This window comes from Lactuca sativa, chromosome 5 (genome assembly GCF_002870075.4).
Source record: "Lactuca sativa cultivar Salinas chromosome 5, Lsat_Salinas_v11, whole genome shotgun sequence".
Classification (NCBI taxonomy): Eukaryota; Viridiplantae; Streptophyta; class Magnoliopsida; order Asterales; family Asteraceae; genus Lactuca; species Lactuca sativa.
In genome coordinates, this window is record NC_056627.2 from 256,988,569 (window position 1) to 257,060,657 (window position 72,089).

General features: G+C 34.7%; 4 protein-coding genes, 1 long non-coding RNA gene and 1 other non-coding gene across 20 annotated transcripts; 4 read left to right on the forward strand and 2 right to left on the reverse strand.

Annotated features, from left to right (window-relative positions):
- The first annotated feature begins 1,942 nt into the window (after positions 1-1,942).
- Positions 1,943-2,049, forward strand: LOC111887057 (small nucleolar RNA R71). The gene has a single exon (XR_002848675.1). It is a non-coding gene; the product is annotated as a small nucleolar RNA R71 (small nucleolar RNA).
- Positions 2,050-17,314: 15,265 nt separating this feature from the next.
- On the forward strand, positions 17,315-19,738 carry LOC111886993 (pathogenesis-related protein 1A). Its single transcript, XM_023883228.3, has one exon. The coding sequence runs from the start codon at positions 17,663-17,665 to the stop codon at positions 18,170-18,172; it is 510 nt and encodes a 169-aa protein (XP_023738996.1). The 5' UTR covers positions 17,315-17,662; the 3' UTR covers positions 18,173-19,738.
- Positions 19,739-22,641: 2,903 nt separating this feature from the next.
- Positions 22,642-23,689, reverse strand: LOC111887023 (ergosterol biosynthetic protein 28). The gene is made up of 3 exons (XM_023883252.3): positions 23,481-23,689; positions 22,942-23,148; positions 22,642-22,834 (listed from the first exon to the last, which is right to left on the reverse strand). Exons 1-3 carry the CDS (start codon positions 23,593-23,595, stop codon positions 22,764-22,766), a joined length of 393 nt encoding a protein of 130 aa, XP_023739020.1. The 5' UTR covers positions 23,596-23,689; the 3' UTR covers positions 22,642-22,763.
- A 5,697-nt stretch (positions 23,690-29,386) lies between these two features.
- On the forward strand, positions 29,387-32,016 carry LOC111887026 (helicase SWR1). The gene is made up of 3 exons (XM_023883253.3): positions 29,387-29,693; positions 29,778-31,585; positions 31,675-32,016. Exons 1-3 carry the CDS (start codon positions 29,513-29,515, stop codon positions 31,729-31,731), a joined length of 2,046 nt encoding a protein of 681 aa, XP_023739021.1. The 5' UTR covers positions 29,387-29,512; the 3' UTR covers positions 31,732-32,016.
- A 2,484-nt stretch (positions 32,017-34,500) lies between these two features.
- Positions 34,501-46,405, forward strand: LOC111887031 (uncharacterized). Of its 15 annotated transcripts, none has more exons than XR_008232470.1 (19): positions 34,501-34,974; positions 35,089-35,293; positions 37,895-38,896; positions 39,003-39,673; positions 39,769-39,894; positions 39,981-40,027; positions 40,097-40,241; positions 40,340-40,413; positions 40,505-40,557; positions 40,675-40,828; positions 41,379-41,458; positions 42,910-43,106; positions 43,222-43,288; positions 43,355-43,419; positions 43,598-43,678; positions 43,927-45,137; positions 45,398-45,496; positions 45,937-45,983; positions 46,179-46,405. It is a non-coding gene; the product is annotated as an uncharacterized LOC111887031 (long non-coding RNA). The 15 variants fall into 15 exon arrangements; XR_008232469.1 differs by lacking the exon at positions 40,097-40,241 and having other exon boundaries at positions 34,507-34,974; positions 43,927-44,622; positions 45,016-45,137; XR_008232472.1 differs by lacking the exon at positions 40,097-40,241 and having other exon boundaries at positions 34,508-34,974; positions 43,927-44,315; positions 45,016-45,137.
- Positions 46,406-50,213: 3,808 nt separating this feature from the next.
- On the reverse strand, positions 50,214-53,395 carry LOC111887037 (amino acid permease 6). The gene is made up of 7 exons (XM_023883259.3): positions 53,176-53,395; positions 52,827-53,060; positions 52,037-52,130; positions 51,735-51,949; positions 51,184-51,326; positions 50,864-51,091; positions 50,214-50,761 (listed from the first exon to the last, which is right to left on the reverse strand). The coding sequence occupies exons 1-7, from the start codon at positions 53,255-53,257 to the stop codon at positions 50,351-50,353; spliced, it is 1,407 nt and encodes a 468-aa protein (XP_023739027.1). The 5' UTR covers positions 53,258-53,395; the 3' UTR covers positions 50,214-50,350.
- Positions 53,396-72,089: the final 18,694 nt, after the last annotated feature.

The window sequence follows — 72,089 nt, forward strand, 5'->3', positions numbered from 1 at the left end:
TGCATTTAGACATGCTATATAGGTGTGTTGAACTTCCGTATCCATGTCTTCTTTTTCTGTTTGTTCTCCTAAAGAATGAGGAAAATTTTCCAAATCCAGATTATACAGAGGACTAGCAACCCGCAGATCCAAACCGTCCAAGTTATTATCAAATTCAACTGGACTCGTCGAGTCCAGTAAAGTGACTCGGCGAGTCTGATCGTATTCCACCATTTCTTGGGTGTTTTCTGAGTCGGCTTCTCCCAGTAGCTTTTCTAACTCCTCCAAGTCCTTGTTAACATCTCCATCCTCTCCAGAATGTAGCAGAAACTTGGTTGGATCTTCTTTTTGCAAAAGTTCAAGTTCTTTTTGTAATATCTCATCATCCAAATGGATAAATGAGATGTTTTCTTTTCTTTCCTCTTCTTGCTTGGCTTCTGGTAAAGCTTTAAATATTACGGACTCATCACCCACCCTCGATGTTAATGTAGACTCGCATACATCAATTAAGGCACATGCGGTGTTTAAAAATGATCTCCCCAAAATGATTGGAATTTTGGGGTCTTCTTCCATGTCAACCACCACAAAGTCTACCGGAAATATAAACTTTTCTACTTTAATAAGGAGGTCCTCACAAACGCCTTGTGGATGAATTATTGTCTTGTCTGCCAAATGGATCTTCATATTCACCGGTCTTAGCTCCGGTAAGTTCAACCTCTTAAAGAAAGAGAAAGGCATCAGATTGATGCTTGCACCCGAGTCGGTCAATGCTTGGGTGACAACTTCATTACCAAACTGGCACGGAATTATAATATTCCCCGGATCTCCCTTCTTTTCGGGTAGCTCACTCAATAGTACCTCCGCGACTTCAGCCAAATCTTTCCTAGCAGCAAAAAGACCTTTTAGCAAGTTGAAGTATTTTGATGTCTGGAGCATCGTTTCCATAAATGGCATATTAACTTGGAGGGCTTTAACATGCTTCATGAAGGTTTTATATGCTTCAACTTTTTCTGCAGGCATGGCTTTAATTGGGTATGGCAAAGGAGGATTATATGGCTTTAAAGGACTGACAGTTTTATCATTCACGCATGGACTCGTCGAGTCCATTAGAGGGACTCGGCGAGTCAGGTCGGGTTTTGCTAGAGCCGACTCTTCTGCCCTTTCTGTCTTCCTCTTGGAGATCCTCTGTGCATCTGCGAAAATTTCTTCTTTACTGGAGGTCACTGCACTCACATTCTCCATTCTCGGATTGGTTTCGGTATTACTTGGAAGTTGACCCGGTCTTCTTTTGTTCACTTGGTGTGCAAGCTGTCCCAGCTGTTTATCAATGTTAAGAATGGATGCATGCTGATTCCTTAGCATGTTTCTGGTCTCATGTATTGCAGCATCGTGATCATTGTGTCTCTTTTCAAATGCGGCTATGAATCTAGTGAACATTTCTTCCAAATCAGCTTTCTTTTCTACCGGTTCTTCTCTTTGATATAGTCCCCTCTCCTTCTGCTTGTATTTTTCCTCCTTAGCCTTCTTATATTCTTCGTATGGGAGCCATTCCTTCTTAGGTTTTCGCCAATTTTCTTCGTATCGATCGCCACTTGAATAGAAGACTTGAGCTTTCTTATTTCCATTCTCATCCAAATCACAATCCTTGGTGAGATGGGGCCCTCTACAATTTTCACATCCCACCCTCATAGCATGGATTGTTTGATCCATTTTTGTCATTCTTCTATCAAGACTATCAAGCTTAGCTATCACCGCCGCTATGCCATCATTTGCCGCGTTCACTACTCCCCGACTTACTTTGTTTCTTGGATTGTGGTATTCTCTAGAGTGCTTAGAGAATTCTTCAATTAGCTCCTTGATTACAGGGGGCGCCTTCTTCATGAGCGGACCTTGAGAATCTAGCAATTGCCTTGTGGTGACATAGACTCCATCGTAGAAAATGGAGACCTCTTGTTGGCTATTAAGGTCGTGATGTGGGCAATTTCTAAGCAAACTCTTGTACCTTTCCCATGCTTCATAAAGAGATTCGTCGGGATGTTGCTCGAAGTTGGCAATTGGTTTCTTTAGGTTGGCTATTTTGGAGGGCGGACAAAAGTGATCTATGAACTCCTCTTTCATCTTGGCCCATGTGGTGACTGATCCGGGAGGAAGTGACTTTAACCAATCCTTTGCAGCTCCTTTGAACGTGACTGGGAGCATGCGAAGAAGTTGGGTCTCGCATGGGACATTCAGTACATTGAAGTAGTCGGCTACATCATTCAATTCGTCCAAGTGCTTGTAGGCATCTTCGTGATCCTTCCCATAAAAAGGAATCTCCTTGAGTTGAGCGAGAATATGGCCTTTTAGTTCGAAAGTGGTGGTCGCAGGAATTGCGGGCTGCACAAGTCCCGGGCCGGTGTCATCGCGCATCCTCTTCTTCCATTCCCCCATGGGGACTTCATCAATATTAGCCATAGTGATGACTAAATCGTCTTCAAACTCGGAGTCGTGCTCGAATGTGGGTTCTTCTTCTTCCTCGGTCTCGTATTCGATATCTTCTTGAATTGGGTCTTCAATAGTCAAAGAGGCACTGGATGCTCCGGATTTGCTGCTCCTCTTCTTGCTGAAAATGGACTTGAGGTTTTTGAGTGGCGAGTTCTTTGAAGAAGCGGATTCTCTAACGGCTTTGCCCTTGCTCTTCCTTAGCGCGGATTCCGGGTCTTCAAGAGGGGGGACCAGAGGTGTATCAGATCCTCGGGTCATGAAACAACTGTAAACAAAATAGAAAAACGCGTAAAAGGAACAAAAATAAAATAAAATTTAAAACTGAAACAGCGATGTACTCGCCGAGTCAGCACGAGTGCACTCGGCGAGTTCAAGGCAAAAACAGAAAAAATTTTCTAGTTACTCTGAAAACGAAATTTTAATAAAACTAATTATACTTACTGAATTGCTTCTTAAATAACTTTGTGTAAGATAAATCCCACACAAAGGATCGATTAAACTAGAATTTAATGTTAATTTAGAACCGTTCCCCGGCAACGGCGCCAAAAACTTGATGTGTGCAAACTCACTTAGTTTTAAACCTACTTTTAACTATCAAATAACACACAAAAGGCAGTGAACCTATCAATTGTGGTATAGTTAAATAAGCAGGGTATCGATCACAGAGAACGACAAATTAAAATTAAAAACTAATTATATCTAAGTTAATTAATAAGTAGGGGTTTTATCTAGTTTTACAAGACTAGAAACTTACTAACTATTACTTACTTAAAAACTAGAAAACAAAATACTAACTAGATTCAATAAATGGAAGGGAACTTCTGTTTAGTTAAACTTGGTTGATTCTATGGTTGATTTCAAGGTAATGGTGCAATGGATTAATTCTTTCGTTGGTTACCGATTCAAGTGATTAGATTCGTATTCCCTACCCTAATCCTTAGCAAATAAACTAACCTAAACAGTGGCCAGTTGTCTAATTTAATTAAATTTACTAGATTAATTATTCGGGTTAAGTTAGACTTGCAATAGTTAACTAATTTATTCTTTTAACTAAATTCTTGTTTGATGGTCATCTTACAAGCTTGCACATGAATTTACTCAATTTTCTTATTAATTCTAGTTTCATATTCATTAATCCTAGACATATGGCATAGTGATCACATAGCATATGAGGTTAATAATCAATAGATGTTTATGCTAATCAATTATCTTCCTATTAACAGAAAATTAATTATCATTCACACACAAGGTTCTTTAGCAAGCTAAAATAACAAAAATTCACCAACTTTAGAATTAATCCTACCAATCAATCAAATCATATTGTCAACTTTGTATCCCCAAACAGAAGTCTAAAGGTTTTAGCTCATAATTAAAGTAAATAACAGCAAACAAACAAAGTCAGATTGTTTAACCATATTGATAAAACAAAAGAATAAGTGGAATGATGAAATTTTGCCTCAATTACTCTTCAAGATTGAATTCTAGCTTCTCTTGTCGTCTTCTAAGGTTTTTCTGCCTTCTCAATCGTAGCAAACCTCTTCTGAATCGTCCCAGAATTCTCCCCCATCGTTCTGAGGAGTTATCTTTATATATACGAACCGACTCGTCGAGTCAGGTGGCGACTCGTCGAGTCCATCTCTCAGTCCCCGTGTTGTGATAAGTCTCTGGGATCCCGAGTCATTATCTTCTCGATTCTTCGATCGGACTCACCGAGTAGTCGACCCTACTCGCCGAGTAGGTGCTATTTTTGATGCTTTTCTTCTTTGTTCCATTCTTGATCTCTCAACCGCTTCTCCTGCTTCCTTCTGCTTCCGAGCTTCATTTTTGGACTGAAAATATAATTCAAACACTTTTAAGTACCTTTTGTCCATAAAATGAAATAATTTAGCTAATAAATGAATAAAAATATGTACTTAATATGAACTAAATATGCACATATCAAAATACCTCACACTTGACTTTTGCTTGCCTCCAAGCAAAACTAAATTTTGAAACATTAGAATCATATATGACAACTCCAACCTAACTCAGCCATTATGCCAAAACCGCAATGCTTGCATTTGTGTCTAAAATTTTTCCTAAGGACCTCCCATACTCCAAATACTCACAATCCTCATAAACATTCGCCCACTCACCCCGAACTATGCTCATTTTATGCAACCCTCCGAATCCATCCGCAGAAAACCTCTTACCCTCAAGGTATTTTTAATTGAGCAACCCAAGCATACATAATCTAGAATTACACATTTCGATACCACTATGGAGCTCTTTCGAATTCTTCACTTCCTTTGATAATTTGATCTTTGATCTCTTTGAATTCACCACCTTGTTGTTTGATTTTTGGTATCTTCAACTTTTTTGAATCTTCTTGGAATTTTGATCTTTTGATCTTCACTTTATTTGCTCCAAAATTCTTACAACTTTTCTTGTAATTCTCTCTTTTTTTTTTTTAAACATGTACCTCTCTTTTTTCACTCAAATCCCTACATGTTTAAGCAGGGGCGCTCAACTTGAACCTTTATTAGCTAACGATAACAATCTTCCTGGATACATTTAAGGTTTAGGCTGCTAAACATATTGCATCCCTCAGGCTAAGCAAGGTCGTGTTTTTGTCTCATGATTTCACTAGAATAAGGAAGCCACAAATGCACTAGAACGTATATAGGCTCAACTAAACATTTGGGTTTTCAAGCAATTAACAACACAATTCTAACATGGAATCCTAATTTTACTTTTACCAAAATTTTCTAAATTAAATCCTAAGTAATATTTTTGGTATGCAACAAATTTTTTAAAATTAATCTAAATTAAGACTCTAAATTTTCTAATATGTAACCAACCCCCTACCCCACACTTATTTTATGCAATGTCCTCGTTGCATATTATGCATGATAAAAACATAAAAAGAGCATAAAGAGGGAATTGGAACAAACTCCCCTGGGATAGCAGTCGATAGGTTGGTCAGTTTCATTTTAGCTCCAACTTCAATTGACTTTAGACATGGTAACATCTCATCCATGTCTTGGGTGTCAAAATCTCGTGTGGGTCGCTCCAAATACACGGAAAAACAGTATAAGATCTTCAGGAATCAATATATGAAGAATAAATGGTCAAGTGGTACTCTTATCAGCATCAAATCAGCAGTCCCCTTCGTTTAAAAATGAATGACTCGTCGAGTCATATATGTGACTCGTCGAGTATATGCACGGACATCTTCGTATGTGTGAGAATACAAGGCGACTCGTCGAGTCAATTTATTGCACTCGACGAGTAGACCTCTGGACGAAAAAAATTGGAATTCTGCACCTCTTCCAGCCTCCAATAAATCTTCAAAACTTTCCTCACTTCTAGACTCTCTCGCTCATGTCCCTAAGGACCGGACTCGATACTTTGACTCTAATGCTTCCCTTTCTTGACTCTCTATCAATCTTATAACCCTTTTTGACTCTATAACTTTACCCCTCCTATGCAACCATTCCTAATTCAATTCTGAAAAAAAAATAATCAAGGCAAACACACATTAAACAAAACAGTAAAAAGTCTTAACACATTCAAACAAACCAAATAAAAAAAACAAAAACATAAAAATTGAAAATTGAAAATTGTTCAATAAAAATGCAAAGAAATCAATCCTCCTCTTCGTCATTATCCGTTGCTGTTCCACTTCCTCCCGCGCCACTCCTTCTTGCACTAATCACCTCGTCCCACGATGGAATGTACGGAAAGTTATCGCCATCAATATGCGGTATGTTGAAGTGATCGAAAAGCCGGATATGTGATTGGTTGCTAAAATTGATGCCCCGCGCCATTTGATCTTGTAGCCGCCTCATCTCCACATTGTACCAATCCATTGGTACCTCTTCATTATCAACCGGAATCACCGGCGGCTCTTCCTCCACATCCCTTTCCCTCCTCGAACGGACCCTCCTTCCCGGTGCTTCAGGACCAACAACCGGATCATCATGCGGGATAGCATAATGACCACCACCATAGTCTTCAATAATCCTGACCCGCCGGAAAAGAATTTGATTGAATGGAGGCGTAGGAATCATCGTCATAAAGTTCCATGCACCATGGGTCATCAACCCAAACGAGTTGGCTAGCCGGGTGACAAACATACCACCATTGATTCGAGAAGTTTTGCGATCCTTGACCGCACCCTCCGATAGATATGAAGCCAAACACCATGGAATATTGCAAAAAATGTCGGGTGTGATAATGCTCCACAAATAGAAGACATCAAGGTTAGAAACCTTGTCATCATCCTTCCTTTGGTTAATGGTGGATGAAATGAGACGATGAATAAGGCGATGCGTAGGTGATCGGATGCTCCCCTCTTGTGCCGATTTCGGAATATAAACTTTGTTGTCAATCGTGTTCCACCACCCCGTTCTAGTAACTCCATCAGGAAACACCATGTGAGATTGCCCCAAAAAGGCCCGAAAGATAGCTGTTGAGACCAAGGGCTGGTCATAAATTCCCAATCGACAGGCAAGGTCGAGCACGGAACATTGATGAAATTCACCCCCAAGACAGAAACTGAAACTTGTTGGGTGATAACAATCCACTCCCCCCGTGAAAGATACTGTGGAGAAGAACTCTAAGCATAGCTCCAAATACACCGGCTCTTGAATTCGAAAGACCCGGCTCCACCCATCACAAATCATTGTTTCTCCTTCGTGGGTAAACTCCTTTAAAAGATACGGAGCTAGCTCCTCTTCATAGCGTACTCCTTGCAACCAATCCCAATCTATCCTATTGGGCACGTATATTTCCTTCTTCCTTATGTCGGCTAACTTCTTCTTCCACTTCCGCATTGTTGAAGCGGACTCAATTTGTGGGAAATTTAACCAAGGAAAGTCCCATTGGTGTCCCCCAGAACTTTGCCCCCTGCTGAACATTTTTTTCTGCAAAACAAAGACACAAAACCCAGAAACACATATTATAATTAAAAACGTCATGCACATGTTCCCCGACTGGACTCGTCGAGTCCATGTACGACTCGGCGAGTCGCAAGAACTGCACGAGTCAGTCGGCGGGTCGGTCTAAATTGGACCATGAAATCTCAAAATTTCTTCAAGGGTTTTGTCTAGACACATGTATATACGGTATTTAAGCAAGAATAAGCATGCAAAACATCATAATTCATGAAAAATCGAAACCCTAGAAATTTAATTTTTTCAAAAATCGGTTCTTTCTATGCAATTTCCATCATAGACAGCCTTAAAATCATACTTTTAACTGAAAAGAAGAAGAAATTTGTTACCTTTTGTGATGAAACTTGAAAATTTTGAAGAAAAATGGAAGAAGAACACTTGAATGCTTGAGAGAGAATTGAGGGAGAGGCGCACGACGAGTGTGTGTGAAAAAGAAATTGATTCTTTAGTGTTAAAACCCTAGTTACTGATTCTTTAGGGTTGTGGAGGCAAGGGAACCGGGTTCGAAACCTTGCACCCCCAGATATTTTTGAATTACTGCTACTACCAAGAACTAGCACCAATGTTGTTGATCGCGGGGGAACCGACAACCTGCGAGCCGAACATGTGTTGGAGTCACACCAAAGACTGATCTTGTCCGAGAATTGTTTGCGAACGAGAACGAGACGCTCCACCGCAAACCCACCTGATCGAACAAGTATCTCTGGACCGTAAACTCGTGAGACCTCGAACCGTAAACCCCTGAACCGAAAATCGTTTCCGGCCACAAACGCTTCAGAAACCCTAGCCGTTGACCGTACACGCCACCACCCCCTCGCTGGTTACGACCAAAAACAACATTTTTTTCGACTTTGTATCCCCAAAACTTGATCAAAAACTCATTTTTATGAAAGACTCGAAGAACAAACCCCCAATATTTTTCAAAAATCTATCCAAAAATGAAAAATCCTTCAAGAAAAAATGCAAAAATGCTCCAGATCTTGCCAAAATGATTGATATAATCCAAGCTCTGATACCAACTATAAGTCCCAAATTTGCTTGATGTATCGATAAGAACCAATTAATGGTGTGGAATCCCAATCAATTGGATGATGCAAGATCAAATGGAGAAGAAGGAGAAGAAGAATAAGATGAATCTTGATGAATCTTCAATGTTTATATGATTAGAATAATGTTCCAACATACAAGATCCAAAAACACATACTAATTCTCTGTAACTTTCTCTCTCTAGCATATGATATAAAATGAATGCTCCTCTCTAGCCGTACACTCTTATGACTCCACTAACACTACATATATATATATATATATATATATATATATATATATGGGACAATCCCAGACTTAGCCTTCCCCTTTCCATTGGAAAGAGAAATCTTTTCTGGATTTCCAATGTTTCCATTGTTAATGTCCATGGAAGTTTGGCAAGTAGATATTCTAAGCAAATTTGCTTTACCAGTGTGCCAAATCTTTGCAGATTCAGCAGCAATAATCAAATAGGTAAGATCAATAAGGGTCACGTTGCGGTCTGTCATATAGTAGTCTTTAACAAACTGACTATACGACTCGGGAAGTGACTGAAGAACCAAGTTAACAGACAACTTCCTTAAGACATCAACTCCTAACATTCCAAGCCTGTCATTATGCGACTTCATCTCCAAGACATGTGCACACACAAGTCTTCCATCTTCATGTTTACTATCCAATAGGGCTTGAGTGATCTTTACCTTTTCAACTCTTTGAACTTGTGGGTTAGGGAGAATAATTGGAGGAGGTGGAGGAAGTGAAGTATGATATTGTGGAAAATCATCGTCATGTGGATAGCCTTTTCCAACAGATTCGGGAAGAAAATAGTTGTCTGACCTAAGCATCTATAAGGGGAGAAATTCAAGTTAGTTGATTTAAGTCCTTAATATAACACCCAAAACGAAATATTAAGGCTAGGACCCAACACAATATTTTACAATTGTGAAGATGGATGTCGTAATCCAATTGTAAAATATTTGAAGGTATATAAATGACGATTTACCAATTACCACCATGAACAACGAAATAGATTATTAATTTTTAATTGGATTTAAATTCCTAGATCCTTTGAGATTCGTTGAACTTTTCAATGGCATGTTTAAATCTCGATTGTGTACTTCAACTTTGTGACTGCGATGTCGAGGATCACAAACAAGGTGTGAATAACCATGCAAATTAGCTTGGTACACTCAATATTACAAATCACCTAATCAATGTGCCGTTTAACCATACAAGCTTCATTAATCTATGATTAACATCAAGCTACCCTTTGCCACACATTGTCAGTCCCAGATTAGTGTGTCGGTTAACCACACACACTCCACTAACGACTTAACAAGGTGCAAAGTGTAACTTCATGGAATAACACCATTTTCACATTTTTCCTAAAATAACTAAGATTTGGAATTTAATAAAAGTTTAGTTACTTTATATTTATCATTATATTTTTAATGAGGGATAATTAATATCCTATCCTACCCGTTCGGCTAACGACCCTCCACCAGTCAATGAAGCGTTGGGTGAGAGTGGACCCTCCACCTACTAACGGTAAGACCGACTTATCTTATATATATATATATATATATATATATATATATATATATATATATATATATATATATATATATATATATATATATAACTTATAATATTATAAAGTATAAGAGTTGAATTTTAATTTTTAAAACTCTAGAGTTTGGAATTAAAGTTTCAGTGGTGAGACTTTACAAATTCCAAAACTTGAGGGAAAGTCTTGAAACTTGTGAAAACTCTTGGTTTCCATAACTTATGAGTTAATGTTGGTTTTATGAAAAGACTCTTGATTTTCCATAACTTGATGACAAGTTATGGAGTTCATTAAAACATTTATGATAAGACTTTTCATGTTCCATAACTTGAGGACAAGTTATGGAACCCATTAAAAAGCATTTAGATCAATTCTAACAAGGAAAATTATCATATAATTTTTTTTAATCATGATCTAAACTAACTCATAAGGCAAAATAGTTTCAAATCAAATGATACAAGTAATTGGCTTAACATATAAACTAACAACTATCATAGAAATCTTGACAACTATCTTTTGATGACTCTTGGAATTCATAAATTATGAGTTTAATGTTATTTTAATGGATGAGACTTTTTATTTTCCATAACTTCAAGAAAAGTTATGGAGGTTATTAAAATTCATTTAGATCAATTTTCAACAACTAAAATTATCATATGATTCTAGATTGATCTAGCTAAACTCATAAACAAGATAATATCAAGTCAACAATTTGCAAGCAACTTTGTTTATCATATAAATCAATAATTATCTTAAATCTTTGACAATTATCTTGTAATTGGATGAGGATGATCACTACAATATCAGAAAAAATAGATTTTATGATTCAAAACAGTTTGTGGTAATAATCTTAATCCAATTCTGGCCAGAAACCTTGAATTTTTGCAACTAGAGCCTGCAACTCGTTGAGTGCATGAACTGACTCGTCGATTTGCTCTGTTACTGAATGGATTCGTCGATTCAGCCAGTGGACTCGGCGATTTCATCAGTCAGAGTCCAAAAAATCGATTTTTTCAAACTTTGAAAAACAACAAGCATCAAGTATAACATAAACAAATCGTAATCTCTGATACCACTGTTGGGTTTTGAGCACTATAACACTCATATGGTGCACATGCAACCCTAAATGCTTTGGATCTATGTTTTCTCTAATTATACATGCATATTTTCAATTTTCCAAAGCATATATCCTAACTAGCATACAAATTGTCAAATGAACAACACAACTGGTTAGATAACTTACCTCTTAGAAAGACTTGTAGTTCTTGACCTTTGAAAGCTTTAGCACCTCAAGTGTGATGCCTCTAATGGTTCACAAACACCAATATGCAAGATGAGGCTTGAGAGAATAAGTTACTTAGCACAAAATCAATACACACTCTCCAAGAATGTTGTGGCAACTGATTTTGGTTCTAGGGGGTTTATTTATAGTGTAGCAAATGCTAGGGTTACACCTTGTAAACCCTAATGACCTTTCATATTACTTAGGCTCCATGGGTTAACCGCCATGGATTATCTCATTGGTTTAGCCAATCCTAAATAACCATTGATCATTAGCCCACACTATAAGAATCATTGATTTACACAATCAATCCCCATATATTTAATTAGTCTCTTTTGATCACAAAATTAATTCCAAATTAATTCTTGACCAATACTAATTAAATAATATGAGTTCATATTAATATATTATACTTATAATATATTAATAAATCATAAATAACCTTATTCTCAAAAGTCTATCCTATCAAATTGCACTGGTGAAGGCAACCTAAAAGGACCATGCTATAATCGGGTCAAGTACATCCCAATTATAGTTATGGGCTTAGACACCAAATCCAACGGGCATCAGCTGCATTCTTTGGTTTAATCATTGAGACGAAGTTTACAAACATGCAGAAGTTATTGTTGACTCTGATACGAGTGAAAATCCCAGAATTTACATCTCCAATGATTTGAGATTCAGGATGATCTCGAAGAATTCTTTGATTAGAACAATTATTCGTATTACTTTGAATAGAGTCTTCATTATTGGATGGTTCAGCTTTTTCAGGGACGATAGGCTGATCTTTAGAGATAGGTTGTGAGTTGATGATTTGATCAACATTGGGAACAACACACTCCATGACATTTGACAAGAATTCAGGAACATGGTATGAAGGATTACAAGTAAGTTCCTTAAGAATTGATGAAGGATGATAAGCTCTATCATGAATGAACGATTCTTCATCGAAGGTGACATTAGTTGTTTCCTCAATAGTTTTCCTTGAAAGATTGGATATCCTGAAAGCCTTGGATATGCTAGAATAACCTAGAAACACTCCTTCATCAGCTTTAGCTTCAAACTTCGAGCGCCGATCTCTTTGATTTGATATGTAACAAACACATGAAAACACATGAAAATAAAGAGATGTCCGATTTCCTTCCCTTTAGTAGCTCATAAGTAGTTTTCCCATGATACTTAACAATAATGGACTAATTTTCGGTATAACATGTTGTATTGACAAGTTCACTCCAAAATTACAAATAAAGAGCACCTTCAATGACCATAATTCTTCCAGCTTCAATGAGAGTTTAGTTTCTTATCTATACAGTACCATTTTGTTGGGGAGTTCTAACAGTAGAGAAGTTTTGAGAAATTCTTGATATTAAGCAGAAGTCTTCTAGGGAGGAGTTTCTAAATTCAGTTCCATGATCACTACATAACTGTCTGGCTTTGTGATCATAGAGAACTTCTCATTGCTTGATTAGATCAATGATTTCATCAGTGTCATGACTCTTCTTTCTTAAAAATAATACCCATGTAAACCTTGAAAATTCATCCACAATGACGAGGGTGTATTTCTTCCCAACTCTAGAGTTAACCGGAATTGGTCCAAAAAGATCCATGTGAAGATGATGAAGAGGTCTGATAATGGAAGAGCCAGACTTTGGTTTGAAGGAAGACTTGGTTTTCTTTCCCTTTTCACATGTTGAGCACATCTTATCCTTGACAAACTGCATCTTATGAATTCCTCTTACAAGCTGATCCCCTAAGATCTGCGATATGTTCTTGAAATTCAAATGTGATAGCCTCTTATGCCACAACCAATTTAGATGAGACTAAGCACGAGAAAAAAGGCAATGGCGAAGAGAATTGTCAGTAGAAAACATATCCAAAACATAAATTTCATTTTTTTCGGTTTGTAGTTAGAACAGTGACATTCTTTTGATCAACATCCTTTCCTTCTCTCTTGTTGAAGAGGACTTCATAGCCAGCGTCACACAGTTAGCTAATTGAAATGAGGTTATGTTGAAGACCTTTCACATAAGAGACATTCTTGAAAACAACATAATTTCACTTGACGGATCCATATCTCGTTGTAGCTCCCTTGCCATTATTTCCATATGTAAGAGTTAGATCATCCTTCTTTATGAAATCTTCCAGGAGAGACTTGAATCATATCATATGTCTTGAGCAACCACTCTCTAACTACCAAATATGTTCTTTACCCTAAAACTAAACTATTCAATAAGCCCTGATACAAAAAAAAAAAAAAAAAAAAAAAAAAAAAAAAAAAAAATACACACAGAATATACACTGACCCATTTTACAATGGGTCACTCAAGAAAAGATATTATAACAATCATCAGGGAGATAGCTCAACGAGTTTCCCTTTTTTATCTACTTATCATTATGAGTCATGATGTTGTCAGCACAAAGGGCGTTCTTTTCAAAAGTGCACTTGCTGACTTTGTGAGAAGCATTGCCACATCGATAACAAACATTGATTCCAAGATTCTTTCCTTTATCAATAGATTTCGATTTCTTTTTAACTATTGAATCCAAAGAACTTTGACAATTCGATTTAAGGGATCTTGTTTTAGTTCTGGAACAAGGAATATAATCGACGGTATGCTCAGAAGATACCTCGTCATGACTCTCACGAATCATATAAGAGTCATCAGAAGTAGAGGACTTTGATTGATCTTCAGGTTCAGAATTCCTAACGGAGCATTGAGGAAAAATGCTAAGAATTTCGCTTACCAAATGAACTTCACCATTACATATAGGAAATTTTAACAAAATCTTAGTACAGGGAAGAACATATTCACGGTGAGAAGGTTGATAAAAGGGATCAAGAGCAGATAATTGATAAACACATTTGGTGATACTGTTAAAATCAGTGGAGCATAGAGTATCAATTAAAGTTTGATTTATAAAATAAGAACTCGCAAATCTATTCTTAAAATCTTCTTTTAAACATTCAACTTTATATAAGGATTTTTTAGTCTCAACAACTTTGGTTAAAGAAACAGCACCTTTTATATCGCATCCAAGATTTTTCTCACACTGATCTGGAATCTGAGCATTAATAATTATTGTGACATTAAAGTGAGAAGAAGACCGGTTTTTCAAAATGAGTTGAATGCATCTAGCATGAGCAACAACTTTTTCTTTTTTAGTGTGAAGAAAATTATTGGTTAGCGAGATACATGTGTTTTCCTTTTTTAATACAGAAAGAGATTTTTCGACAAAAGAGAATTTTCTTTTAGTTTCTTTAACTCAAAGTTGAGAGAAGATCTTTCTTTATTTGAGACTAATAAATCGCAATGTAAGTGATCAACATGTCATCTTTTTCGATGTTTTCAACAAAAGAGTAATAAAGATCTAGTCGAGTCTGGTAAACCAGTCTTGTCTCGGAATAGAGATGATCAACAAAGTACTCAAAATATGGAAAAGTAATAAATAATAAATATGAACACTTGTAAAGTAATTTAAGAACAAGAAGAATGTAAGAGATATTGATTGACTAAATGATTCTTGATTATAGTGAAAAACTGTCGTCAATAGTCAAACCTGAAACAAAATAGTCATTTTAACGATTAGATAAAACAATGAACCAATGGATAAATCAATGAACTGCATGTGTTATAATGCAATCTTGTTACGATTCATAGTTGCGAACACAATTTCGTTGCAATTGTTCCGATATGGGTCGTTCCGATGCAATCCTATGTGGTTCGTACCGATGCAATCCAACAATGATCGTTCCAATGTGATCGCAATAATCGTTCTAAAGTACATCATTCCAACGAGTTGCGAACAATTGAAAATGAACTGTAACTTCTTATCTAATGCAATCCAACCCAATGCGATAGTTCCAAAGTATTGCATTATAACTAGTTGCGATCGATCACAATTGAACAATAACATACTGTCATTGCGAAAGTGCATTCGCATCCAGTATTCCGAAATCTCATTCACATTCACATCGCTTCAAATTAGAAATTCAATATTGGTCTGAGACCAACTAAACTCCGAAATTAGTTTTGTTCCAAGACTTACTTATTCCGAAATTGTTTTGTTTCGATTTCAAACCAATTCCGAAATCAATTTATCCCTTACTTAAATTTCGAATAAACTTAAGCAAGTGTGTAGTACACACCTTCCTTACTTGTTTAATATTCATCAAGATTGATGTTGGTCAACAAGTCAATCCATTACACTTAAATACACTTAGTGAATCAATTCACAAACACTTCATTACTGCATAAGTTTGGAAATTTACTAATAAAATGGCATAAAATCAACAAACCAGGCGTCAAAACAAAAATAATAATCGGCCATGAATATTCATAGGAAGTAACACAGATTTTAGACTTTGAAAGTATAAAAGATGAAAATGCAAACCTTACCTACATGATGTGATATGTTTTTAACCTTATTTCTCCGGCTATCAATATAGACACTAAGATTTGGTAGGCATCCATGGTAGAAACTGCGAACCAATTGTATCAATATCATTCAATAATCGCAAAAAGAAATAAAAAGTACGTTCATGAATGATGAACTTGCAATGGAAAACCAAAACGAGCGTCACAATTCTTTTTACAAAAAACACAGATGGCTTCGATCTATATTTGGTGGCTTTATCAATCCATTTTCTTAATGTGCCTCACAAAGAACGTATATAGTTAACCCTGCTCCATCTATTTTCGTTGTCATCTTTGTAGCATCTCAAAACATGCACAAACTCAATAAGTTTAAACCACACATCTAAACACATCTCATTGATTCTTGGATGTGTAAATAAGAATGTAGATGACTAATGGCCGAGAAAAGAAACGTTGATAGAGGTAGAAGCAGCCATCAATTTTAAACATGGATAAATCCTTGATTTCTTGCCTTGGAATTCAAAGTTCATGGCTGATTTTTTGGGATATATATGATTGATGGTTACCTAAAAGATTGATTGGGATAATCTATACTTAAAATAGAGAATTGTTATAACATACTTAAAATAGAGGATTGTTATAGCATGCGGGGAAAAAAGGCTATAAGAAACCAAAATGAGCGAGTTTTAAAGGCTATAAGGGAATTTTTGGCATTTCACTTAAAAAAGTTGGGGTGTGGGGAAGGGATCAAATGAAGCCACATGGCAAAAATGTACGTTTTTATTAGATAGGTAGATTACCTTTTACAAAAACATTGATAAAAATGTCTCCAAAATGTAAGTGTATGATACTTGCCATAATTGTATATATTTTATGATTATAAATACTAGGTGTGAAACTCGTGTATTACACGAGTCGATTTAAATAAAAAAAAAATAAAATAAAATAAACATTAAAGTGTAAACAAAAAATATTTTTTAATGTACAACTTTAAAATAAGAAAAGAAGAAACATATTTATTTTAATTTAATATCATATATATATATATATATATATATTCTAATAAAAAAATAAGTTTAATCTCCTATTGACAAGTGTCATATAATTAGAGTTCCTCATTAATGTTATATATCACCAATTATGCCATTTGTCAACCTATTAATTATCCAATTTAATTTTCAAATTTTAGATTTCCACTATAATTACTCTAATTAATAATTGATTATCCATTTTAAATTTTAAATTTTAAATTTTGCATTCTAATTATATTAAATTCATAACATTAGATTGAAAAATAAAATAAAATTAATACAGATTATAAGGTGATATAACTTCAAGTATTTATTTAAATCAACAATTATAATTTTTTATAACAAAAAACTATCTCTTAAGTAATAATTTATTTAAAATAATTAATTAATAATTTTAATTTTTAATATGAAAATTTAATTAATTCTATAACCGTGTTTTTCACGGGTTATAAACTAGTGTGTGTGTATATATATATATATATATATATATATATATATATATATATATATATATATATATATATATATGTTTAATACTTTATATATATAACTATATATGATTTTAATTTTAAAAATTGAAACAAACTTAAAATTGACAAATGGATAATATTTATTTCAAAAAATACCACAAAATGACAAGTGTCAAAACTAATGAAAGATTGACATGTAGCAAAAATACCTTGATTTATTAACGACGAAGAGGAGATCGATAGAATCAAGTACTGAGGTAGATATACAACAAGTGGAAAAATGAATTAAAATTATTGGTTTAGGATTTACTATAGCTGTGGAAATGTTTAGCATATGTTTCGGTTGAATGGAATAGTTCGAAATTTGTTACGCCATCAACGTGTCTCCCTTTCCTTTCATATTATTATGAGTTTCACTTTAATTGCCTCCATACTCGCACAATATGTGAAGTATATAAATCCGAACTCGTATAATTCATTACATTCCAACAAACTCATCAAAAAACTCTCATGACCTCGAATAGCAACATGGGAAATTGGCGTATTATGATCTCACTTGTTCTTGCTGTATCAATAGCAAATATTCTACATTATTCATGCGTAGACGCCCACAGCGAACCAGAAGACTACGTACTCATGCATAGCTGTATACGAAAAGCATTTGGCTTGGAACCTCTGTGTTGGGATCGTAAACTAGCAGAAGTTGCCCAAAATTGGGCCGATCAAAGGAAAGATTGTAATTTGATACACAATAACAGTCCGTATGGTGAAAATATGGGTATGGGGCCAGATCTTAATGCTTTATGGGCGACTCAGATGTGGATTGACGAGAAAAGAGATTATGACTACGATTCAAACACCTGTAAAGAAGGAAAGATGTGTGGCCATTATACACAAGTGGTTTGGGCAAATTCAAAAAGAATTGGATGTGGTAGGACTAAATGCGATAACGGTTGGGCCTACGTGGTTGTTTGCAATTATGACCCTCCAGGGAACTATGCTGGCGAGAAGCCTTACTGATTGTGTAATTCTTTATTCATTTTCCCAAGCATGTACTTTCTTTTTTATAACCCATGTAATTTTGTCACGAAAGCAAACTCTCTATATATGACTACATATGGGTTGTCTAATAAGGTTCCTAGGACTCGATGGATGGAAAGAAAGCGTTCAGGTACGTAATTAATAAATCGTGCCATTCAAATATACAAATGCCGTTGTATTTTAATTTGTTTTAAACTAGTATTTAACAACCGTATTTCATAAGCCAATGCTTGTGATACTACATTAACTCATGACCAAATATGCAGAAAAAAGTATGTACGTTATTTTGTTAACTATCAATAAAACAATTGCATCGAATTATTTTACACAAAAAGAATAGTGTTTCAGATTACTGTTGAACTGATGAGTTGGACATGTTAGTCTTCAACATAATAATAGAATAAGTTAGAAGAGTTAGTTAAGTTAGTTATGACATCACTCTCCTATTACTTAGCTCAGTTATATATATTTTTGCTTCCATGTAGTTCTTAGTAAGAAATGATGATTTTCTTCATTCACTCTTGATTTCTCTCTCAAACTTTGAAACACGACAGGTGAGATTATAGTGTCCGATGGAAGGAGGGATGGAAATGGAGGGTTTAATTTATGATGAAGACGATATGATGTTGAAGATATAAAGAGAACCAACGATGATGGTGAGGTTGTTGTGCGGTGGTTGGTTGGCTATGACATAGAAGTGGCGCTGGTGAGGCTGTCGTCACCATCATGCGGTGGTTCGGTGGATTGTGGCGTGCGTTAGGGTTACAGAGAAAAAAGAGATTTTGAAACTGAATCTTGATTATTTCAGTAGTCATGAGTTTGATTCAGTGCAAATATCGAGTTTAGTGGGTAGGTGTCCACCGATTTTGATTATGAGTGTTATGAACGTAACCACTGGGTAGGTGTCCACCGATTTTGATTATGAGTGTTATGAACGTAACCACTGATTTTGATTAAAAGTAATAAGAACTAGTTGAAACTTGAAACCAAGCTGCAGGTGAAGTAAGTTGAGGGGAGGAAGAAGGGGCCTCAATAAACATAGGTGAACCTGTTTATAGTCATAAACTTTAACCTTTTCATGATCAAAGTCCACATCAACACCAAGTTACCAGATGACCCTTTCAAAATTTACAAAACGGTTTACTCAACATAGATTGTTTGACTTTAATGATTTAGAATATCCAAAAAAATAGTTTAGGGATCAATTAAAGCCAAAAGAAAGAGTTTGTAGGGTTTTAAAAACAATAACTCATATATTTCAGCATATAAATACTACAATAATTCACCCTATAAAATAGCTTATGCTTTAACGTAGAAGTGTTTATTACCGGATTAACTTATATAAGATATAAAATAACCAAAATAGACATCTACCATTTGACTTTTTTGTTATTTAGGCCCCGTTTGATAGTTTCTGAATAAGAAAATGCTGACTGAAAAATATCTGTCTGAGTAAGAAATTCTGACTGAGTAAGAAATCATGATGTTTGATTGAAAATATTCACCATAAGGAAACAAAAGCGAGTATTGTAAAGGCATGTAGCTAGGATGCAACTTACTGATACGTTGGGGACGACCACACGGGGAGTGGATTATTATGTCATATGTGGTAGATGTTCACTATACAGCCTAACGACCCAGGTAAGGGCAGATCATACCTACGGTCCTGAATGTTGTTAAAGAGTCGAACCGCATATGATTCCAAATTTATTCCTTCAGCCATCTGCTTTGTTGTCTTGAAGGTCCGAACATATTCATTATTGGCACCCAAGAAACGAACCAAAAAATTGACAACAGTTGAATCCAAAGTGGTTGGTCTAGGACCATCAAAAGCCCTCAACCGATTTTCAACCTCGTGATCTGTATCAAATAGGTAAAGCTGCAAAAAGCTCGGTCCTTTTGCAAGATCTGGAGAGAGGGACCCAATCTTATGACTAATCTGACCCGATACCTTAAAAACATATGGACCGCGACTATCATTCACGTTTCATCAATATTAGCCCCAAAAGAGGTCATGGAAAATATACTATTATAAGCCCTAATATCCTTTAAAAAATTTCTGACTTTCATACAAGGCAATAAATTGAGATGGAAACCTAGAAGGATATGGAAGAACCACACTGCCAGCTCTACAGCAATGAGTGTACCTTAGGTGAGCAGCTGTAGAAATATTAAGAGTCCTCTCCACATACCAGAAAAACGCACCACAATACTCGCATACCCAACTACAATCACCACAGTCAATGTACTGAGGAAGCACAGAGAGTCGATCAACACGACGGCACTTCCGTCGACCACCAATAGGAACAGCAGAAGACGACGAAGCACCGTCTTCACGGGTCCGCTTGGACGGAACGGTTATTATATAGATAGATGACGACACAACGGAAATAAACGAAACAAGTAAATCACAACAGAGGAAAAATAAGAAGAACAACAGCCAAATTTTACCTTATAGAAAGCAAGAGCGAGGTCGATAAACGAAACTAGATGACCAGGAAGAAAGAGAATTGCAGGAAAAAGGAAAAGAACGTTCAGCAATGAAAAACCGACTTAACAGGAAGAAGACACTTGCAAATCTGTAGAAATTGACACGTAGCTGGGAACACATAAAAATACCAATAAAATTACTAGCGTTCGCCACGTTGGGAGTCTTCACCACGTTTGGAGCCTTTTCGGATTTAAATTTCCAAAAAACCCCCTCCAAAAAATAAGGTTCAAACAACAAAATAGTTACAATATTAGAGGGACCATTCTTGCCGAAAAAACAACAGTTTACTGTTAAAATTTATCACAACTTTAATAATAATAATAATAATAATATATACAAAAGCTTCCAGCATAATAAACATTAAATATATTATTTTAGAAATAAAACACAATCTGTCCTTTAGTTGTAAACACCATTGTTTCTACAAATGAGACCCAAGTTCTATTCTTGTAACCTTCATTAGTTGCTATTTTTTTATCAAAGCCAAGGGTAGTATTGGAAGGCCTTGCTTTCTTTCTAAGTCACCATCTCCCAACTTCTTACTCGGTCAGACCTTGCTTTCCGAGTCAGACGTCAATATTTTGTCTATCAAACACCTTTCGTCTGACCGAGTCAGCCAAAAATGTCTGACCTGACTCGGTTAGATGCATATCAAACAGGGCCTTAAATTTTAGAAGGCCTTGCTTTCTTTCTGAGTCAGCCATCTCTCAACTTCTTTCTCGGTCAAACCTTGCTTTCCGAGTCAGACGTCAATATTTTGTCTATCAAACACCTTTCGTCTGACCGAGTCAGCCAAAAATGTCTGACCTGATTCGGTCAGATGCATATCAAACAGGGCCTTACATTAAAAGTAAAGTTGTAATTTAGACGTCAATATTTTGTCTATCAAACACCTTTCGTCTGACCGAGTCAGCCAAAAATGTCTGACCTGACTCGGTCAGATGCATATCAAACAAGGTCTTAAATTAAAAGTAAAGTTGTAATTTAGACGTCAATATTTTGTCTACCAAACACCTTTCGTCTGACCGAGTCAGCTAAAAATGTCTGAACTGACTCGGTCAGATGCATATCAAACAGGGCTTAAATTAAAAGTAAAGCTGTAATTTATTTTTCACCGGTAAGATGGGGTTTCTAATAAGTTTAAAAAAAAAAAAAAAAAGGTTTATTCCAGGTATCACACCGGAATAAATAGAAGAGTAAATTACTAAAACCATCCCTATGGTTTGGTTAAAATTGCACGTTTGATTCCTAACTTTTGCATTCGGATCGTCCCTCTGGTTTGATTTTGTTGCGTTTTTCGTCCCTAAGATTTGGTCAAAATTGCACGTTTTGTCCCTAACTTTATATATGTAAGGGACGAAAAACGCAACAAAATTAAACCATAGGGACGATCCTAGTGCAAAAAAAAGTTAGCGACCAAACATGCAATTTTGATCAAACCATAGGGACGATTTCAGTAATTTACTCTAAATAGAAATTTATTTTTGCAATCCAAACACTTTACGGGTACTAACCCAAAATAAGATAATAAACACTTTAAACATGCAATCCCAAACACCCCTAATTCATGTAAGGGGATTAGTGGTACTACATTTGATTGATTTGTAAGCTGTTTTTATTTTTTGTAATAAGAATGAGACGCGTTTTCATGTCTTTTGCATACATCTGGGCCCGGATGTACACCATTGTAGTTTTTTTCTTTTACCAAAATCCAGCCTTGCAATGAACCATTGTGATAGATTTCAAACATTTAAGCCCGGTTTATGGTTTATTGCAATGGCATAATAGGACATAACAAGATAGCCTTGTACTACATTTTCCGAATGAGAATGAAACTCATGTCAATATGATAAGTGGGAATGGGACTCAATGTCTGTAGTACAAATGCATAAATAAGTCACAACTCAGAGGTGATCTTTGGCACCCCCCCCCCCCCCCCCAAAAAAAAATGGCAGAATTTCTCCAACATAAATCGCATCAGAATTTAACGTTTTAGACCATGACAAGATATAGCACGGAAGGAAAGTTACAAATGAATATCATCACCAGATCCTTGAGTCATCTTCTACATTTTCTTTTTCAATCCTTCTTCAATGGGGTTTGAGGTTCATGGGCATTCCATTGTACTAACATCCATACTATCGATGTGCCTGTTTGGAAGGGAGATATCAGAAGAAGGCAATCACTCCAATCACATACATTCGTTCATTTCATCTAAAAAGATACAAAAGGAATAATAATATTATGAGATTAATACCTGCAAAGACACCAACAGTTGCAAGATTCCCAATGGCCATGGTGTGGTAGATCAAGTATTCTGTTAAAAAGTGACCAAGCGCATAGATGAAGGACAAAAATGTTGCAAGATAAAGCGGTTTGTTGTCGAGGTTTAATGCACAGAGGAAACACATAGTGCAAGTAAGAAGCGTCCAAACCCCAAATGTTCGCCCATGAATTTCAGACACTGCATACGAAACAAAAGGTTCGTTCATATTAGAAGTAAAACCTGATGATTGTGGAGTAAAGCTAATTGATTTCAGATAAAGACGTCGAGAAGTCAACAAATGTAGCTACAATTTCGCAACTGAGGGTTCCAGGATCTTAATTGGTGATTTTAGGTCAGTTTTAGATTCGATCAATGTGGTTGAGAATTGAAGTATGAAAAAGTTCGATTGACTTGATATGCTTAAGATTCAACATGGACCCAAGACTCTGACCTAAAATTCAACAAATTGACTTGAAATACTTAAGATTCAACAAATTGATGTAAATTAGTAAAAAGGAAAGGGGACTAACTGGTGGTTTGAGAGAAGACGGCGCGGCGGAGAGCCCAAATGTCGAAGAAACCAAACCATACAGAGGCCAAGCGAAGTGAACCTACCAACATCAACCACCATCCCAAGGCTTTCATCTTCTCCGAAGTTCTCTTGGGTTTGGTGGTATCAGATCCACTTCGTTACAAGTAGTATAAGTGGATCGGCTCTGGTCTACCAACTCTGGTTACACTTTCTTTGCTTACTTAACCTTAAACACTCACCTAAGCATTAGATAAATTAATAAATTACCAAAAAAATAAATAAATAAATAAATATATAAACCTTTCATCTTTTTACCTTAATAAATAAAAATCATTTTGACAATGTTATTTCCTCAAAACTTTTGTCACATGTTATTATATAAGATTTTTAAATTACTTAAATCTTACATGTCACTGTATGGTATTGTTACCTTTTATTAATAAAAATTAGATAAAATTGTAAGAATGGTCTATGTGGTATGTCAAAACTAGCAAGTTTGGTCCAAACAAGCTTCGACTCAGAAGAGTGGTACAAAAGTTTGATTTTATTGCGAGTTTTGTCCAAAAATTTTGAAACTTTTAAAAATGACGAAATTGCCCTTGGTATTTCCTTCGGTGGAGGAGGGTGAATCGAGGTCTCATTAACGGTGGATTGTTTGGTGGGCGGCAAAGTGGTGGTGACGATGAACTCTGGCATAGTGGTGGTGGCTCTCAAGCAGTTGTTCTCCGACGATGCAAGATAGATAGAGAAAAAACGATTGAAGCGTTTATATAAAATCTTACACCTCATGATAGTTAATGCCTCCAACTTTGCTATGTAGAAATTGAAATATTGAGGCATAAAATCAATGTATAATAAAGGATTTTGGGCTAGAAACTATGCCCCTCTTGTGTGTGTGAGAGAGAGAGAGAGAGAGAGAGAGAGAGAGAGAGAGAGAGAGAGAGAGAGAGAGAGAGAGATTTTCTTTTTCTTTTTTAATTTATGTAATAAAAATTTAAAAAAGGAAAATACCAAGGGAAAATCTGTCATTTTAAAATTTTCAAAATTTTTAGACCAAACTCGCAACAAAATCAAATTTTTGGACCACTCTTGCAAGTCCAAACTTGTTTCGACCAAACTTGCTGATTTTGACATACCACAGGAACCATTCTTGCAATTTGATCAATTCCACTAATTAATAATCTTTATTATATATAGAAAATATTCATTATATTAAATATGTAAATCAACACTATAATTATTGAAACATTTATTATTTAATATAAAGATATTTTTTCCATAAAATGAATATAATACTAAATAGTTTGTATTTTCTAACATTAAAAACATTTACTATGATTTTTTTTATATTAATTAAAATAACGAAATGTGGTAAAAAAATATTGCCACAATCGAGATATAACAATTTTAGTGTTGTGTTCTAGAATTTAAATTTTTTGTAGCTAATTCGCTTTTAATCTTGTTAAAATTTGAGATGTGTAGGCATGAATAACAATATATTATTGTCCCGTCAATATAATATTTTACTAGGTGTTAAACATGTGTACTACACGGGTTGATTAAAAAAATATTAAATATTAAAGTGTAACATTAAATAGTTTTTAAAATAAAATTTCGAATAAGGAAAGAAAAAACATATTCATTGTAAATTAATGTCACATTTATTACAATAAATACTTTACATATATAAGTATAAGTGTTATGTGACTTTTTGATTTTAAAATTTGAAAAAGTCAATAAAATGACACGTGTATATTATTTAATCTAAAAATACTACAAAATAACAAGTATCAAAACTCATAAGCGACTGATAAGTGACAAAAAAACACCTTCATTTATTAGAAAGGATTTTTACTAAGTATTTTATCTATCTATAATATCTCTTTTTATATGTTATATGATAAATAAGTTGTATATATAATTTATAATTTTATACATGTAATATAATTACAAACAAAGAAAAAAAATGAATTTGAAGTTTAGGCTTAGATCATTTAAAACACATTTTGATATATTAACATTATTTTTATATAGTTACACATTTAAATTTATAATATTTTTATTTTATTAATTGAACTTTTAAATTTTCACACCTAATTTAGTAATATTTTTAAATTTTTGAAAAATATCCATTTTTTGCATGAGTTATTGTGAATTTTTTTTCTTTAAATTAGAGGATTCATTGTTTTTTATTGAGTAAATTGCAAAAATTGGTCCTTATAATTTACCAAAAAATTAGAGTTTTTGGCCAATCTTTTTTCCATGCAAGGATGGTCCAAAATTGAAACTTCGATGCCGAATTGGTACCTTGACTAACTGGTCATCCAAAACATTTGTTAAGTCTCACATCTCTTTAAAAGTCAACGGCATTTTCGTTCTTTCATGTATTCTTTTTTTTATTATTATTTTATTTTTTTAATTATCACCCACATCCCTCTTTTATGAGACTCTTTCTCTCTTTCACACACATATACTGCTCTCTACTCTCTCTCTCTCTCTCTCTTCTCTCTCTCTCTCTCTCTCTCTCTCTCTCTCTCTCTCTCTCTCTCTCTCTCTCTTCACACTAAGTCGAAGTAATTCAAAGAAGACGGAGCATTCTCGCTATAGAAGGAATCTGGTGGCTGAGATCGATACCAACGTTGCTACATCCGATCAACTAAAAAAAGCCACAACCACCGTTATTGCTTCCATTGTGGCTACAACATCACCACCATCCAGGTTTTCCCCTTCCAGCTTGTGTCAGCAAGACATGCTCCATTCTTTAAGATGTATTGGACCTCAATTATGCCAATAACTCTGGTGATCTTCAATGCAAGCAGAAAGACAATCTTGTGGAGTTGGAGATGGTGGTTGATGATTATCTGAGGAGCCAAGTTTGCCAATAACTGAGGATCTCCAACAAAACGGTAGAGAGGGAGTAATAGAGAGAGAGAGTCATAGAAGAAGGATATGGGGATTTCCTTTGTTTTTGAGATTATCGAGTGGAACATTTTGGGAACTTCCTCTGTTGCTTCTTGAAATTGCATCAAAATAGAAAACCAGAACAATCATTGCTATGAAGAAAACGACTTGAAAACCCATTTTTATTGGATCTGAAAATTGAATAGGTATCGGTATTACTATGCTCATCTCCTACAACAACCATATAACGGTGTACCAGGGTAGTAGTGCGAGGAAACCCACTACCAGCCTGCTACTCGCTAGGTTGGCTTTACAAGCATTCTCACTTATTTTGGACAAATATGTATTCGAATATATCGTACGAAAGCATCGGAATCGTATCCCAAAAAAATATGCCAAACGGTACAAAACAAATCAAATAAACAAGAAATGATAGGAAGTGCGCCGCTCGTAGATCGGGTAATGGGTGGAGGATCGGTCTAAGAAGTGGACTTTACTAACTACGGATAACCTATAAATATCCCCGGGAGACATGTTGATCGGGTAAGTAGGGATAACACATATTCCCTGACACAAAACAATACCAAAAGGTCGCAATCTAAATTAGGCGGCGGAGAGCTATACCGGGGTCCAACCCTCGGTATGGCTGTCTAACCTAGTTCTTGTTATTTTTATGCATAGTGAATTCTTATATGCCTATAGGACGAAACCCTCCGGGGTGAAAGAGCTCATCATCCGCCTGGAGTTCGCCGTATCAACATTGGTGTCATTCGTATTATAAGTATTCCTAGGTGACAAACAGAGGAAATACCCGATAGCCAGATAGTCAATCAACACAAATGAGCTACACATGACGGTTAATGGATACCGACAAACTACATAGTATGTTTAATAAAGAAGCATATCATATGTGACGTAGGCATTCATAGAATATATTGTGATAGTAGGAGTTCGATCGAAATCATGTATGAACATTGCTTTCACAACTATTGGAACAAATAAGGAAAAGGACGAAACAACCATTAGGGAATTTAACAAGCTTTGTGGGACACTTTGTTTGGCTAAAAAGGGATATTGTCCATTCCATTAACTATAACGGATTAGGCAACACAAGCCAAAAATACATAGACGATAACCTTCGCAATCATACAATTAACATCACCATACAACATTATATTTGGAAGAAGTGTAATGAGAAAGTTCGATGCGACCGTGTCGCCAATCCACTGTATCATTCGATTTCAAATGAAAAGCGGATTTGGAATGATCTATAGTAAATCATCAATGTTCCTACGGTAGTTATGGATTTGATGAATCGGGTGTGCAAGCCGATGCTCGATCGATTAGTTATTATGTTCATTGATGATATATTGGTGTATTCCAAGACCGGAGAGCAACACAAGGAGCACCTTTGATAGCTTTTGGGAGTGTTGTGGCAATAACAGTTGTATGACAAGTTCTCGAAATGTGAGTTTTGGTTACGATATGTCCAGTTCTTGGGACATCTCGTTAACGAAAATGGGATTTCGTCGATTGGGCCAAGATCGAGGCTGTGATGCAGAGGGAGTTTTCGAAATGTCTCTTTGATATCACGACTTTCCTTGGTTTAGCGGAATATTATCAGAGATTTATCCAGGATTTCTCTAAGATTGTTGTACCCCTCACTCGTCTGATAAGAAAGTGAGTGGATTTCCGATGGGGCCCTGCATAGCAGACGACTTTTGAGACACTACGATAGAGGTTATGTGAGGTCCTTCCAGAGGGTATTGAGGATTTCATAGTATTATGCAGACACATATTACTGTACCATTTTTGCACCATGGTATGGTGTTAACGCATGCATACGATGTCACATGGCATTAACCACATCATGTGATGTTGTCACCACACCTACATGTCTAAGATGAAAGATGCTTGCTCTAAAAATTCACATAATTTATAAAGATTATATAAATTTATCAATTAAATTAGTAAAATTCACACTATATCAATCGTTAGAGATATAATATATTTGATTGAACATAAAATAATAAATAATAATAAAACAAAAAATAAGTAAATATATTGTTGCTTTCTTTTAAAAATACCTGAATAATTAATGGTTGGCCAGTTATATGTCACATGACATAAAAAACTAAAGAGAAATTAAGTAATCTAACAACATTTTATTGTGTATTTGAAGAAAATAACCACAAAATATTATTTTTAACAAAAATAACAATTTGTTCCGCAATAGCTACTTTGGACCAAAAAAAACATACTGACAAAAAAGTATATTTTGGAATGATTTCGAACTGAAATTTCATATTCAGAAAAAAAATAAAAAAAAACTCCGGAATTCATGAACAAGTATGATATCCGATAAAGAATTCTGGAATTTCGAAGAAAAAAATTATTTTTTTACTTAAATGTAGCAAAAAGTTACACAAACATAGTGATATGAAATATATAAGATAATATATATAAAATTAGAAATTGTATTGAAAACACTGATATTAAACTTTTCGAAATATAACATTCGGAATCTAGGAAAAAATAGAAAGGTTCATTTGAAAAAAAAATTAAAAAAAAACTCCAAAATATCAACAGTACTTTTAAATTACAATATTATAGAGAAAATGACTGTCTTTCAAAAACTAAAAAAAATATTTTCATCTCAAAAATCCATTTATGATATAACGTAATAACGGTTGGATAATTAGCTTACTTAAATTTCCAATAATAAAAATAAGCAAAACAAAAAATAAGTAAATAAAAAGATTTTTAAAAAATTACCCAAACGGGGTAATTACCGCTTGCCATTTTCACCTTACCGGTTGCCATTTTCACTCCATTGACTCTTTAAAGAACGCACAACCAAGTACCAACGCAAGAACTGAACAAATAGAAAAGCTAAAACCCAACGGCTACATCCCCTTTTCCATTTCAATTTATAATAATTAATAAACAATCATTTTAAATCCCAACGGTCAAAATTAAAACACCTTTAAAGCTCTTCAAATTCTCATCCCCTGTTTACGTTACAAACTCAAATTAATTCAAATTTACTCCTAAAATCAAGATTTCTTTCTCCAGCAATCTGTACTCATTTTTCTTCTCTCCCAAATTGTACAAGATTCATATACGTTAATGGCGAATTTCGCATCAAACAGATCTCCTTCGCCACTTTCAGCAAGGGGTTTCAGAAATTCGGAGACAAATACGACCACCAGAAGGAGCTTCAGTGGCAACCCTTTTACCAGACCCAATGCTGTGGTAAACCCTAGAAGCGTAAATCCACCTACCCCTGCAAACACCCCTGCTACAACAGGTATAAACGATCTTTGATTTCATGATTTTGAGTTTTTGTTCTGTAAATTGGGTTTTTGATTTTTAGTTTTTTTTATGTTGTTAGATCATACGAAAAGAGGTTCAGTACTTCGCAAAAGCACTGGTAGTTCGATGTTTCAGGATGGAAAAGAGAATCACAAAGATATAGTTCGTTCACCTGCTAGATCATATGAAAAGGGTTTCATGGCACCAACGATCTCAGCTGCTTCAAAGTTCACTCCATCACCAAGAAAGAAAGTTCTTGGTGAAAAGAATGAGGTGGTAAGAACTTCGATCCAGTTCTTGGACAAAGATTTCGTAATGAAATCTGAAGCAACACCGTTGGATCAACATGCCATGATGGAAGAGGATTCAAATGAATCGGTAACCCTTGAACAAAAAGAAGTTGTTCTTGAAACTCCTCCTGTTCGTAAGGTAACTTTCGTTTCGATTGATGATGCAACTGATGTTACTGAAGATTTTGATTTGGTAAAGATTAGACCTTTCTGTTGTTCTCCACAAACTTCACCTATCATTGCCCCTTTTGATGCCGACCATCTTCCTCCATATGATCCAAAAAAGAATTTTCTTTCCCCTAGACCTCAGTTTCTTCGTTACAAACCAAACCCAAGAATTGAACTTTTACTAAACAAAGTCGATGGGAATGATGGTTATGGAGAAGATGATGTTATTGGTCTTGAAGACGGCTTTAATCTTTCTGATACTTCGTCAGACACCGAAAAAGAAGAAGCAAAACAAAAAGAGGAAGAAGAAGAAGAAGCAAAGCTAAAAGAAGACGACGAAGAAGAAGAAAAAGAAGCAAAAGTGGAAGAGGAAGAAGAGAAATTAGAAGATCTACGCCATGGGTCATCAGACAATTTGTCTAAAATCATTTCTGAAGAAAAACAGTCTGATTCCAAGCTAAAAACAGCATCAAAACCAAGGTTTTTCACAAGATCAAAGACTATATTGTGCATTTCTGTGATGTTCCTGGTTGCCTGTTTTTCAGTTTCTTTTACTGATTCACCACCCATGGATTTGCCAATCTATAAGGATGTAAGCTTCTCGGAGATTTATGATGAATCTTTGAAGTTGGCTGCATCTGTTAAAGTTTCATTAGATGGTTTTGTTGAAAGTCTTGAGCAGTGGTCAAACATTTTCGTTTCTTACCTCTCCGGCCAGTTATCCCATTTTAGTTCAACCCACAGCTCCATACAGTTCTTTAACTTGACCCCTTCTCCCATCCAAGAAGAATGGAAAATCGTGGCAGATTATGCAGATGTTGAAAATTTTGAAGAAATTCAAGAATTTGAGGAAGAAATGGAGGAAAACTTTGAGATGGTGGAAGAAGAAGCGTATGAAGAAATGGAAGTTGATGTACAAGATGAGGTTTTGATGGAAGACCCAAATGAGATTCAACCCAATGATGTTATTTTGGAGAAAAGTTTGAATCTTGAAGATGGGTCGAGTGAAATAGCTTCACTTTCTGTGAGCAAATCAGAAATGGCTGTGAATGATTATGAAATCGAGTCTAGTTTAGCAGATACTAGTGCTGAATCAGAAACTTTGACCACTTCGTTGACCAGATCAGTCTACCCAATCTATATGACTGGTTTTTCCATGGTGATAGTTGTCATGGCAGCAATTTTTTATTTGATTAAAAAGAAATCTACTGGTACAAGTGCCACTGCACGTGTTACTAAGCTTGATGCAGATAATGATAAAGAGTTGCAAGAAGAAAGCTCGTGTTCTTCAGAGTCTAGCATTCAGAAGGGTTACAAGAAGAAACCTATCAACAACAAAAGAGACTCTTTGGCTTCTTCATCAGAATTCTCTATGGGTTCTGCTTCTTATGGGAGCTTCACTACGTTTGAAAAAATTCCCATTAAGCATGTGAGTATTGAGAATTCCAATTTATAGCACATGCTGGATTATGTTTATTTTATAATACTTATTTATCTTGTTTTTGTTTGGTTTTGTAGAGAGATGAAGTCATTCTGACACCAATCAGAAGATCCAGCAGACTGGTGAAAAACTAAGTCACATCTTCATGATGATCATCATCAATTGTTGCACCAATCTTCGTGTGCTGGGATTGATTTCTAACATAAGTTTTAGATTGATTGCGTATTGTAGGTTTAGAGTCATGTTGGTTTGAAATCATTAGTCGATTCTTTGGAATTCTGCTTCTAATTCATATTTCTCTTTGAGTTATTGGTTTTTGCTGCATTTTCAGTACTCTACTGGTTGTGGTTAATCATAATCTTTAACAAATCAAACTTTTTGGATATGTTTGATCAAAGAAAGTTTAATTGTATGGTTTAGTGAACATTTGTTTTTAAAGCATATCCATTTTGATGGCCTATTAAAAAAGTAGAGTACAAAGGATTCAAAATTCGATCTTGGCACACAATTGTGGTTTAGTGAAATATTTGTTCATTTTTTGTTGGCCTATTAAAATGGTAGTGTAAAAAAAGGATTCAAAATTCAATTTAAAGGATTTTTCTAAGATTCAAGATTTTATGGATAAACAGTATCAACATATATGGGCCAAATCTTTCAACTCAACAGATGTGTTGTTTATTCAAAAAATTTCTAAGTATATTTCTACTTTCTTTCTCGTGAAGGAATAGTCAACCGTAGCATCTCTTAGGGTGATCGGAATCGTGACCAACTAGGTTGCGGGGGTTGGGAGTGATGTGATGTTTCTCTCTCTCCCTCTCTCTCTCTCTCCATGTGTTTTAGGACTAGTATCGTAGTTGTTATGTGATTTTTTTAACTGAATGAGTTGAGTGGATCAAAAAAATAGAGTTTCCATATGTTGTGTATTAAGAAAGATAGAAAAAAGAGAAGAAAGAAAAACTAACGTGGAACTGATATGGGAGTGGGTAGGTTAGGTTGGGAGGAAAGGACGCCTTAAGGTCCATTTTATTTAAGGTTTTTTTTTTTAATACAAAAATATAATATTGTAGGACATGTCCTTTAAAAAAAGATATGAGTTTTTCTTTAAAAGAAAAACTTTTCTAGATCGATTTGTGTTGTTTGGGGACCTTCTCCCATTATATCCTCATTGTTACATTGTCTTATTTGTTGATTATTTTTCTAAAATATATGCAGATCTACCTCGTTGCCCAAAAATATGATGCTTATAAAACTTTTCAAACATGGTTCATTGTGGTTGAACATCGAAACTTATATGTAGTAGATATTGATCTCACTCTACTAGTTGATTACGGGCTCTTTAGTGCTTTTGCCACTTTGCCTTTGAAAATGTAGTATACCTCAAACCAAATTCCCTCTTTTATTTCTCAAATTCTTTCTCCATCCGAGTGGGAAGGTTGAACGTATATTATTAATAATTCCTTCGATAAAATATAAGCACATACATGAGGAAATGAATTACATATATGATCGTGAAGTGTAGTCGAGCTTCAAGATGTTGAAACTTGGCTTTTATACGATTCATAATGGATTGGGATACTTAGCTTAATAATAATGTCAGGATATTTGTAAGTAGACGGTTTATTTAAACTTATGTGTATGTTATCTTCAAGTATTCAAATGGGTTGAAGGGTTCAGTTCTTATAATACTCTTGATTCTCGAATATTTGGACTATGTAATAATATGAAAATGTAATCATTTCGATTTTTTCATGTATGCATAAATTTGATCAATTCTAATTATTGTTTGTATATATTCCTGGTTACACTAAAATGGGGGAGGTTTGTTGGTGATTTTAATATCACGATGTCATTTTAGTATATTAGAATTTACAGATTATTAAATATAGTTAAATTCTTGATTTTATTTACAAGTTAAGAAGTAAGCTTGAGTAAAACGAGTTTAATCTCAATACGACCAAATGACATCTCAAGGGGCTGCATCCCCTTTACGAGGTCCACAAGGCATCGCCCTCGCTGATATTTTAATGTTGATAGAAATTTTTTTGAACTGTCATACCTAAATGGATAAAATAAACATTTTAATGTTGACAGAAAAATTTGAAGGAGAATTTTTTACACACCATTCTATTAAACACCAACCTACTATATAGTTATTAGGTAATGATTTCCATTAATAAATTGTTTTGATTACATTGTTTTCCAAAAAAATTAAGTTTTTTTCTCTCTTATTTTTTTAGGAGTTGGCTAAAAAGACATCTTATTTTATCATTTAGACACCCTATATAATTTTTAAGGTATTTTTATTAATTAAAATTGTATTGTTTTCTGAAAAAGATGATTATAAGTAATAAAGGTCTTTATAGGGTGTCTTAATAGCAACACATTATTTTTATCTCTTTTTCTCTCCTTTATATATTAATCCAGAATATAATTTTCTTTTTGTTATTGAAGTACAAAAATAAAAGAATAAATAAAGTTTTTTTTTTTATTTCCTGTGTTAGCAAGAGACGGTTTTTTTTTTTTTTTTTTTTTTTTTTTGGTATGCATCAAGAATGGGAGACATGAGATATAATTTTGTTGTCCTTTTTTTATTGTGACCAATCAAGAAGTGAAAGAAAAAAAATCTTATACAATTTTTGTTAATATTAGAGATAACGTTTTAAATTCCAAATTCATGAACCCGTTTATATTCATATGAGGTTTTTTAAGGTTCTTTTAGATCTCTATCCTCCTATTGTTTTTATTTTTTTTATTATATAATATATATATATATATATATATATATATATATATATATGTATATATTAAAATTCTCCTAGCTTAGCTACAACAAAGATGGTTTTTTTGGCAGAAATGATCCTTTGGTTTTGCAGTTGTTTTCCATTTCTTTTAGGGGTTATTTTATGCCATTTTATATATTCTTTTGCATACGTGTTGTTTTTATTTGGCTTCGCCGCTTTATTCTCCAATCAGATTCCGATTTGTGGCCCGCTTCCCAGATCCTTCACCCACCGTCTTTCTTATTGCACATCTTCCCCACCGCCTTTGTGTTCGAACAGTCCCGGTTTCCTAGTGATTTTATCCCCGCACCAATCGATCCTAAGTTTCTTCATTCCACCGCTTCTTATCCAAACCTTCTGTTCTCTTTCTTCCTTCCTTCTTACACCGATTTCGTCCCCCCTGATTTCGTCTCCTTCCCACTTCCGGTTGTTGATAAGGGTGATTAGGCTTTCACCGACAACAATTCTAGCCTACAAAAGCCATCGACTTCCACACCCGTCTGCTACTAATGGGTTCTATCAATTTCAATAACAAATTTTCGATTTCCCTATATGTATAGACCTAATTATTACACAGATTTAAGCTATCAGTTGCAGGTTTGAGTTTTTACAGATGCAAATTCACATCTTCCAATCTTTATATCAATGCTTTAATAGGGATTGGTGTTTTGATTACTGAGATTGTTTATGTGGTTTTGTTTGTGATTTTAGGGAAAATTGGTGAAGGGTTTTCACATTACATTTATTCTCCAATTAAAGCAAGGTGCATTTGGAACCGCCCGATGAGCAAGATGATCGGAGCTGGTTGTGTTTCGGCAGAGCATAATGCGATTTCATGGATGCAAGCTCGATTTTCTCTTCTTTTATCAAGTTACAGCTTCTTAAGTTATTTATCTTCAGTTATTTCTTATAGAAGGTAATACCCTGTAATTTCGAATCCCTATTTCTTCCATTTTTTATCTAAAATATCTTACTTTTTTTTTTTCTTTTTTTTTTGTGATGAGAAAACAACAAGCTTTGATTCCTCCTGTTGTCATTCTCAACTTTGTTGTATTCGGTATTATAGTATTATTCAAGTTAGCACAATCTTCTATTTTTTAGGGTTCTTTAGTCAATTGGTTGTTAGATTTTGGATTTTTTTTTGTTTGTTTGTTATATTGGATTGCAAAATCCTACCGAGTAACTTCAAATTTAAATTCCTTATGAAACATTCCTCATTGACTTCTTTGGATGAAAGTTGAACATGTTTGATTTTACCAAAAAGAATGAATACACAAATGGTTGTTGTACTGCACATAAGGTTCTTTAAATTTTTTAAACTTAAATTTCTTTAATGTCCATGGTCAATTCTGGAGCCAAAGCTAATTGTGCTCAGTTTTTATCACCGTTGTCAAATCCGCTTGGTTTTATTAAGATATTATGTGAGCATATTTGAATGCTTTAGTTTTGTATATGTTTCGTCATTCACCTATTGGAATTGAAGATAAAACAAAAGAAGGTTGAAGCAAAGGCAAAAAAGGTATATTTCATTTTCGTCAGATTTTACGGTTTCCATGTTCCAGAACTTGGGTAGTAACATCTACAGTGGAAATCACATTGTAAGTGTGTGTAAAAGACATAAATACCATCTTTATCATCATCATGGTTATAAATAGCCTTAGAAAGGTTATACCATCTAGTTTGGTCTGGTCTAGTCCTAGCAAAAGAAAGTGAAATGACATTGATACAATGGTAATCATTTCGAATATTTGGAATATTTGGACTATGTAATAATATGAAAATGTAATCATTTTGATTTTTTCATGTATGCATAAATTTGATCAATTCTAATTATTGTTTATATATATTCCTGGTTACACTAAAATGGGGGAGGTTTGTTGGTGATTTTAATATCACTGTGTCATTTTAGTATATTAGAATTTACAGATTATCAAATATAGTTAAATTCTTGATTTTATTTACAAGTTAAGAAGTAAGCTTGTGTAAAACGAGTTTAATCTCAATACGACCAAATGACATCTCAAGGGGCTGCATCCCCTTTACGCTGATATTTTAATGTTGACAGAAATTTTTTTGAACCATCATACCTAAATGGATAAAATAAACATTTTAATGTTGACAGAAAAATTTGAAGGAGATTTTTTACACACCACTCTATTAAACACCAACCTACTATATAGTTATTAGGTAATCATTTCCATTAATACATTGTTTTCCAAAAAAATTAAGTTTCTTTCTCTCTCATTTTTTTAGGAGTTGGCTAAAAAGATATCTCATTTTATCATTTAGACACCCTATATAATTTTTAAAATATTTCTATTGGTTGAAATTGTATTGTTTTCTGAAAAATATGATTATAAGTAATAAAGATCTTTATAGGTGTCTTAAGAGCAACACATTATTTTTATCTCTTTGTCTCTCCTTTATATATTAATCCATAATATAATTTTCTTTTTGTTATTGCAGTACAAAAATAAAAAAATAAATAAAGTTTTTTTTTTTTTTTTTTATTTCTTGTGTTAGCAAGAGACGTTTTTTTTTTTTTTTTTTTTTTGGTAAGCATCAAGAATGGGAGACATGAGATATAATTTTGTTGTCCTTTTTTTATTGTGACCAATCAAGAAGTGAAAGAAAAAAATCTTATACAATTTTTGTTAATATTAGAGATAACATTTTAAATTCCAAATTCATGAACCCGTTTATATTCATATGAGGTTTTTTAAGGTTCTTTTAGGTCTCTATCCTCCTATTGTTTTTATTTTTTTTATTATATAATATATTTTAATATATATATATATATATATATATATATATATATATATATATTAAAATTCTCCTAGCTTAGCTACAGTGAAGATGATTTTTTTTTGGCAGAAATGATCCTTTGGTTTTGCAGTTGTTTTCCATTTTTTTAGGGGTTATTTTATGCCGTTTTTATATATTCTTTTTGCATACGTGTTGTTTTTATTTGGCTTCGCCGCTTTATTCTCCAATCAGATTCGGATTTGTGGCCCGCTTCCCAGATCCTTCACCCACCGTCTTTCTTATTGCACATCTTCCCCACCACCTCTGTGTTTGAACAGTCCCGATTTTCCAGTGATTTTATCCCCGCACCAATCGATCCTTCCAGTTTCTTCATTCCACCGCTTGTTATCCAAACCTTCTGTTCTCTTTCTTCCTTCCTTCTTACACCGATTTCGTCCCCCTTGATTTCGTCTCCTTCCCACTTCCGGTTGTTGATAAGGGTGATTAGGCTTTCATCGACAACAATTCTAGCCTACAAAAGCCACCGGCTTCCACACCCGTCTGCTACTAATGGGTTCTGTCAATTTCAATAGCAAATTTTCGATTTCCCTATATGTATAGACCTAATTGTTACACAGGTTTAAGCTATCAGTTGCAGGTTTGAGTTTTTACAGATGCAAATTCACATCTTCCAATCTTTATATCAATGCTTTAATAGGGATTGGTGTTTTGATTACTGAGATTGTTTATGTGGTTTTGCTTGTGATTTTAGGGAAAATTGGTGAAGGGTTTTCACATTACATTTATTCTCCAATTAAAGCAAGGTGCATTTGGAACCGCCCGATGAGCAAGATGATCGGAGCTGGTTGTGCTTTGGCAGAGCATAATGCGATTCCATGGATGCAAGCTCAATTTTCTCTTCTTTTATCAAGTTACGGCTTCTTAAGTTATTTATCTTCAGTTATTTCAGTCAATTGGTTGTTAGATTTTGGAATTTTTTTTGTTTTTTTGTTATATTGGATTGCAAAATCCTACAGAGTAACTTCAAATTTAAATTCCTTATGAAACATTCCTCATTGACTTCTTTGGATGAAAGTCGAACATGTTTGATTTTACCAAAAAGAATGAATACACAAATGGTTGTTGTACTGCACATGAGGTTCTTTAAATTTTTTAAACTTAAATTTCTTTAATGTCCATGGTCAATTCTGGAGCCAAAGCTAATTGTGCTCAGTTTTTATCACCGTTGTCAAATCCGATTGGTTTTATTAAGATATTATGTGAGCACATTTGAATGCTTTAGTTTTGTATATGTTTCGTCATTCACCTATTGGAATTGAAGATAAAACAAAAGAAGGTTGAAGCAAAGACAAAAAAGGTATATTTCATTTTCGTCAGATTTTACGGTTTCCATGTTCCAGAACTTGGGTAGTAACATCTACAGTGGAAATCACATTGTAAGTGTGTTAAAAGATCATTTTACAAATTTTAGATTTCACACATATTTTAAAAAAGTTTCCACCATTTGTTTTATTTATCTACTATAACATGCTACTTTAATTTCTGTCTATTACAACTTTTTTTTCATAACTATTTTAAACCTCATATGCATGCCATATTATTCAATAGCATCCTACTTTACTATTGTAGATTAGATTGACTTTTTGGTTGACTTTTATGTACCATTATTCTAATTTGTAGCACATCTCTAACAATTCCTTTAATACGGCGCAACAAACTTCAATGGACAATGTGAGAGGTGTAGTTATTAAAGGTTGTCGAGACTTGTGTATTTATTTATTCATTTATTAACAAAGACTTATTATGGACTTTTTACTGAGTTTATTTAGTTGATGTGGTTTTGGTAAATTTTTTTACAGAAAAGGGTGCAGAGATTTTCAAGTAATAATAATAGTAAAGGAATTCCATGGAAGAGTATTTTAGATTTTGGAGAGGATGTGTTCCACAAAAGTCGTACTACAATCGACCTAAAAGATAAATGGAGAAACTTATGCAAAGGAAGCCCTACCGAAAAGAAGCAAAAACTCTAAAATTGTGATCATATTGCACCTGCACTGTTTTTATATTTAAAAAAAATTTAATTTTTACAGTTTTAGGACGACATTTGCCCCTGAACACTGTTTTTATATTATTAAAAATGAATTTATATAGTTTTAGGACGATATTACCCCTACACACTCTTTTAATATTAAAAAAAATAAATGTTTGCATTTTTAGGGCCATATTGCCGCACACTTTTTATATTAATAAAATTAATTTTTTTCAGCTTTAGGACCGTATTGCCCCTGCACACTATTATTATATTAATAATATTCAATTTTATTAATGAAATTCAGTTTTTACAGTTTAAGTTAATGTAGGTAATAGGTATTGATGTTTCAGATTTATATCGTTTTATGTTTGAATCCAAAAAATTCAAAGTTTATTATTCTATTTTTTTCTCCTTTGTTGTAGGTTGACATCATGAAGATGCCATTTCATGGTAACAGAATTTGTATGCAGTTTATACTGGCTGTTTGCTATTAATGTGGTATATAAATGTTGTTTTTCCAATATCAAATTTACTATTGTTTCTACATTTATCTTATTTGTAACTATGATGTTATATTTATGTCTTAACATAAGGTGCGATGCTACAAAGAGGTGTATGACCAAGTGTAGGAGATTGAACTCGGGTTTGAGTAGCAATTAATGCATCGGTTGCTATAGTGCGAAAGATAATTGCTTCTCGAGTACTTGCAAAACCAAAAAGTAGATTGTCATTTCTTACAATGTTGACATTTGATTTATCGTCACATGGTCTTCAGGATTTATCTTTTTTTTTTTTCTCATTGCAGGATACTCACCACTTGATAAAGCAAATCTCATTGATTTATATACAAGAGTAAGTTTATTAATATTTTATGTCAATCCATATTTCACCTCTAATCATGACCCTGTTTGGTATTTCCAGTTTTGCAATTTCCAGTTTTGCACATCATTAATTTTATGTTCTCACTGAAAGGGATTGTCAAAAAGCTAAAATATATTATTTGTTCACTACATAAGGGATGACTTCAAGTTTAACAATAAATTTCTCAGTTATTCATTTCTTTAGTGTAAGTTTAAGTGAATTTGGTAATTTAGTAACAAGTTTGTAAGGGTGGTTTTTGTTATGTATCATTGTGCTGATTTTTTTTTTTTATTCTTTTTACAGGTAGAATTGAAGTTTGAACATCGAAATAGTAAAGATTGTAGCTACGGTCCTCTGTATGAGTGGCAACTCTATATGTATGCATCAAACGCTGTCCGATTGAGACTTTTGGTTATATAATTTATCTATTCATGATTTAATTTCTTAACTTTTTTTTAATGCTTAAAGAACGTTGAATGGATATTACGGGATTTCATAGGTTCACTACAAGGATAGACAAGGTGACTTTTACATTCTGGAGACTTTTTTTCTGATGATTTCAGACTTCATCTCTATTGCTTATGTTAATCATGTTTCTTTATCCATTAATTTTGTCTGATGATTAATTTTTTTTTCAGTGGTCTAACTGCTGAAGGTTGTGGTCTGCAAAAAATCGGTTTCCATTAGATTATATACAGAAAATCAAATTGGGGATAGGAAAATTAAGTGATTACTAATACAAGCAAGTAACACTCCAATAGCCCCAAAAAAGGTTTCAACTATTTTTTCCAGGTATTTTAATTCCTCACTACATTACATACTGGCAATCATATCATTATAAAACCTAATGACACTATTGACGCTTCAACATATTGGCATTTTCATAAAATTTCAAGAAATATATTAATTTTAGGCTGTAACTTATGAAGATAAGATTGAGATTGTATGTATTTTAATATATATTTTAATGACTTTAGAAATTTAACTCTTATCATTTTAAGCTAATTTTCTATCTTTTTACAGAATTAAATGCTACAATGATATAAATATCGACTATTGTTTCTCTCTTTCTATCTCTGTATTAGCCCAGGTCTCACTTATGAAGAAGGGTGTCAATTATTGCAAAATAAATGTAAAGAAGGAAAGCAAAAAGAAACCGATATGATTTTTAATGAAATTAAAGATCGTATTTGTAAAATTAATGGTGGATACATCCATGAAATATCCTTCTTAGAAGCTTTTCAAAGCGATTTCTATCTGCCTCAATTAATTTATTAATTTATTTGATTATCAGCTTTTCATAAAATTTATTATATTATTAATTAGTTTCCTTTCATTTCAGGAGTCAAGCAATGCAAAAATTGATTCAACTTCATGCCGTTGAAAATTGATTTGAAATTGTTCCATGTTAATGAATGCCAGGTAGGTATATGACGTGTATGATTAATTAATTACTTTTATTTCGTTAGTTATTTATTATTGCAATTCTTTTTAGCGCAAATATCCGATAATAGCAATGTACTGCACCGTGATTTTCATATTTCTTATTCATAATAGTAACTTTTTGACATTGTAAGTCCTTTATCAGAATGTTGTACATGTTCACTTCACTTGGATCGTATTTATTTATCATAATATTGATGGGCTGATTTACCCTTCAACTCATATACATATGTACAAGAGCAACAATATTTTCAGCATGACATACTTCCAAGAAATGAAGAAACCCTTTCACAGCCACCACAACTTGAATCATGGGATTCCAGATCAGATTCCATTTTCCATTCGTGGAAGGAACGATGCATTTAACATAAACAAGAGACTGATTCGGAAACAACATTTAAAACTTCTACCCCATAACTTTTCTAGTTTATATTTAATAATATACTAAACAATCATCTTTTTCTTAAATATTATATTTTTTTTGTTGTATACAATTATTTTTAATTCTTTTTTTGAAATAAAAAAACTAACAAAAAAGTAATGATAAAAATATTAGTTACAATATTAATATATTTAAAAGAAACATTAATAATGATTATTATATTTATTTATTTAATCTTAAAAGACATGTTATATCTTAAAAAGTTTTACCGAAAAGATTATATTTTTAAATATAATTTAATAAAAATAAACTTAGAATCTATACTTAATCGCTAACTTTATATATTTAAACTAAACAATTCAATTATCCAAAATAAAATTAGTTTATTTGCGGTTTATGTTACACGTGAAAAGATAATTTATATACATACTAATCTACAATAGCCACTTGAACAGTACTTCTATGTGATTGGACCAACATAAATGTATTTATTTTTTCTTTTCTTTTTTGTTTTGTGGCTTTCCATTGGTTTCTTCTTCCCTTTTCCGTTTTACTGGTTTACACGTGTTATAGACTCAGAGAATCCACCGCCCACCGCGTCTTCTCACCCACTTTTTCTCTAGATGCTTTCCAACGCCTCTAACCCTCCATCTCTCTCTAAACTCATCGCCTTCTCTTTCAGAGAGTAAACATCACAAAGTCGATCTGTTTCCTGGCACATGATCGGCTTCAATAAACTATCACCTTTTTCATGTAGTTGTATTGCATCTAAAGTATGTCGAGGTTGGATTTTGGTTAGTACTTCTTCGCAAGTTTTCGTTGTTTCTTTGTCCGATTGGGCTAACCGGTGGCTCTCTGTCCGATAACAATGGGTGTCCGACGGACTTGGTGACGCCGACGGTAACCATCACCAAGGTGGTTGAAGGCTTCATTTTTTGTTTTCCCTTATCTGAGCCCTAATTTTTTTGTTTTCTTTTAATTTATTTGAGGATTCTATTGACCGAATGGTTGATGAAGAATCAACAATTGTGTGTTGTTTCGTTTGTAGATGGCATTGACGTCTGTTTTAAATCCTCTAAATCACAAAACGATCCTCTGTGCTTGAAATTTCTATTTTGCTGGTGTTCCTGTTGGTGGCCAACAAAAGCCCTAAAAGCCCTAAATCGATTTCACTTCTCCCAAACGCTTTCAAACAAAAATAGGAAGAAATCGAAGGTGAATTCCTGCATGGCTTCGATTTTGAAGGTATGTACACAAGTAATTCCTAATTTTTTTCTCCAATCAGTTCATCAGCCATATTTGACTGAAACTGGGGTAAAGTTTTATGGATTCTAATTCTTGTCATTTGTTTGGTGATCAGTTTGGTACCATTGACGATCGTGCTGATAATCTTTAGCAAAAGATATCATTCAAGAGAAACAGTGAAAGTAAGGTTGACCTCACCTTTCTCGCAGGGTCATACTTTCTCATAACTTGCTTCGTTTTTGTTGCAGTGGAATACAGATGATTTCAGAATATGTTTGTCGACAATGATTGGGATTCTTAATTCCTTCTGTAGGTCTGTACCCGATTGACTTCTATATATATATATATATATATATATATATATATATATATATATATATATATATATATATATATATATATATATATATATATATATATATATATATATATATATATATATATATATCATAAGGCGGAGTTTGGGGATTCATCACTCAACCTTATTTTAGGAGTTCTTCAGGAGTTTTCACTTTCAGAGGCGCCTTCGTTCTCATAGTGACGAGAGTATATTTGTAAATTCATACGCAAAGGTCAGTTCTATACTTCTATTGTTTTTTTTTTTTTTTCTGTTTTTTAATGTCGATGTTTGTCTGAATGATTTAAGTCCATAAGTAGTGAAATATGTAATGCTTTTCTATATTTTATACATAAGAAATTAATAATATGAGTACATAAATAAATGAACAGTAAAATTCACTTCAGTGGTTGAAAAAGAGTGATGAATGCCATAATAAATAAATGGATATTTAATTATTTATTGAAAAAAACGCCAAAACAGATCTTTATAGGTTGAGTGATGTTCCTCTTGGTCAACCTTACGCACCATTCTGTCCCTTCAAATTTTGAAAATCAGGTAGCATCTCTTAAAATATATATATATATATATATATATATATATATATATATATATATATATATATATATATATATATATATATATATATATATATATTTGTTTAGTGTTTTTTTTAAAGAGATATTTGTTTTCTGTTTTTAATTATTAACCTAGAATGACATCCACATTAGATTAAACGATTAAAAGAAGTAGTGTTTTTAATTATATGTGTTCTGTCTGTGTCTGATTCTCTTTGGCTGGTACTCTCAAACTGATGTACTCAAAACATCCAACAGAGGAGGGAGAGTTGTGACACAATTCAATCAATATATGTAAGTATATAGAAATTGTGTATTAAGGTTTACTGATTCAAGACATGGCAAACATGAAATGAGGAGTTGAGTGAGTTTGATAAATGTGAGACTAATTTTTACAATTTCTTAATTTCTGACACAACAATTGTGTTTTCTTATGATTTTTAATTTCTTACCCTTGAATGAAATTTACTAATTTTAATAAAAAAAATCGAATTTTCAGAACAGTGTAAATGTTTGCTGGCAATTAAAGTTGATTGAGCAGTAAAGGCAGAACCAAAAGCAAATAAAGTTTATTAACAATTGAAGACCACAAAAATTTATGGTTTAAGTTCTATCTTTTTGCCTTTTTTTCATTTATATGAACTTTAATTTGTTTGATTTATGGAATTTTTTCTCTGAAACTCACTGAGTGGCTTCTGATTTTTTTCATGCTGGAAAATGTATTTGGTAAACTTATAAGGAAGTATACATTATAGTAAACTGATTACTTTTTTTTGCATTAATTAGTTTCACGGATTCACATGTTTAACCTCTCAAGTAATTTAAAAATTCTATCCTAATCTTGACATGTTTCAAGTATTGATTTATTTAAACATTGGCTTGAAAAACTACAATTTTGACTTCTTTTTAAAGTACATAGCTATTAAAATTTACCAATTATAGCATCTTACTTTCATTTTATTTGATTTTAAAGGATTTCACTTTGATGATACAGATGGTGAACATGGTATGGTGGGTGGAGTTATAACAACTATGACGAATTATAAATTACCATGGCAGGATGATCTGATATGACATGCTTTTGTGGGTGATGACGTGAACGAAAATCTTGAGATGGTAAACAACAGCGGGTCAATGAAATGTTTAAGATAATTAGTTTTTTATTAAACTCCACCTATTTTAATGGGTTGATCTTATAATATTCTTATATTTGTTTGAACAAATTTGTTGCTCTTCCTATTCATTTTCATCCCTGGGACCTTCAAATAAGCAGATAAATTGTTCTTTTTTTCTTTTTTATAATAATCAGAAAGTTATCCCTGTTTTGTTTTCCATTGTGTTTGATTTTGGTTTGATCTTCTCTTTCTCCAACATAGGTTTATGTTTAAGGTTGACATTTGAAAGAAAGTTTGATACAGCACGACAACTACTTGATGAAATGCTTCAACCAGGTTTTGACTTTTCATTCCAATATGGTATTAGCCCATTCTTTGATACTTTGTAGTGACGGTTGATCTTCATTTATCTAACATATATAACTTTTGTTCAAAGAACACATTAGGTCTCAACATAAACCTCCGTTAACAAAACATCTAATACTTAAATTTGCAAACGTTATGAATTCGAAAAAACTTTTTTTAACATTTAAACTGTGTTTGCCTTCAAATAGATTTGGCATTAAACAAGACAAGTTTATGATGGTAAGCTAAAATAATTTTTAACTCACTTTTGCTTATTCTATTTCTCAATGTATGTTGATTTTGTTAAATATAAAATAGTTATGTGTCAGTTACTGAATGATTATGTGAGTTTAAGTATATCTGAGTTGATTTTCCATATTTTCCCTTTTTCATACAATGATGATGTAATGTTATGTTTTTTTTCTTTTCTAAGATTTTTTCTAATTTCACTTCAGGGCGTGATGGTGTGAGAGAGAGAAAGCCTACTTACATAAACCTCAAGGTATTTTAATGTTGTTTATTAGATTAACCAATTATTATAGTTTGCTTTTTCTTTTAACTCTATGCATTACTTATTATAACTGTTGAATATATCTGATTGTAGCATTGTATTTTGTTTTTTTCTTATTACGAAACATTTGGGAAAAAATGACTAAATTACCCTTATGGATTTCCATTTTGAAACAATTCCATGCAGTCATCAAAAGTTTTCAGAAAACATCCATGAATGCTCTGGCGAAGGAGCAGATAGCTAACCTTCAGGAGGATCTCAAAGAATTTCACAGTTTTGAATTTGATCTGTCGTGGGGCCACAAGAGGATAGACATTGTTGAGAAACTAACTTTTGAAACAAACAATGTAAAGCATTGTAAACTTTGTTGTTATTTCATGTTTTTTAACAAAAGGCTATGAAATACCCTCCAACTCCCGCAACTCCAACACCCGCAACGCGGGATTCTTTCCTAGTTAATAACTAAAGTTGCATATAACTAACAAAAAATATAAACTTTATTATTTCGTTACGACTAATATTTATGTAGAAAAAAAATTGAAAGATGTTTTACTTATTTAATAAAAAACTGCTAAATTTTTATTTCAAATTTTATTTTTTATAATGTTATTTATATTATATTTTTGTAGTTTTTTTTTTTATCTTAATAAAATATAAATTTAAAATTATTAATATTAATAAAGGAGTAGGGTTCAATTGAGAAAAAAAAGTTAAGAATTGATTAATTATTCTCTTTTTCTTGGAAACAACAAATATTTTATATATAATAACGTCTATATGATTAGCAAGAAGCTAGATCACGAGCAATACAAGATTAAATTAGAATACACAAAATTTAGACAAAAGGAGATATGCTCCACCGGATCCACCTAGCTTTCGTACCTTCAGTTATTTGAACTAAGTATAGATCACTTCATCCACCACTTTTGTAGGGCACATCCTTATTTCTTTAAATACTCCATAGAAAGCTGCATTAATCCATTCTTTCTTACGTGAACTAAGTATAGTTTCCCCACATTTATTTTGTTGCAAAACACTTAGTTGTACCGGCGGAAATAGATAACGAATACACATGTGTTTTCCAACCAAACATGTTTCATTAAACTATGCTAATCATTACCTTAATATACACAAGAACATATGTTTTTTTTGTTTTGTTTTGTTTTTTTTTTTTTTTTTTTTTTTTTTTTTTTTAGAAAGATACTTTTATCGAAAAATGATTTTAAATATATCCAAATTTATATATATTTTTATTCTCTATTAATAGACATCCATATTGATATAGTTTTAAGATAAAATAAAAATTTTATTTTTTTAGATTTTCAGCTTTCGTTATTCATAAGTGAATAAAAATGCATCAAATTTTTATTACAGTACATTCGTTATTCACTTATGAATAAAACGTATGCTTAATTTTTTTACAGTTTAAGTGTCGTTCATATATGAATATAACACGTAATAAATTTTCTTACCTCAAGTATATTGTTTACATCATCTTTCTTCACATGTTATATTTATATATGAATAAAATGTGTATTAGTTGTCGTCATATGTTATATTTATATATGAATAAAACATTTATCAAAAATTTGTTATAGTTTATTTGCTATTTATATATGAATAAGTATTATGTTAATAAAAGACGCAGCTTTTTGAAAATTTAAACTACTTATTCATATATGAATAACAAATGAATTGTAACAAAATTATGATAAATGTGTTATTCGTATATACATATTACTTGTGAGGAAAACTAATACACGTTTTAACCATATGTAAATTAGGAGTGTGTATGGGACGATTTGGTTCAGTTACTGGTCAAAACTGAACCATTATCATTATGATTGGTTAATGCATTTTGGTAGCGATTGGGTATAGTTAATATTGGTTATGGTTAATGATTTTTATCGGTTACCGATTTTTGGTGAATAGTTAATATTGGTTAACCATAATGTTCAAAATAATATAATTGGCGAAAGTATAGTGGCATAAAAAAATGAAAAGATAATACAAAAAAGTCATCAGCGCCAATGTTTATAACCTAATTTATAGTAATAGAATAAAATGTATACGTTTGATAATCAGACTGAGATAACACATAGTCACATTCAAAATAAAAAAACATTCAATAAAAATATAAAACATTAAAAAAAAGGAAATTAATAATTTCATATATTGATAATTGATATTAACATTAAAATAAAGTCAAACATTCATACACGTTCAATGTGATTAAATTAAAAGCTATAAAATAAAATAGCCAATTATTCATATTATGTGTTATCTGGATAAAAAAAAGTCAATCTCGCATATATATTTAATGTGATTAAATTAAAAACAATAAATAAAAAAAACCAAAAAATTCAAAAAAAAAAAAAATACATTCTTATTATATCACAAAGTCAAGAAGAACAAAAAACTTAACTTACATAGAAGTCTTGATTATAAACTAAAAAAATTCTTTGAATAGAACTATAAAGTCAAAACAATCTTTAATTAGGATTAACGATGTAAGAAGCCACCGATTAAGATTATGAGTGTGAAGATTAAACTAATTGTGAATAATGTTTACAAATTATAGAATTATCCGATTAGAAATTACAACATTAATCACTAATCTAACTCAATGCATGATTGGAAGATTGTGTGTTTTTGAGATTTGTGTGATCAACATTTGCTGGTTTGATTGCTCGTTCGTCTCCTGACAAGTGAGGATTAATGAATTATATTGAAATTTTAATGTGTCTTACATAAGTTTGATTCTATTATTTTATTTATAATCTATAATTTTTATATATTAAAATATAAAGTTAGTGGTTCGGTTAACCTATCAAACCATAATTGAACCGTTAGTTATCGGTTAACAAAAATTAGAAACCGAACCAACGGTTTTTAAAATGGTTCGGTTATATCGGTTAATTTGTTTTTGGTTCAGTTTTTCGGTTATTATGTTCACCTCTAATGTGAATAACATGTGACGAGAGTTGATGTAAACTGTAAAGAGTTTATTATATATACTATATTCATATATGAATGATACTTAAACTGTAAAAAAAATTATACTTTTTATTAATAAGTGAATAACGAATTCACTTATATATAACAATAACTAAATATATATTTTTTTAAATTTTGTCTTAAAACTATATCAATATGGATATCTATTTATAGAGAATAAAAAAGTTATGAATTTTGATATGTTTAAAATTATTTTTCGATAAAAATAACTCCTTAAAAATTAAAAAAACAAAAAATATTATATATTTGTATATAATAAAGTAAGGATCAATATAGTTTAATGAATCATGTTTTGTTAGAAAGTACATTTGTATTACTTTTCCATTTCTCTCGGTACAATAGAGACTTTTACAGCAAAAAGAATGAATATTTCATTCTCAATCTTTTTATTATTTTTTTATTTTTTCAATTTAACTTACCTCATTAATAAAGTTAGTAATAATATGATAATAGTTTATGATCATTCACCTAAAAATTAAGTTTAATTATATAAATTTGTATCGTAGATTGGTGTGATTATAATAGGACCAAATTCGAATTCTATATAAATTTCTGGTTTGCCATTTCTTATCATTATCGTATTAGAAAATTTTCCTTAAAAGATTATGCACAAAATCTTGATTTCATGATGACCAGGTCCTAATATTAGATTCGGAAAATGATCCAGTTACCCTTCAAAAACCTATGGATTTCAGACACTATTGCTCCCAAACCCTAACATATATAAATTTGTTACTAGGAATCAAACAGGGTGATGAACTTCTTTACATGGAGGAATGTCAACGTTTTCAGTTATAAGATTCTTAGTATTCAAGTGGATGCCATTTTTGTGTACACGAAGCAAGGACAAAATGACGTCACTTTTGTCTCCTGCCCAACCCTCCGATATTTCCATTCACAAACGAAAACAGCACAAGTGCGTACCAATTACTCCAAGTTAAAATCATCCTATGAAGGTTTTTCTTTTCTCAGCTTCTTGTTTAGATTATGTTCTTTATTAGAAGATGCTTGGATTATCTCATAACGAATTAAGATGAATAAGTTTTATTATTGCATTTTTACATCCGATACACGTATGAGATTTCGTGGTAATATATTTAATTTTTTTTTATCTAACTTGAAACTCAAAATTCATTATGGAACCAGGGAAACAGAATCGTTTTGATTGTTAGTTCTGTTATGTTATTCGTCCCTCTCATTGTCTTGTTGATCCGTGCACACAACCTGTTTGACAAAATGCCAACGCAACTGTATCTTCACAGTTTTACAATTAATAATACAATTCTACTTTACCTTGTAGATTCACTAAACAGTCACAGAGTACAACTAAACACAGAGCTCTAAGACATTGAATGAAAGAGCTCAAAATCAGAAACAGACACAGCAAGACCTCGAATAGATCCAGCTGCAGCAAGAAGTGCAACAATCAAGCATGTCAAGCTCAATATCTTCAACCATATCCAAGTAAAACAACCCCTTTGAATCTTTGCCTGTGAAATGTACATTTCTATTGGAAAATACACAGTCAATGGCCAGTATGTTGCAGCACCAATGAGTCCCAGAAAACTGTTGAAGAAAGGGAAGATCATGGCGACTATTGTTACTATTATCACATACATTGTCCTCCATGTTAACCTGAACAGATTCAAACTGTAGCTACCGATGTAATATTCCTTCTCTATAAATCTGCTTTCTGGCCACTTTTTATGACTCCAATCCTCCACAAATGCAAAAAATGGCTGAATAAGCACCTAAAGAAGAGATGAACACAAAGTTGATTAGGTTAGATAATAAGAGATGAAATATCATATATATATATATATATATATATATATATATATATATTTATGTACCTGGTATGCTCCAAGAAGATGAAGAACAACACACATGTTTCCAATGTCAATGAGCCAAAATGGTTCATAGAAACCGAATCCTGTCAAGTAATTCCCAGATGCATCATTGCCAAATGCTGCATACCCAAGTACTCCACATAGGGTGTATAATAAGGTCGATACTGCAACTCCAATGGTGGAAGCCTTTTTCATGACTTTGTTTTCTGAAGGACTTGATTTCAATGTGTCCTACATTTGCATAAGTATTCAATATAAGATATAAATACATAAGTTTGTGTATATCTATAAAGAGAGTAAATGTATATATAAAGAAGATTTACCTGTATTTCAAGGAGGACTAGACTGAAAGAATATGCAAAAGCAATATCTCCAATGGCAGAGAAGATGTTCCACATTTTCTCCATGCCTGACATGTCTGGACCAACTGGTACACCTGTTAGGCTTGTTTTTGAGTGTGCGCCTCCTTCAGACCCCAAAAAAACCATTCGAAAAGGAATTAAAAATAAATCTTAATAAAAGTTACCCGAAGCTTTGTATGAAAATAGGTGTATCGTGTACACAAAATACATGTTACATGCAAGCTTTGTAGGATTATTTGCAAAGATGAGGATGAAGAAGGTCATTCATATCTTTTCCTTAGACGAGAAACCAAGAAACCAAGAGTGACTCGTGTCCCACCTTTTTTAGAGTAACAAAAAGGATGTAGTTTTTGTTTCATTGACATCTCTCCCGAGTCGAATTAATGCATGTCAAACAAAGTACATATATATGTTATGATTGCCTTGTTATGTGTGATAAATTAGTGGGGCCTTAGAACATGAAAACGTGCAATATATATTTCATACTCTTTTTGAATGATTAATTTAATTACCTGCAATTTTGGCAATTGAGAGAGCAATGCCAATGCTAGAATAACCGAAAGACATGATGGTTGCAAAAATGGATACGAATGTGAGCTTGTGAAACTTCGGGATTTGGCTTAAAACAATTTCTATAGATGCAAAGATCAGTAGATAGGAATTGTTCAATGTGTGACAACCGTTGTTGTGCCCATGCTTATGAAAACAGTTTGATCTTTTAACCGCACTGGTTAAACACAAGAAACAAAATTAGATGCATATTCACACACAAAAAAAATGAAACAATAACTTTTCAAGTCTTTTTAGCACTTACGCCATACTAATGGCCGAAGTAATGGTATACCCGATGGTTGCACCAACTTGAGTCCCATATTGAGATATTCCACATAGTTTGTAACTAAACCCTCCTGTTTCCACAATATTATAAAAGATTTTTTAGCAAACCATCTACATTGAGATAGTCCATACACATATATGCCTTAAAAAACTATAAAATGACTCAAACTCGCAAATAAAAGACTGTTTGCCATGCTGGATAAAACAGAACTTTAACACAACAACCATATAGTGTGTTTGACATTTGTTGGAATGGGACAAACGAGATGGGAGTTGCATTTTTTCCTCTACCCAAAAAAGTGGAATAAGCTTAAAAAATGACTCATTTTTGACATGTGGTATGTGTAAAAGACATAAATACCTTCTTTACCATCATCATGGTAAATAACCTTAGAAAGGTTATACCATCTAGTTTGGTCTGGTCTAGTCCTAGCAAAAGAAAGTGAAATGACATTGATACAATGGGACTAAAGAGCTAGAAAAGGTGGAATAGGCTAGAACAATGCCTATTTCGTATGGACAAATTAAAGATAAAGACGTAAATTCACATCATCGTTATGGTAAATAACTTTAACAAATGTAGGAAGAGAAATTAAGTGCAATGGCATTACAATTTGGACAAAACGAAGATAGTAGCCATAATTAATTGTCATTTAATGCAGGATGACACCTCAGGGCGAGGTGGCTAGTAATGCATGGGTTGCACCATGATCAAGAACATGCATAAATTAATGTTGATTCAGAATGAGCAGCATAAATTTACGTACCAAGATTAACTTTGACCGCTTGCATGTAACTGTAATTTCTGGTGCCAGTAACAGGATCAGGATACCTGTAGCAGTCTGTAAGCAAGAGGCAAGTGAACCAAGTGATGATCGCAAACACTGCAAGCAAAAGAGTCCCCGTAATCCAACCCAACTGCGCAAAACACCATGCCAATGACAGCACTCCTGATCCTATCACCGCTGTTATGATATGTGCGCTTGCACTCATCAAAGTCCCTAATTCAAATAATAACCCAACACTTCACGTCAAAATTTCACACAAAAACCCTAAAAAGAACACGAGAATGGGTTTTCTGTATCACAATTCACACATGCATGAGTGAACTCATACCTGTTCTTCTGATTCTGCCATCATCATCGAAATAGCCACTGACTGAACTTTCTAAAGAAAAGCTTGAACCTTTCTGCATCATTTTCTCTGCCTGTGTCTGCAGTCTCAAAATCTACAGGATTGTGATGAAGGTTGCTGAGATTTGAAGCGATTAAATAGTGGTGACGGAAGAACTCATTTATTGAATTTAATGAAGGAATCAGTTACTCCACTTTCGTTTGTTGCTAGTAGTGGATTGTGTGTATTTGCGTACGTAGTGCCACCGGGCTTTTTGACTTATTGGCACAATGTTTGTTGAAAAGTGTTAAAACTTCTTTAATAGCAGCATTTACTATTTTACTCTCTTCTCATCGTGGTTGACTCTCTTTCTTCGTGCATATATTCTTAAAGGCATGTTGTTGTAATTTATTTGTTTAAGCCAAGATTCTTTGTACGTACTCTTTTGTTCGTAATCAAGTACACACACATATATTCTACCTACGTTTAAGAATGAATTATAAAAAAAATTGGACTTGAAGTTTACTTCAGTTTCTCTTTAAGTTCCTTGTATATATGGATTTTGGTTAACATTTTTGATTCTATTTGATTACTTTACGTACGTATTCCTCGATCGTCACCGCAGAATCCCATCGCCGTAGTTTAATATTTCATTTGTATATTGTTTTCTTGTTGACCTACTACACATTAGTCATAAATTAAGACAACAAGCACTACACCAAAATAATAATGATACTTTACTTAATTTAAATATATAGTCATCGAATTTGACTCAATAGTGTGTTTATAAGTCATTTTAAAAAGTTATAGATTAAAAAAAACAAACGGCCATGCATCGTTAGACCATTCACATTAATGAAAGGACAGTTTTTTTTAATTAGTGTAAAGTTAATTATTAGTGGAAAAGGAGGAAAAGAGTGGAGCAAGAAGTACCGGAGTTCAATGACTTGGTTCAAAGACTTATAAATACAGAATACATCAATACAAGGGGTTTGACCTAATGGACTTATAACAATACAATACATGGGCTAAATAAATGCGGAAATCATTGGTGGATGCAACGCAATCAAGTTGGCTTCTTTTCCTTGCTACTAGAAGTACTTGACTCTTTTAAACTTAAACTATAGTACAAAACTTAATGAGTTTCCCAAAATACCACATACCATACATAACAATGGGCCCTTCCATGGGGTGTATTTCAACCCGTGTACATGATATGATCCCACCATAGTCTTACAGTCACTTTCGTTGCTACAACCCCGCTGCAGTCTTTCCCGACATGGTCCCACCATGGTCTTCCCTGCAAGTGTTATGATCCAACCATAGTCTTTCATACAAGTGTTCTGCTCCTACCACACTCTTTCATTCAAAAGTCACAGAAGCAATCTAACATATCACGACACCTAGTGTCAGTGTCATACATAGTATAATGAGAAGACTCACATTGCAAATCAGGATAGACTACACCTCGGCTCGTACGAAAGTAAAGGCTGGTACTACACACCACCTAGATACAAATCACAATTCGAACCTTATCTTAACATCTAAAGCTATCAATTTGAACACACGTCAACCTAGTCAAAAAGTTGACGATCAACGGTTAAATTCAACAACCAATGTTCAACAGTCAGCCACCACTGACCGCGCCGTGGCAGTCCGACAAAAAAAACAGTTGTGAGAAACTGTAACGCCCCGTTCTAAAAGTATTTATTTATGGATTGCCGAGATCAAGGGTAAGGGCGTTACGGTCTTTTATGGACAAATGGTTTCATTCGAGAAGATTTCGGACCAGGGTGTGTTGCTAGAAGCGTAGGGATTCTCGCCACCTTTACGCGGATATAAAGTTCGTTGGGAACGGACTTATGATAAAGGGATATTGTAATTTGAAGTTATTGGCATCAATGGTCCCTAAGGGAAAAAGTTGGCAAAGAGGTCCCATGCATGCTAAGTATGCATGCACGTGTTTGGCTGGGTATGCCCAACGTATGAAGGAAAGTGAATGCGGAGCCTCAAAGCGTACGCCCAGCGTACGCCTAACATCCAGAAACCCTAATTCTTTGAGTGTGAAGGCTATTTAAACAACTTTAGGAGCTCACAACCACCCTTTACCTTAGCCTCCACTGTTTAGAGTCGTTTTCCCCAAACCTAGCCAACTTCTTGAGTGTGTGAGTTATTGAAGTGAATTTGGAGTGTTTTGAGAAGAAGGTGTTGCATCTAGTGAGTGGAGGAAGAAGGCCAACATGTAGATCTGAAGTTTTCTGGTGGTTCAAGAACTTTTAAAGGTATAAAGCTTCTTGCTTGACATCTATTTTGTATAGATCTAAGTGTTATGAAGTTTTGACACCATTCTTGTCCCAAAAACCCCCAATATGATGCATGATGTGTTTTGGTTAAGATAAGTTGTCCTTTCAGACCATAGGAGAGGTCTTGAGTGAGAAAAATGAGGTCTTAATGGCTTTGGTTCTCCCATGTATGAAGTAGGAAGGTCTTAATGGGTTAAGAGCTTGAGTTAAGAGCTTTATGGATGCCAAACAGGATAAAGTTTGAGACTTTATGAGTCTTAGGCCCTTTTTGTCACTGGATATGGCATATGGTCTTAAGTGCTTAAGCCATTAAGCACATGGAAGGATTTTGGTACAGACGCGTGTACGCCCAAGGTAACTTATAGAACGCCTAACGTAGTGGGTCAGCAACCCACTTTCCAGTCAACGAGCGAGGTACGCCCCGTGTACCAGAGGAGTACGCCCAGCGTACGCCCTCTATTGGGTTTTCGATTTTGGGCCTTGAAGTATTGGACTGTTTATGGGCTAGCTGGGCTTGGGCCATGAATGAACTGTATATATGGAGTATTTTGGGCCCGATAATTATTATGGAACTTGGATCTATGCCCGATTAGAAAGATGGGCCTAATTTGGTAAATTGGGCCAATATCGGGCTTTGCATAAGGACTTGGTTTTGGGACTTGGCCCAATAAAAGGATAATGGATTTAATGAGTGGTGTGGGCACTTGGCCTAGAAAGTCATGTTGGATTCTAACTTGGTGATTATCATGTGATAGTTGGGATTTCCAGTGATTCAACGGTCAGAAATTTGCAGGATTTCAGCACTCCGCGCGAGGTGAGTTATCCTCACTATACCAAGGGTCTAAGGCACCAAGGCCGACCCTTTGAATTGTTATTTGAGTAATTGCTGTTGTGATATGTTAGTTTGGTATTCTGCTAGAATGGATGATTATATGCTAGTATGGCTGGTTAGATCGGCATCCTGGTAGACGGATATGGCTATGCTTAGTGACCTGTAGTTGGTCGGACTGTCTGTATGCTGGTAGGAGATTACCTGTGATATGTGCGCACGTTTGAGCAGTTATAGAGGGTATTCCATCCCGGTAGGATGATAGGGCCATAGTATGTGTTTCTGTAGACTGTTATGTAATTATCTGATAGGTGCACAAGTTTATTAGCATGTGGGCATTCCAACCCGATGGTTGTGGGTCAGGAGTATTCCATCCTGGTAGGATGATTGGACTCATAGTAGGTAGGGTATTCCAACCCGATGGTTGTGGGCCAGGAGTATTCCATCCTGGTAGGATGATTGGACTCATAGAAGATTGGCATTCCAACCTGATGGTTGAGGGCCTGGGGTATTCTATCCTGAGGGATGATTGGACCCATAGTAGTTATTGTTGTAGGTGTAGGTGCTCGGGAATTGCAACCTGATGGTTGTGGGCCGAGAGTATTCCATCTTGGTTGGATGATTGGGCTCATGGTATGTTGGCATTCCAACCCGATGGTTGAGGGCCAGGGGTATTCCAACCCGATGGTTGATTGGACCCATAGTATGCTGTTTGTTGCTGTATGTGTATGGTTATGTGTGTATGGGTATTTTGGGGGAAATCACTAAGCTTTCGAGCTTACGGTTTTAATTTATTGTTTCAGGTACATCAGGTGATCGTGGCAAGGCAAAGGCGTGATCATACCGCTCATCATATTTCATGATTTTGTGATTTGGTTATGGGGATACTCTGATGTTTAAAACTGTTTTGAAAACAAGTTGTATTAACTTAATGGTTTTTGAATGGATTAAAATGTTTTAAATTGGCTTAAATTTTATGGATGTTACAGTAACCTTCCACCATGTTGTTACGATCATCAAGCCACGTCATGGTCACGTCGGGACAAAAAATATGCGTTGCAACACGCCACTACGCCGTGAGCCCTCCTTGGGCATACCATGGTTTTTGGTTAGAAGATTCATTTCCTACTTAAGAGCTTAATCCCTTAAGACATTCCTCTATACTTTCCAAAAAGCTTATTTGCATCATAAAGGACCATAAAATTCATAACTTTATGGGCATGCATGTCCTCTTTCCAACTTACATAAAAAAGGTAAAATGGGGTCAAAACCCCTGCATGGCATCAAACAACCGAACCATTTTAGATCGAGAACAAATGAAACTCTTGGGGCCTCAAGGAATGATGAAGTTTACAAATTTATCAAAACTAACCAGTTATATGAACCCATCAAGAAGAACTTAATCCAAAAAACTAGATCTAGAAGGAAACAAACATAAAGATGATGGTTTGGGGGACTTACAAAGGTCTAGAATGTACACAAAAACTGGAGGTAATGATTCCTTGATCTACAAGATCCTCATTTCTCCTTCCAAAGATTACAAATAACCAAAAATGAGTTCCAAATGATCATAAGAGGCTAGGGTTTTCTTGAGAGCTCTTCTAAGGAAACAGGTTCTAAGGGTGGTCGAAACCTATCCATCATATCCTTTATGTAGGGCCAAAATCCCGAAACTTAGGGTTTTGTACAGAAAGCGACGCCACACCCTGGTAATTAAATCAACACGTCGTGGTGAGGATGACACTACCATGCCATGGTACTATAAATACCACGTTGTGGTAAGGTCAAATTCCACATTTCAAATTTAATCATAAAGGAAGCTTTAAATAATAAAACCTCAAAATCTGGATGTTTCAACTCTCCCACACTTGAATCAGAATTTGTCCTCGAAATCCGCAGCTGCAAATAACTTAGGGTAATGCTCTCTCATCTCCTCCTTGGGTTACGAAGTCCATTTAGAATCCTTCATGTGTTGCTACTGCACCTTAACCAAGCCCACTAACTTGTTGCACAAGGTATTCGTCTTCCTATCAAGGATAACAATCGATCACTCCACATAATTGTGAGGCTAATCAATTTGGATATCATCCAACGAAACGACTACGGAATCGTCAGCTAAACACTTCCGCAATCGGGAAACATGAAAGGTGTTGTGGATCTGGATAAGCTCCACCGGAAGATTCAACCGGTAGGCAACTTTTCCCACCCGAGCAACCACTCTAAATAGACCAACATATATGGGACTCAAATTGCCAAGCTTCTGGAACCGAATGATACCCTTCCATGTGACACCTTCAAAATCACAAAATCCCCAACCTAGAACTCGAGATCTATTCGACACCGGTCAACATAGTCTACCGCACAACTTCTGGATCAACTTTGTAGTCTTGAGCACTACCTTAGTGCTCCCCATCACTCACTATCCAACCTCACCCCAGAAAATCAGGGTTCGACATTTCCTCCCGCAGAGCAACTCGAAGGGAGGCATACCAATACTGGCGTGATAACTTTTGTTGTAGGAGAACTCAACTAAAAGAAGCTAGGTATACCAGCTTCCACCAAAATCCGAAACATACGCCCTAAGCATATCCTCAAGAGTCAGACTTGTCTACTCGGTTTAACAACTGGTCTGTGGGTGGTAAGTTATACTGAAATGTAACTGGGTACCCAAATCCTCGTGGAACTTCGTCTAGAACCTGGAACTAAAATGGACATCATGGTTAAAAACAACAGAAATTGACACCCTATGTCATGCAACTACCTCCGTGATGTGGATCTTAGCTAACTTCTCGACGAATGAACTCTCCTGAATCGGGTTGAAGTGAGCACTCTTTGTTAATTTCTCAATAATAACCCAGATTTAATCAACTCCACGTGTTGTTGATGGCAACTTCATAATGAAATCCATAGCGGTCTTCTCCCATTTCAACATAGGAATGTCCAAGTGCTACATCTTGCCATGTGATCTCTGTAGTTTACCCTTGACTTTCTGGCAATTCAAGCACTGCTCCACATACCAAGCTATATCCTTCTTCATAAAGGGCCACCAATAGGTAAGTCTCAGATCCATGTACATCTTCGTAGCTCCAAGATGGATCAAAAACTTTGACTTGTACGCTTCCTCCAATAATGTTTGCCAAACCCCACTAGAAACGAGAGCCCACACCATGCCACACTGAGTCAACAAACCTCGACTATCAGTGACAAAGGTAGAAATTTTACCCCTGATCTTCTCCTTCTTTTGATTCTCTTCCTTTATCAGCTCAATTCATGCCTTTTTGTTCAAGTCCAACAGTAGTGAAGTGATGATCATCCTCAAACATAGGTCTCTAATAGGAGCGCTAGTCGCCTTGCGACTCAAGGCATCGACCATTACATTGGCCTTCCCCGGATGATACAGGATCTCACAGTCATAATATTTCACCACATTAATCCATCTGTGCTGCCTCATATTTAGGTTTGCTGATCCATGATCCATCAAATATCTCAAACTCTTGTGGTTTGTGTAAATGGTACAATTAGTGCCTCCAAATTTTGAGAGAAAAAACAATTGCATCCATCTCCAAGTTATGAGTAGGATAATTCACCGCATGAAGCTTCAATTGCCTCGAAGCATACGTGATCACATGGCCCCTTTGCATAAGCACTGCACCCAATCCCAAAATTGATGCATCACAGTAAACCACAAAATCATTTACACCCTCGAGAAGGGTCAATATTGAATCCTCGCACAACTTCTATCTCAGTGTCTCAAATGCCGCCTGTTGCTCAGCCCCCCCCCCCCCCCCCCCCACAGAAAAGTAACATTCTTCTTCGTCAGACGGGTCAAAGGAACTGCACTCTTGGATAAATCTTGAATGAATCTCCGATAATACCATGCTAAACCAAGGAAGCTCTGAATCTCATATGGAGACCTCGAGACCTCCTACTACATCACGACCTTGATCTTGGCAGGGTCGAGCAAGTTACCATTCTAGTTGACGAGATGACCTGAGAACTACACCACGCGTATCCAAAACTCATATTTGGAGAATTTAGCATAAAACTTCTCCTTCATCAAAGTCTTAAGAACCTCTCGTAGTTTCTGATCATGTTTCTCATTGGTCTTAGAATAGACCAAGATATTGTCAATAAACACACTCAACAATCGATCCAACATTGGCTTGCAAACTCGGTTCATGAGAACATGAGAGCTTCTGGTGCATTGGTGAGACCAAATGGCATCACCACAAACTCATAATGTCTGTAACGGGTCCTGAAGGTCGTCTTCTGAATATCTCCACCCGAACCTCAACTGATGATAACCCGATCTCAAATTAATCTTGGAAAACCAAGATACACCCTGAAGCTGATCAAATAATTCGTTGATCCTCAAGAGTAGATAACAGTTCTTAACCGTCAGCTTATTCAACTCCGTATAGTTGATGCACATCTGGTGGGATACACATTTCTTCTTCCCAAACAAAATAGGAGCCCCATATGGAGAATTTCTCAACCTAATGAACCCTTTGTCCAGCAGCACCTGAAGTTGTGTGGACAACTTTGCATCTCAGGAGGTGCATTACGATAAGGTGCCTTGGCTATCAGAGCCGCACCCAAAACTAGATCAGCCCGAAAATCCACCTACCTCACATGAGGCACTCCTGACAAATTCTCAAGAAACATGTTAGAAAAATCCTGAACAATAGGTGCATCCTTAATAGACTTCCTCCCCTCGACCCGAGTATCAACAATATAAGCCAAAAACAATGAACATCCATGCTGCAAGTATCTCATAGCTTTCATAACTAAAAAATAATATCTGGACCGCCCGGTGCTCCCTCACCATGAATGGTCAGTTCTCCCCCACTTGAGGTTCGAAACCGCGTTAACTGATGTTCACATTCGATCATATCCCCAAACCGACTCAACCAATCCAATACACAATCCTGATGAACCTTCAATACACTCACATTGCAGCCATCGGCGATCTCTACCTCCAAAAGGAAATCCAGCATCCCCGGAACAACATCGAATTTCTTACTAAGGGAAAGATACACAAATGATTGAGTAGCACCTGAATAAAAAGGACAAGAGTAGGCATACCTTTGACTAGGAACACCCTAATCACATGATGTACAAACATAAGCATAAATAATGAAACAACAATAAATCAATTGAAATACATACTGGGGATAACATTTGACACTACTCTGACCTCCTCAGTTGTCAACTGAAAAGCTTTGCTCTTCACCATGGGAGCCTACGTATTGTATTGGAAGCTGTCAATGATCCTCAATGTAGCTGGAGCGGGTGCCCTCACCACTCCACTTCATAAAATTAGATAATCGCCCTTCTTGTGGCCGACTTGATTGAAGTGAAGCATATCAGTTCCCCAAAAGTGTAATCTCTACTGAAATGCCCTATATGGCCACATTTTAAGTATCCAGAACCATCCGCACGACAAAATTCCCCGTGCGACTTGTCTCACTTTCCACAACGGCCCTGAACCTACTAGTCTATATATCAAACATCACTACTCTTGGACTTCTTTGCTGGAACCACTGATATTTGAACCTGTGTCGACTTCACTTCTATCAAAGCTTAACTCAATTTCCTACTCTCGGGCTCGGTCAATGATCTGCTCCAGTTTCTAGCAACTCGAGACCCTGAAAAAATCCCTTATGTCATCCCTTAACATGCCGTGGTACCTAGTCTTCTGAACTTGGTGATGATCTTCGCCATGGTCTCTATTGTCTAATGGAAGTCCCAAAACTCCCTAGCCAACTGTTGTACCTCAATAGTAGACACAAACTCTGATATGAATCTGGTAACAAAATATGCCCAATTCCAACTTTAATGGCCTCGAATCCCAGAGCACGACCCGCCTCCTCCCACCAGTCACGAGCTCCGTCTCTCAACAAACATGCAAAAAATTGGTCTTCTACCCTTTAGGGCATAAGCTAGTCTGAAAAGCACACTTGATATCTATAACCCAACGCATGCTAGATATGGGGTCCTTCTTCCCAAAGAACTCAGGAGCCCCACAAGCATGGAAATTCCGAAAAGTGAGAGTACGTGCCCTAAACTGACTGACGACCAGCTCTGCACGAAGAGACTACATGTGATCATCCATCAACTCAATTATCTCATCCTTGGTCGTACCAAACATGATATGTGTCTCCTCCAAGATAGCTCACGAAATCTTTGCTGCAATAAACTCGCATAACTTAGCATCATTCGATCCAGCGCCAGAGCCTGAACCGAAAACAAAACCAGAACCGCCTCCATGACGAGTTATCACCATTCTGAAAGGATAACAGAAAGGTCAAAAACAAAATCATAGAGTCTCTCATACTACAAGCTCCTTAGAATCTTTGTGACTTTCCTTGATTCGAGTACGGATCCTATGCTTCTAGTAGTATGGGCCCATACTACGTTCCATACTTATCCTACTTTCCTCAAGAACATCCGAAATTTAATAAGTTCCTTCCCAATAGCCACATACTTATAAAATAGACTTTCGAAGAAATGTCTTTACCCTAAGACCTTCATCAAACAAGAACAAACAATTTGGTTGAATCAAACATTCTAAGGCTATCTAGTCTTAATTATGTACCACCATAATGCATTCATCAAGTAATTTACTAGCATCAACACAAATCCTAAAGTGTTTCTCTATCAACACATAACATAGATAAAAGGCATTTATCCTAAATAGGCATTCTAGCATGCAAACATAATCAAATCCTTAGCCTATCACTATCATGCAAATTATATCATATCATGCTAAAACATAACATTCATGTATGGGTATTCTTGAAATTATTTACTTGAGCTTGGCTGATTGCATGCATCGCACCCATTTTTTTAAAACCCTTTTTAGAAAACATTTTCTTGTGAAAAGATTTTATTAATCCTCAATTTGTGTCTAGGCGCACCTTGTGCTATCCTGGATCCTTCAAACCAAGGTTTCGATACCAACTTGTAACATCCCAAAAATACTAGGAAAACTTTTCAATTTTTAAAGTAGATAAAACTGTTACATAAACTTCACAAGTCAAGTAATAAAAAGCATAAGTATATTGTTTTCATAAAAATATTAGAGTAATCCCTAAATCTTGTAATACGTAAATCATCGAGGGATGCAACGTAATTAGGCTGGCTCCTTTCCCTTGCTACCAGAAGTACCTGAAACATTTAAACTTAAACCATACACACAAATCTTAGTGAGTCCCCCAAAATTCCACATACCATACATAACAATGGGCCCCAACCTATAGTGTATTTCAACCTGTGTGCATGCTATTATCGTACCATAGTATTACAGTCACTTCCGTTGCTACAACCCCGTTGCAGTCTCTCCCGCTATGGTCCTACCATTGTCTTCTATGCAAGTGTTGTGATCTAATCACAATCTTTCATATAAATGTTGTGATCCCACCAGAATCTTTCATCTAAATGTCACACAGACAATCTAGCATATGATGACACCTAGTGTCCTACATAGTATACTGAGAACACTCACATCGGAAATTAGGATAGACTACACCTCGGATCGTATGAAAGTAAAGGCTTGAACTACACACCACCTAGATACAAATCACAATTATAAACTCAATATAACCTATAAAACTATCAATTTGACCACAAGTCAACATGGTCAAAATGTCAATGGTCACCAGTCAGCCACCGCGCCATAGCCAACCACTGACCGCGTTGTGGCAGTCAGAAAAAAAATCAGTCGTAGAGAAACCCTCCACCACGCCGTGGAGATCATCAATCCACATCGTGGCATGTCCTGATAAAAGATACGTGTTGCAACGAGTCACCATTCCGTGGGCCCTCCTTGGCCACACCGTGGTTTTCGGTCGGAAGATTCATTTCCTCCTTAAGAGCTTAATCCCTTAAGACATTCCTTAATACTTGTTGGGTTTTTATTTAAAAATTATTTCATAAACACAAAGATAACAATGAAAGACTTTAATTTTGAACAAAATAAAACTAGTTTAATTCCCACCAAAAAATCATTTTGCAAGAAATTAGAAATATTAAACATAACCAAAGAGAAAGAAAGTGAAACAACATATAAGGACTTTGGTTCCTTTTGGAAATTAGGAAGTTGATGAAGATGAATTTAAGTTCCAAGGAAGAAACTCTCTAGAAGTATCCACCAACATTTAGCCAACTTGATAAGATGTTTGTCTTCATCTTGTAATAAAAACAAAACAAAGCCTTTGTTCTAAAGGAGAGTTTAAGTAAAGTATCAAATTCTTCCTACTTTGATCTTAACAATTTAAGAGAAAAAAGCTATAAAGAATATACAGATAAGAAGTCATAATTTTCGTGGTTTTTGACTAGTAAAAGAAGAGATACATGCAAGACTTTTAATCATCTTAATCCAAGTCCTTACCCATTGAGTCTTGATACTTTAATACACCATGCATCTAGCAACAAAAGGCTACAAGTGTAAGAACATGACTTTATGATTAAATAAATGCAAGAATGTCCACTTTTCCCTTTATGGCCTCCTTGAATATTTTATTAAAAGAAGAAGCTAGTTTTTCTATAAAAACTCTTCTAATTTATAATTTATACAAATCCATATAAGACGAAAACTCCTTTTGGTCCAAAAAGATGCACATGACATAATAAATCATACCATATGATATATTATGCTATATTTTTATACTTAGCATTGAAAATTAAATAAATAATGTCCAATTAATCACAAGATATATATATATATATATATATATATATATATATATATATATATCTCAAGAATCAAGTTCTTATAAATAATATATTTTCATAAAGTTGTTATTCGTGTGACTCGTCATATATTAATATAGACAGTGGTGAACATCTAGCAATATTTCACTGCCCCCAATAATATATGACTTAGTGTCATTTTATCTACATCCATTTTATAAAAGCTCAAAGCCTCAACTGACATATAAGGTAAGTTTATTAGTTATCCTTTTGTCAAAGATATCCTGTTGAACATATGACTTGGATCGTGTCAATCTCATTTGGAGTTCAACTTTGGGTAACTTGCGTTCTATGTCTAGCTGTCAATACATAAGAGGAACAAATCTCATCTTGACTACATAAGCCTCTTGAATAGTTCACACCATACCTGAAAATGGCTTTTACAACTATGCGATTAAAGATCAACATTTAACCATATCTAAGCACAAAATTCCCTACACTTAAATCCCATTATGTATCTCTAGTGTTAAGGATACAAAGATAGTACCTTTTAATCAAGTATCATTCGTAATAGCGATCTATGAGGTGAACTTGAAGCGGGTTTGTTCAGTACTAGTTCTTTGACAAGTACCTATGAAACTTGGTTATAGCCACTTACCTACTTTCATCTAGTAAGAGTCAACCAATCCAATTCATATTAGTCTTAGTTCATAATTTCTCCCACAATTATAATCGACTATGAAATTTTAGAATAATAAGATTATTCATGGATTTAACATGTTATTATAGAAGACAACAAGTATTGATGTGATGATCATGTCCCAATATATCAAAACAATATAATAGTTGTTGTCTTAATGTTTCAATATCCAAATACTAAATTCAAATCAAAATACCATTTCTAGAGTGATGAAGTCTAATTGCTAAAGTGTGACCACTCATGCTTGCCAAGGTGAAAAGAATTACATGTAATCAAGCTAATTTTTTTTACTACATGTAATAAATTTATTTGAATGTAAATGGAAATAAACGAGATCATGGGTGGTGTAACACAAGAATCATGGTATAAACTTATATATTGAATATTAAGTTAAAGAGTTGAATTTAGTCCTTTGGCCCATACCACGACATGATGATAGGTTTACCACGGCGTGGTGAGTGCCTTGTCACCTCGATGTGGAGTCCATTTATGTCGTGATGTGGCACCGTCATGGGCCCAAAAACCTGGGCTCAAATCTTGATCCCTATTTAAGGAATGATGGGACTAAGGTTTCCTTCAACCCTAACCTCCATCCCTCCAGAAGTATTCTCCCAAAACCTTAGCCTCCCTTTTCTTCTCTAAGCCTCTTTGTGTGTTTGGTTATGTTCTTGAAGGAAGAGTATCATCCTTTGGAGCTTGAGAGAGATTCCTAAAGAAGTCCAACATGTTGTGCATCTCTTGGGCCTGGTGAGTATTCAAGTTTCTATGTTGATGGTTTAACTTCACACATGTTGTATATTTTAGGATTTTTGGTCCATTTCTATCGGTTTAATGGATATGGAGAAAAGAACTCCAGGGTAAATCTTGCAACTTTGTCAATCTTATGAGTCCCGAGAGTGTTTCGTCTTTTGGATCTAAAGCCTAAGTGTGTTTTAGTGCCATACATTGAATCAAGGGCACATTTTTCCCTTTTTAACCTAAAATGGAGTAGAAATTGCATGGAGTGTGTAAGCTCATAAAGTTATGATTTTTATGACCCATCTTAGTGAGATTTATCCTTCTGGAAAGTTTAAGGATGATCATAATGGATTAAGGGCTTAATATAAAGTTGAACATTCCAGGTGGGGCATGGCATGGCCATTGCATGGTGAGCTTTTAAATCGGTGATTAACCAGTCCCTTACCATGACACGGAAAGGAGTTGGCCATGGCGTGGAAAACATGATGCTCGAAACTAATCTATTTTAGACCACGACATGACAGGGGTTTTACCACGGTGTCGTGGTGTGCTGAGTTAACTATTGATCGTCCATTTTTTACTAAGTTTGACCTTGGGTCAAATTCTAGGGGTTTTAGGTTATAAGCTGAGATTTAACCTTTTGAAACTTGATTAGGTGACTGTTGTACCCGCCAGAGTGTGTGCTGAGCTAGAGAGATTTTTTCTTTTGTCTATGAGGTAAGTGTTCTCACTGTATTATGTATGACATGGTGCTTGTGCTATGATGGTATGATAAACTAGCTGAGTCTTAGTTGATACTTGTATGTATTCATGTTCTATTGAGTATTTACAAACTCGAGGTTGATGTGGACTCGAGGATGATTCAGACTTGCTTAGTTGAAACACACCGTTGAGTCAATGTGAACTCAGATTTGATGTGGACACGGGGTTGATAGGGACCCAAGATTGTTGCAGATCTGTAGCTGTTTTAAATGTTTATATGTGATGTATGTGATACTTTAGGGAACTCACTAAGCTTTAGCTTACAGTTATGGATTTAAATGTTCTAGGTACATCTGTGGACTAGGGAAAGGCAAAGGCGTAATTGCACACATTATCCAGTAGATTCCAAGATTTGAGAGATGATATGATTTGATACTCTGATTTTTTATTCCAATTTGTGAAACTATTATTTTTATGATGTTTGACTTTTATGAAATGGTTTTGAATTCTGTTTAAAGTTTGAAAAAATTTACCTTGGTTTTTGGGATGTAAGAAGTTGGTATTAGAGCAGTGTTTTGAGGGATTACGATGAACACTCGTGTGATTCCAAAATTAAACTAAGGATTGTCGAAAAATTTTACAACTGCTTTCTTAAAATAACCTTAAGAAGGAGGAAGAGGATGTGATGTGTACAGTCAGCTAGAGCTCAAGGGAAAGTGATCCCCTAAAATATCCACACTTGTTATTTGTCGTTATGTGAATTGCTAGAACTACATGATAGTTAATAGGCTAAGGATCCTCTCGAATTGCATGATATAATTTCCTGATGATTGTGATGCCTAGTAGTCTAGGGGATTGCTTACTGGTGCTATTTGGGACTGACGTTATTGCTGTTAGTAGTATATTTTATGCCCCATAGTTGTATATAATTAGGATTTTATAGACTTAGAATACTTGATTTATCCTTACTTATTGTTCCTTCTTTGGTTGTCGTATTTGGGTAGAATCATTCATTCAATGAACTATGGGATCCTGTATTATGTACGATTAGTATGCACAAGGCAACCAACAGTGATATCAGAGGTTCCTTGCGGCATATGGGCATAGCTGAGAGAGTCCTAGAATGAGGAACTAGTATTTAATTGATGGTAATTCAAAGTGTATATGTGTGTGTTAGTATGCCTAGCCATAGTTGAGTCTAGTGACTTAGAATTCAGGATGATTCTCGAGACAAATGCGAATAGCTGTGGAAGGTAGTATGGGCCTATACTACCGGAAGAATAGGACCCATACGAGTATCAAGGGAAGTCTCTGGATTCTAAGGAGTGGGTAGCTAAATGTATAGTGTATTAGTGCATAAATTTGATTTTTGACCCATTTCCTGGAAATTTTTAGCATGGTGATGACCAAAGGATCCGGTTCAGGCATGAGTGACCTTAAGAGGTTGGGGATGAGTGAGATAAGATCTAAGATTTAATCTCCACTCAGGTAATCATATCAGTCAGAGAGGCGATTCCAGATCTTTTTGGGTCAACTAAGACCACACTAATTGAGATGTTCGACGAGCGTTATGCCGCTGTCACCAAGCATGTCGTTGCTACAGCAACTGCAGCTGTTGCTGCTGTAGGACCTCGACAGAAGGGGGTAGATCGATGTAGTATCGAACCTTGAGTAACACAAAGCCCCCATAGTTTGACGTGGTTAAGGACCAAATCGTTCCATGTGGTGGATTTCAAACGTTGAAGGATGTTTCTATCCATGTTCTTGTCTGGAGAACCTGAAGGTAGGTGTGGCAATTGTTTATACGACACGACAAAAATACACGACACGAAACGAAATTGGGACGAAATTGAAATTAGAATTTATGTTCGTGTCGTGTTCGTGTCAAGTGTAAAAAACACGATGTCGTGTCATGTCGTGTTCGTGTTCAAAATTCGACACGAAATTGACACGATTTAACATGTATTTGTCGTGTTTTTCGTGTTATGTATGATTAAATATTAATTAAATAAACTAATTGTTATATTATGTTATCTTTGTCGTGTCGTGTCGTGTTTGTCGTTTTTTAATTGGTTTGTTTTCGTGTTAGTTAAAAAAACACGACATCGTGTCGTGTCGTGTTCGTGTTACAAAAAACCTTGTCGTGTCGTGTCGTGTCAGACAAAAACATGACACGATGACCCGATTTGCCACCCCAACCTGAAGGACAGATTTGTGTTGAACCTTCTTTGCTTGGGGGTGAAGGATTGATGGAAGTTAGTGACCTAGACGTTTTCTCTTGTGGAGCGGTCTGCAGTGACCTAGGAACAGTTCTCAGAGATGTTCTGGACCAAGTATTTCCCACCGATAGAGAGAGAGAGAGAGATAAAGAGAGAGAGAGAGAGGTTAGCTCATGAGTATCTGTCTCTCAAGCAGATAATAGATTTGGCGATGGAGATTACCAATATGTTTACTAAGACGACCTTATTTTGTCCTGAGTATGTGGCCTCGAAGTAGGTGCGTATGTCATGATACTTAAGCCTGCTTAAGACTGAGATTCGAGAGTTCGTGATGACCACCTTGTATCAGACCTTAGCAGAGTTACAGTCACATGCCCAGAGGAGGGAGATAGATTTAGAGACATAGAACCCATGGGCTCATATTTTCGTGATTCTTTCTTCTCACATGGTGGATAACAAAACTCTCTCTCTCTCTCTCTCTCTCTCTCTCTCTCTCTTCTTGATCTCTAGTGTTCTAAGGTTTTGGATGTGAATGCATCCATAGTATTGGTAGTTGCTTTCCAATGAAGAATTCAAGAGTTTTGTTTGCATCATTCTGTTATAATAAATAGTATGTATACTAATCCTTGTGAATTTTGATTACAAGTAAGTTAGTTTGATTGTTTCATAAGTGTGTTTCTATAACATGAGAAAATGCCATAGACTTCTAGGTTGCATGTACCCATGATTTGATTATGTTTCTATTAGTTCAAGAGCGATATCCAATATATCTAGGACAAGGTTTGAAAACTCAAACCTTAATGGAGGCTGATAATATTTCCAGTTAAGCTTTAAAGATAAGAAATCAACAAAGTATTCAAGATAATAAATGTAGTAATAAAAGTATGAGTATGAGTAAGAACAAGGAGAACGATAAAAAAAGATTAACTGATGATTCTTAATTTTGATACTTTCAAAGTAGAAAAATGGTGAAAAAGGTTAAGGAATTACATGGGGTGATGGTCCTATTTATGCAAACATAGGAGTAATCACATAAGGAGACAAATGTACTAAAAGCTAATTGCATATTAACCATCTGAAACATCGGTGTGGTTGAACTTTGTGTCCTACTCGTGCTACTGTAAAACAAGACAAAATACAACAAGACAAAACAATACAATTATCTGATTACTCAGTTTTCATACTTTAGAATATAAAACACTTCGGACTCCCGTCAACTCGGATGCTCAACAAGCTCGGAAACATACACAGTTCAAATAGTCTAATGGATCAATTTCTTGTACTATCAACCTCCCCCTAAGTGACCTTAGATATCCATTACATCCTCAATCCGATTTATCAAAGGCGAACAATTAAGCCTTGCATCCAGCTTCGAACTTCGATCCACCAGGAGAGTTGTTCAGTGAGCTCCTTCTTGGCGTCTTCAAAGGCTTGTGAATTTTATGATCTTGAAATGAACTTCTGGTGCACATTGGTTGGAACCAAGTGCTTTTTCCTGACTCGAAAGAACCCTTTCTTACTTGAGTTATTCTCCTTGAATACATATACAAGTTCCGGATCTTTGAAAGGACCTTCATCAAGAAGATCTACTTCTTCCAATTCAGTGTTGGTCGGATCAAGGATCTTGTCTGTTATGAAAAGAGAAGCAAACTCAATATCAGCTCTATAGAATTCAACAACATAGTCTTTCAGAATATTGAGAGTAAAGGCATATGCTCCAATTGCAACATCTGAATCTTGCTTGGTTCTAAGATAAGCAACAATTATAAGAACATCATAGATGTTGATGAATTTTTGAGAGTTACAAGTTGCATTGACATAATGGATCGAGCATACAGTTGAGTCCGAATTTGTTTACAACAAGCATTCTACAGCCACTGATGTTCGTAATTCTTTGCTTTGACCATGCTTCTTTGATCGATTGAGCGTTAATGGTGTAGAATGTTCTAATTCTTTCCCTTTTACTTCGAATTTGAATTTCTCTATCATCAAAAGGATGAAGAGGAGGAAATTTAATGTTCGTGCAGTCTTCCAAGAGGATAGAGAGGTGGGATTCTTGAAAAAGGATTTGCATTATCCATTTCCACTTATAGGTGAATACTTTCTTCAAGTGCTCTGTTGAGTTCATCATGAGACCAACCCTCAGACTTTTTCAACGACTTCATTGGGTTGATTCTTCAGAATTGAATTGCTTAATTTTTTTATTTGACATGCGCATTTGGAGTGACAGTGCATATGAGTTGTTAAGCAGTAAGAGTGATGAATACCTTGGAAATGGGCAATGTTAGCTCTAGGGCTGGTAAATCATCATCTTTTTTTGTTGGAGAACCTTCATCAATGAGCTCTGTTATGGGGATGATTTTTGGAGGAGAACTAGAATGAGAAGCTCTGGATGTGTCGATAGTGAGATTTGTCTTGATTTTGGCTAATTTCGAGCTTCACTTCACTTGATCAACTAGCATAGATGGCCATTTGATCCATTTCATTTTTTCCTCTTTATAGATGATTTCTGTGAGAGCAGCTTGATCTTTTTGAGCTTGGAGAGCTAGGATCACTTTGACACCATCAAGCATGTCATCGTCCTCTTCATTAATATTTTCTTCATCGGTGGATTCATCTCCGACCTGGAAGATTTGACTTGGTTGCCATTGTCTCAGTTTCCAACCACTGGAACTAGCTCCGTATCCCCCACTTGCAACCAAGGGCCTAGTTGTGGATGCAAGCACAAATTA

Coding starts and splice junctions, on each gene's coding strand:
- LOC111887026 (XM_023883253.3), top strand. CDS start 29,513: ATGGCGAATTTCGCATCAAACAGATCTCCTTCGCCACTTTCAGCAAGG. Junction 29,694..29,777: donor AAACACCCCTGCTACAACAG/GTATAAACGATC, acceptor TTATGTTGTTAG/ATCATACGAAAAGAGGTTCA. Junction 31,586..31,674: donor AAAAAATTCCCATTAAGCAT/GTGAGTATTGAG, acceptor TTGGTTTTGTAG/AGAGATGAAGTCATTCTGAC.
- LOC111887037 (XM_023883259.3), bottom strand. CDS start 53,257: ATGATGCAGAAAGGTTCAAGCTTTTCTTTAGAAAGTTCAGTCAGTGGC. Junction 51,950..52,036: donor ACTTCGGCCATTAGTATGGC/GTAAGTGCTAAA, acceptor GTGTTTAACCAG/TGCGGTTAAAAGATCAAACT. Junction 51,327..51,734: donor CTCAATTGCCAAAATTGCAG/GTAATTAAATTA, acceptor TGGGGTCTGAAG/GAGGCGCACACTCAAAAACA.
- LOC111887023 (XM_023883252.3), bottom strand. CDS start 23,595: ATGAAAGCCTTGGGATGGTGGTTGATGTTGGTAGGTTCACTTCGCTTG. Junction 23,149..23,480: donor CGTCTTCTCTCAAACCACCA/GTTAGTCCCCTT, acceptor TTTCGTATGCAG/TGTCTGAAATTCATGGGCGA. Junction 22,835..22,941: donor AACTGTTGGTGTCTTTGCAG/GTATTAATCTCA, acceptor CCTTCCAAACAG/GCACATCGATAGTATGGATG.
- LOC111886993 (XM_023883228.3), top strand. CDS start 17,663: ATGACCTCGAATAGCAACATGGGAAATTGGCGTATTATGATCTCACTT.